This window comes from Salmo salar, chromosome 11, assembly GCF_965601325.2.
Source record: "Salmo salar chromosome 11, fSalSal1, whole genome shotgun sequence".
NCBI lineage: Eukaryota > Metazoa > Chordata > Actinopteri > Salmoniformes > Salmonidae > Salmo > Salmo salar.
The window spans coordinates 53,185,736-53,256,513 of NC_138301.1; the positions used below are offsets into that span (position 1 = coordinate 53,185,736).

At 45.8% G+C, this 70,778-nt stretch overlaps 3 protein-coding genes across 5 annotated transcripts; 2 read left to right on the plus strand and 1 right to left on the minus strand.

The window, feature by feature from the left end:
- Positions 1 to 10,568: 10,568 nt before the first annotated feature.
- LOC106587963 (solute carrier family 66 member 2) lies at positions 10,569 to 17,738 on the minus strand. Its single transcript, XM_014176623.3, has 4 exons — positions 17,521 to 17,738; positions 17,167 to 17,300; positions 16,434 to 16,650; positions 10,569 to 12,457 (listed from the first exon to the last, which is right to left on the minus strand). The coding sequence occupies exons 1-4, from the start codon at positions 17,736 to 17,738 to the stop codon at positions 12,283 to 12,285; spliced, it is 744 nt and encodes a 247-aa protein (XP_014032098.2). The 3' UTR covers positions 10,569 to 12,282.
- A 2,636-nt stretch (positions 17,739 to 20,374) lies between these two features.
- Positions 20,375 to 24,331, plus strand: LOC106587964 (heat shock factor-binding protein 1). The gene is made up of 4 exons (XM_014176624.3): positions 20,375 to 20,538; positions 21,091 to 21,157; positions 21,599 to 21,723; positions 23,930 to 24,331. The coding sequence occupies exons 1-3, from the start codon at positions 20,491 to 20,493 to the stop codon at positions 21,718 to 21,720; spliced, it is 237 nt and encodes a 78-aa protein (XP_014032099.1). The 5' UTR covers positions 20,375 to 20,490; the 3' UTR covers positions 21,721 to 21,723; positions 23,930 to 24,331.
- Positions 24,332 to 24,926: 595 nt separating this feature from the next.
- On the plus strand, positions 24,927 to 59,701 carry LOC145850182 (histone-lysine N-methyltransferase KMT5B). Of its 3 annotated transcripts, none has more exons than XM_082958011.1 (10): positions 24,927 to 25,375; positions 44,281 to 44,532; positions 45,676 to 45,823; positions 50,311 to 50,476; positions 50,965 to 51,074; positions 51,266 to 51,432; positions 51,824 to 51,843; positions 54,654 to 54,790; positions 55,032 to 55,237; positions 55,485 to 59,701. In XM_082958011.1, exons 2-10 carry the CDS (start codon positions 44,370 to 44,372, stop codon positions 57,212 to 57,214), a joined length of 2,847 nt encoding a protein of 948 aa, XP_082814137.1. In that variant the 5' UTR covers positions 24,927 to 25,375; positions 44,281 to 44,369; the 3' UTR covers positions 57,215 to 59,701. The 3 variants fall into 3 exon arrangements, with proteins under 3 accessions (XP_082814137.1, XP_082814136.1, XP_082814138.1); XM_082958010.1 differs by lacking the exon at positions 24,927 to 25,375 and adding an exon at positions 25,405 to 25,737; XM_082958012.1 differs by lacking the exons at positions 24,927 to 25,375; positions 44,281 to 44,532; positions 45,676 to 45,823 and adding an exon at positions 45,911 to 45,924.
- The last annotated feature ends 11,077 nt before the right edge of the window (positions 59,702 to 70,778 follow it).

Here is a 70,778-nt window from a genome sequence, read left to right on the forward strand (position 1 = left end):
GACAGGCCAAGACACTCAACACCCCAGGACAGGGGACACAGGACAGGCCAAGACACTCAACACCCCAGGACATGGGACAGTGACAGGTCAAGACACTCAACACCCCAGGACATGGGACAGTGACAGGGACTATAGAAATACAGAGGGTAGATAGACATTAAACTGAGGTCCTGACTCTCTGTTCAGCTGCCAGGACCATGATGACACTCCTCAGTAGCTGCTGGCTGGTAATCCTAGTTGTCCTGGCTCAATTCCCAGCCTCGCCCTTCACGTCTGTCTGTCTGTCACCACCATAAACCATCACAGCTATTGTAGTGTCACAACCACCTTATCACCAAGCCTCCATTTTCACATCGTCACTCCTTCCACTGTCAACAGCTCTCCATTATGCTATCCAAGGGTGAGAGCAAGGCGGTATGGTCCGGTACATCGTCCATTGTAAAATAAATAGTGGGGGGTAAGCCATACCGTTAAACTATAGGCTACTACACAACTATTTAACATGACTGCATGTCAGCCGCATGAAAAATGTGTGAATTGACTGGAAACCGGGTGGTTTATGCTCCAGAATTGCATTGTGGTTTGAGGAGAACACATTTTGTCAAGGCAGAGATGAGTGGCCGAGACCGAGGCGTAGGTGGACAACAGTGGATGCATCAATTCAGGGTACAAGTGGAGGCTTAATGACAATCACAGAATGTTATTACACTATGCCTAGGTGTTGTAGGACAGCTGGCTCTTACCATTCATCACATTGCGACGGCACAGAGCACTGCTGGGGTTTGGATGCTGAAATGATTTTGTGAGTGAACAAAGGTGCACTCTTAAAAAGAAAAGATTCCTGGAGTATCGTTTAGGGTTTCTTCAAATTGAAACTGTGGGGGAACACCTATAAGTTCTTTAAAAGGGTTCTTCAAACAATCCCTTTTAATGGATCCTCTAAGAACCTTTTGAAGAACCTTTTTGGGGTTCATTTTTTAATTACTCCCCCTATTATTATTATGAATAATAATATGCATAACAATAACAACAATATTTCAGCTCTCAGTGTTTATTAGGATTTTAGTGGTAAAGCAGAATTAAGAAATCCAAATATCAGGTGAACTCCGAGCAGAGTCCCAAGTCCAATGGGTATATCCTCTGGCAGTGTTGATGTTAATGTGTTGATGTTCTCCATATCCATAGCCAGAATGATTTTTCAGTGCATGGTGATTGAACAGGCTTCCTGTTATATTCATCAGAGGTGTAAGGAGGGTGAAGTCTGTGAATCCCAAAAACGTTTTAATTATACAGATAATTAACAAAACATAAACACAACCGTATTTATACCTTGGTTTTTGTAGTAAATGTGAATGAAAATGATAATGGTTGACAATGGTTTTCATTCACATACCTTGTCCATAATATAGAGGTCTATGGGATTTTCATTGAAGAGGTAGTGGAGGATAGTAAAGGCTAAGGGAGGATGATAAAGGCTAAGGGAGGATAGTAAAGGCTAAGGGAGGATGATAAAGGCTAAGGGAGGATGATAAAGGCTAAGGGAGGATGATAAAGGCTAAGGGAGGATGATAAAGGCTAAGGGAGGATGATAAAGGCTAAGGGAGGATGATAAAGGCTAAGGGAATGTGATAAAGGCTAAGGAAGGATGATAAAGGCTAAGGGAGGATGATAAAGGCTAAGGAAGGATGATAAAGGCTAAGGGAGAATGATAAAGGCTAAGGGAGAATAGTAAAGGCTAAGGAAGGATGTTAAAGGCTAAGGGAGGATGATAAAGGCTAAGGGAGGATGGTAAAGGTTAAGGGAGGATGATAAAGGCTAAGGAAGGATGTTAAAGGCTAAGGGAGGATGATAAAGGCTAAGGGAGGATGGTAAAGGTTAAGGGAGGATGGTAAAGGCTAAGGAAGGATGATAAAGGCTAAGGGAGGATAGTAAATGTGATCTGCATAACATACCAATACCAATTGTCATACCTTTGTATGTCTCCTCGTCTTTATTGTCACGTGTGCTCCAACTCCGGCCTCTAGGTCACCAGGCTGCTGGTTATGGCGCACACCTGTCACCATCGTTACGCGCACCAGCGCGTCATCAGACTCACCTGGACTCCATCACCTCCCTGATTACCTTCCCTATATATGTCACTCCCTTTGGTTTCTTCCCCAGGTGTTATTATTTCTGTTCCTGTGTCAGTTCTGTGCTTTGTTTGTGTTTCTTATTTTGTATAATGTTGTGTTTATTTATTAAAACACTCACTTCCTGAACTTGCTTCCCGACTCAGTGCACATCCTTACAGTATACCTGCAGACAGACAGTAAAGTGAGCAGTTCAGTCATCTGCACCCAAGGTAGACTTCAACATATTCTTATAGCTTACATATTCTTACCTCTTTGTTGATTGATATTGTTGGTTCTGTTTTTCTGTGCTCCGTTTTTTTACTTAACAAATAAGGAACACTACAAATGTGCACTTATAAATAATAACAATTTTAATCAAAATACAGCTGTAGACAGAAGTCAAAGATCAAAACATCACACATACAACTGATGTCTTTCCTGAGTTCTGCAAAATAGGAAAAGTCCAAGTTGCTTTTATTATGCTCTAGTCAACCCCCTGTGATGTAATTGCCTACGTCATTACCTTCTACTCATGAGACCAAGCCCATGCCTACACAGCTATACAAACAAGAGTTTCAGTGTTTTCTAAAGGCTCAGCAGTAAATGTCCACTCCCCTAGTTGATTTATAGTGGTATGTCTGACTAGTCTCTTATCTCTTTCACTCGATTTTATGGATCAGACAGGGTCGTGTTTATGGATCTGTTTGTCAGCAGAGTTGGCAACCCTGTCATTTTTACAGTATAATTTTTTTTAAATGCATGCAGGTACTTGGGCGTCCCGTACCGGTAAGACGTTACATCTAGTTTCACCCCTGATGTTATCTGATGTGAGGGCAATGTTCTGGCATTCTACAACTAAATGGTTTCATCAGCCAGGTTACTGACATGGTTTCATCAGCCAGGTTACTGACATGGTTTCAATCAGCCAGGTTACTGACATGGTTTCATCAGCCAGGTTACTGACATGGTTTCATCAGCCAGGTTACTGACATGGTTTCATCAGCCAGGTTACTGACATGGTTTCATCAGCCAGGTTACTGACATGGTTTCATCAGCCAGGTTACTGACATGGTTTCATCAGCCAGGTTACTGACAAATAAACCCAAGATCTTTAAGATCTTAGTGAAAAGCTGAAAACAGTATATTAGTGTGATCGTGGTGTGTAGGAAAGAGAAGAGAACACACACACACACACACACAGAGAGAGAGAGATCAGAACAGAGGACAGACAGACAGACAGACAGACAGACAGACAGACAGACAGACAGACAGACAGACAGACAGACGGACGGACGGACGGACGGACGGACGGACGGACGGACGGACGGACGGACGGACGGACGGACGGACGGACGGACGGAGGGAGGGAGGGAGGGAGGGAGGGAGGGAGGGAGGGAGGGAGGGAGGGAGGGAGGGAGGGAGGGAGGGAGGGTGAGGACAGGGGAGGAGTGTGATGACAGTGATTATAAATGAGTTGGCCTGTGATCCCTGGATGATGAATATCAAGGATTACTGTTAATCCGGCCACAGGAGAGGACATCTGACTCACACACACACACACACACACACACACACACACACACACACACACACACACATTGGCGATGTTGGTTAGAGCTGCTTTGCCCTATTAAAAAAAACTCACAAAATTTGAGTTTGCTGTTTACAAGAAGCATTGCCTGATGTGAATCATGCCTCGAAACACACACACACACACACACACACACACACACACACACACACACACACACACACACACACACACACACACACACACACACACACACACACACACACACACACACACACACACACACACAGATACATCCAGCAAAGAGAAAGCAGAGAATGTGTGACACACGCTGTAGAATGCTGTGGTAGCCACGCTGGTTAAATGTGCTTTGAACTCTAAATAAATATCTGACAGTGTCACCAGCAAAGCACCCCCACACTATCATACCTTCTCCTCCATGCTTCATGGTGCCACACATACGGAGATTATCCGTTCACCTACTCTGCGTCTCAGAAAGACAAGGCGGTTGGAACCCAAAAATCTCAAATTCGGACTCATTAGACCAAAGGACAGATTTCCACCAGTCTAATGTCCATTGATCATGTTTCTTGGCCCAAGCAAGTCTCTTCTTCTTATTGGTGTCCTTTAGTAGTGTATTCTTTGCAGCAATTCGACCATGAAGGCCTGATTCTCACAGTCTCCTCTGAACAGTTGATGTTGAGATTTGTCTGTTACTTGAACTCTGTGAAGCATTCATTTGGGCTGCAATTTCTGAGGCTGGTAACTCTAATGAACTAATCCTCTGCAGCAGAGGTAACTCTGGGTTTTCCTTTCCTGTGGCGGTCCTCATGAGAGCCAGTTTCATCATAGCGCTTGATGGTTTTTGCGACTGCACTTGAAGATACTTTCAAAGTTCTTGAAATGTTCCACATTGACTGACCTTCATGTCTTAAAGTAATGATGGACTGTTGTTTCTTTTTGCTTATTTGAGCTGTTCGTGACATAATATGGACGAGTATGTGTGTCCATACTTTTGACTTGTACTGTATTTCCTGGGTTATTTTTAGATGATTGCTAGCTATAATGAACATGGCAGTTGGTGTCACCCTGCGAAAGTTTGTCACATTAACAATGTGCCTTTGCTGTAAAATCAAATACATGTTTTTTTTCTCCAAATGCAAATGTTTCTAAACAATAATCTCTCTGTCTCCAGTGGATAACCGTGAGATCCATTGATTTGGAAGCATAATCTACAGCATCACTCTTTATTCACATTTGAGACGTAACTTAGTCACATACGTCAGCCTATTCCCTATGTAATGCACTACGCACACAGTGTGTACATTGACTGGCTCCCTGCTAATTCAATTACAGCCCACATGAGTCTAAAATATATGACCCAGGTTTATAGCCATAATTCGGTTTGATTTGTATCCTGGTTTTCAGATGATAACCTTAACAAGCCTATGGAATGTCGTTACCCTGGGTTTCAGATGATAACCTTAACAAGTCTATGGAATATTGTTATCCTGGGTTTCAGATGATAACCTTAACAAGCCTATGGAATGTTGTTACCCTGGGTTTCAGATGATAACCTTAACAAGCCTATGGAATGTTGTTACCCTGGGTTTCAGATGATAACCTTAACAAGCCTATGGAATGTTGTTACGCTGGGTTTATTAAGATGATAACCTTAACAAGTATATGGAATGTTGTTACCCTGGGTTTATTAAGATGATAACCTTAACAAGTCTATGGAATGTTGTTACCCTGGGTTTATTAAGATGATAACCTTAACAAGCCTATGGAATGTTGTTACCCTGGGTTTCAGATGATAACCTTAACAAGCCTATAGAATGTCGTTACCCTGGGTTTATTAAGATGATAACCTTAACAAGCCTATGGAATGTTGTTACCCTGGGTTAATTAAGATGATAACCTTAACAAGCCTATGGAATGTTGTTACCCTTGGTTTCAGATGATAACTTTAACAAGCCTATGGAATGTTGTTACCCTGGGTTTCAGATGATAACCTTAACAAGCCTATGGAATGTTGTTACCCTGGGTTAATTAAGATGATAACCTTAACAAGCCTATGGAATGTTGTTACCCTGGGTTTATTAAGATGATAACCTTAACAAGCCTATGGAATGTTGTTACCCTGGGTTTCAGATGATAACCTTAACAAGCCTATGGAATGTTGTTACCCTGGGTTAATTAAGATGATAACCTTAACAAGCCTATGGAATGTTGTTACCCTTGGTTTCAGATGATAACTTTAACAAGCCTGTGGAATGTTGTTACCCTGGGTTTATTAAGATGATAACCTTAACAAGCCTATGGAATGTTGTTACCCTGGGTTTCAGATGATAACCTTAACAAGCCTATGGAATGTTGTTACCCTGGGTTAATTAAGATGATAACCTTAACAAGCCTTTGGAATGTTGTCTCTGGCTGGAGCAGCCTTCTACTTTGAATGATCAAATATACTGAACAAAAATATAAACACAACATGCAACAATTTCAGAGATTTTACTGAGGTACAGTTCAGATAAGGCAATCACTCAATTGAAATAAATAAATTAGGCCCTAATATATGGGTTTCACATAACTGGGAATACAGATGTGCATCTGTTGGTCACAGATACCTTTAAAAAAAAGTAGGGGTGTGGATCAGAAAACCAGTCAGTATCTGGTGTGACCACCATTTGCCTCATGCAGCGCGACACATCTCCTTCACATAGAGTTCATCAGGCTGTTGATTGTGGCCTGTGGAATGCTGTCCCACTCCTCTTCAATGGCTGTGTGAAGTTGCTGGATATTGGCGGGAACTGGAACACACTGTTGTACACGTCGATCCAGAGCATCCCAAACATGCTCAATGGGTGACATGTCTGGTGAGTATGCAGGCCATGCAAGAACTGGGACATTTCCAGCTTCCAGGAATTGTGTACAGATCCTTGCGACATGAGGCTGTGCATTATCATGCTGAAACATGAGATGATGTCGGTCGATGAATGGCACAACAATGGGCCTCAGGATCTCGTCTCGGTATCTTTGTGCATTCAAATTGCCATCGATAAAATGTGTTTGTTGTCCGTAACTTATGCCTGCCCATACCATAACCATGGGGCACTCTGTTCACAACATCAGCAAACCGCTAGCCCACACGACCACATACACGTGGTCTGCTGTCGTGAGGCCGGTTGGACGTACTGACAAATTCTCTAAAACGACATTGGAGGCGGCTTATGGTAGAGAAATTAACATTCAGTTCTCTGGGAATAGCTCTGGTGGACATTCATGCAGTCAGCATGAAAATTGCACACTCCCACAAAACTTGAGGCAACTGAGGCATTGTGTTGTGTGACAAAACTGAACATTTTAGAGTGGCCTTTTATTGTCCCCAGCACAAGGTGCACTTGTGTAAAGATCATTCTGTTTAATCAGCTTCTTGATATGCCACACCTGTCAGATGGATTATCTTGGCAAAGGAGAAATGCTCACTAACAGGAATGTAAACACATTTGTGCACAACATTTTAGAGAAATAAGCTTTTTGTGCATATGGAACATTTCTGGGATCTTTTATTTCAGCTCATGAAACGCACACTTTACATGTTGCGTTTATATTTTTGTTCAGTGTTTATTCAATCAGTCAACATGTGAGGGAGTACCTGACCTGTAACACTGGGATCCCAACAAGACAGGTCAAAGTTGAACCAAATTACATCATGATTTTCCATTCCTGACACAATGTCCCTCAATGTTTCCTTCTGACTTCCTGAAACACACTGGGGTGAGGAGGTCCAGTGAGGAGGTCCTGTAAGGAGGTCCTGTAAGGAGGTCCAGTGAGGAGGTCCTGTGAGGAGGTCCTGTGAGGAGGTCCAGTGAGGAGGTCCTGTGAGGAGGTCATGTATTGTAGCAATTCACCTTGTTCCTGCTTCCTGTACAATGATTTGTTGACCAATAGAAAACAACATGGTATACATCCCAGACAGCCTTGGCAGCAGCTAATGGAGATCCACAATACAATACAAATAGCCCATTCCATATGTAGTGCACTACTATTAAACCTATTCTCTATGGGCCTTGGTCAAAAGCAGTGGACTATAAAGGGAATAGGGTGATATTTGGGATGCAGAGTGGTCTCTGTATCTGAGCTGTGGCCAGGGGCCATAGTGGAGCTCAGTCACCACAGAGAGGAGGTGGAGCTAGGAGGGAAGATGGTGCTTGTCAGACTGCATTGTTGCACTGGTCTGTCTTTCTGCTGACAGGATCAGCTGGCAGTAGTCTCCCCTCTCTGCCTCAGCACGCAAACACACGGTAGAGAGAGAGAGACAGAGAGGCACACCTTGACACACACACACACAGCGGAGTGCCACACACACAGATCAGGGAGCTACAGTAAGACACACAGTGGAGAGAATGCAGAGGAAGACAGAGACGGACGGGCGGGCGGACGGACGGACAGACAGACAGAGAGCCAGAGAGAGAGAGAGAGAGAGAGACAGAGAGAGAGAGAAAGGCAGAGAGAGACAAAGACAGAGAGAGACAAAGAGAGAGAGACACAGACAGAACGGAAATGTCATTACATCACAAGCTCCCTCCTCTTCTCCTGTGGGAATGAAACACAACTCCCTGATCCCTTCTGCTTGTCTGATTAAAATCCCCAGTCACCCTGGAGAACACGGATGTTGTTGTGTACATGTTTACAGGCTTAGTTACAAGTGATGAGAGCTGCAACGTGTTAAAACATAATACTACACAACCGTCTGTAGTCTGTAGCCGCTAAACTACCACACACTAAGAAAAGAGGGTTCCTCAAGGGTTCTTTGGGAAAGGTGAGGGTTCTATGTGGAACCATAATGACTAAAATAACCATTTGAGCTCTTCGATGGTTCTTTGCAGTTCACAAAGGTGTTCTTTCCTCTTATAGTGAACATTTAAATATCAGGGAGGCGACCCATTACTATATTTTAGGTGGTGGTTTCCTCACAACTCTTTTCGTGCAACTGTGAGTGAGAGTGTCGTTCCAGTTGATATATTGTGTTATGCCATTACATGTCATACATGACTATGGTCAGTGAGGGAGTCTTGTGAAAGACTTATGTATGGCCTTGCATCAACTGAGAACTATATAGTGCACCACGATTAAATGCACTACTATTAAATGACTAAAATGTAAATATAAAATGTAACTAAATCAGTGGTTGTCATTCATCTCCTTAGGGACCCCCAGCCGTTCCAGAGCTAGCACTCCTGTTTCAACTTGTCAATTAACACAATCAAACCCAGGGAATTTATAGAACCAATAAAAGGGTTCTGCTATGGTTACAAGCCTAAGAACCCTTATTTGGCACTATATAGAAACATTTGTTTTTAGTGTGTACATTGGACATCACACAACTTGGGCTGTGTACCAAATGGCACCCTATTCCCTTCATAGTACACTACTATAGACCAGAGCCCTATTCCCTATATAGTGGTACTACTATAGACCAGAGCCCTATTCCCTATATAGTGGTACTACTATAGACCAGAGCCCTATTCCCTATATAGTGGTACTACTATAGACCAGAGTCCTATTCCCTATATAGTGGTACTACTATAGACCAGAGTCCTATTCCCTATATAGTGGTACTACTATAGACTAGAGCCCTATTCCCTATATAGTGTACTACTATAGACCAGAGTCCTATTCCCTATATAGTGGTACTACTATAGACTAGAGCCCTATTCCCTATATAGTGTACTACTATAGACCAGAGTCCTATTCCCTATATAGTGGTACTACTATAGACCAGAGCCCTATTCCCTATATAGTGGTACTACTATAGACCAGGGCCCTATTCCCTATATAGTACACTACTATAGACCAGAGCCCTATTCCCTATATAGTGGTACTACTATAGACCAGAGCCCTATTCCCTATATAGTGTACTACTATATACCAGAGCCCTATTCCCTATATAGTGCACTACTATTAAACAGTGCCCTATGGACCCTGGTAAAAAAAAATCCAAGGAGCCATTTGGGACTCCCCCTGTGTTGTCAGTCAGTCACATTAACCCTCTACATGCTGACAGGAGTAACAGACCACTGGAAACTAGGATGAAGTGATATCAGACAGAAAACCGTGAAACACACTGGCCGTGTCTGAAAACTCACACTATAGTACTAAACAGTATGCAAAATGTTCTACTTTTATAGTATGAGACATTTTGAAAATAGTACTCCGAAAGTCATCTAATCTACAGTATAATTTATAGCTTCTCTCCTCTCTCTCTGTGTGTGTGACTCTCTCCGTGTGTGTGAGATTCTCCAGCAGCAGGCCAGGACATCGAGGACATTGAACAATGTCCCACTGACAGGAACCTCCATAGGTAGCAGTGTATTCAATACAACATCTAGACCCCCAGAATGTCCCCCTGACAGGAACCTCCATAGGTAGCAGTGTATTCAATACAACATCTAGACCCCCAGAATGTCCCCCTGACAGGAACCTCCATAGGTAGCAGTGTATTCAATACAACATCTAGACCCCCAGAATGTCCCCCTGACAGGAACCTCCATAGGTAGCAGTGTATTCAATACAACATCTAGACCCCCAGAATGTCCCCCTGACAGGAACCTCCATAGGTAGCAGTGTATTCAATACAACATCTAGACCCCCAGAATGTCCCCCTGACAGGAACCTCCATAGGTAGCAGTGTATTCAATACAACATCTAGACCCCCAGAATGTCCCCCTGACAGGAACCTCCATAGGTAGCAGTGTATTCAATACAACATCTAGACCCCCAGAATGTCCCCCTGACAGGAACCTCCATAGGCAGCAGTGTATTCAATACAACATCTAGATAGAGGACCCCCAGTGTCGGTATCACAACGGGATATTTATATCTGACACTGAGGCAGAGGACAATAATAAGGAAACAAGAAACATTATGATGTCACATTTATTTTCATGAACAACACTTTTAAAAACACAAATTGTGTTCTTATCCTCGAAGTATACTTGAAGCAAGTAGTATGTATTACTGTGAAGACATGAAGCATTACAGAAGAGCGACGCGAGGACTGGCCGACCAATAAATAACTGTATCAACATCAAACTAAAACTTAAAAAATAAAAACAGATTCCCAAAATATAAATATAACACGACATTCAAGAACAACATGGCAACTTAATAAATACTGAACACTTCTCATAGAACTCAAGTCAAAATAGCTTGAATAGAAAAACTAAAACGGCCCAAATAAATACATGAATACATTAATGAGAAACCTGGCAACTTCATAAATACTGGTCTTCTCGTGAAGATCAATCAAAATTTGCTTGAATAGAAATGTTGTTCACTCCTGTGAACTACAGTGAGTATACAAAACATTAGGAACACCTCTATTTTGCCCTCAGAACAGCCTTCTTTGGGGCATGGACTCTGCAAGGTGTCCAAAGCGTTCCACAGGGATTCTGGCCCATGTTGACTCCAATGCTTCCCACAGTTGTGTCAAGTTGGCTGGATGTCCTTTGGGTGGTGGACCATTCTTGATACACACAGGGAAACTGTTGAGTGTGAAAAACCCAGCAGCGTTGCAGTTCTTGACATACCCCATTTAAAGGCACTTAAATCTTTTGTCTTGCCCATTCACCCTCTGAACGGCACACATACACAATCCATGTCTCAATTGTCTCAACTCTTACCAATCCTTCTTCAACCTGTCTCCTCCTCTTTATCTACACTGATTGAAGTGGATTTAACAAGGTGACATCAATAAGGGATCATAGCTTCACCTGGATTCACCTGGTCAGTCTGTCATGGAAAGAGCAGGTGTTCCTAATGTTTTGTACACTCAGTATATCTGCGCTTGGTATTGTAGTATGACTGTTATGTCTGACTCCTACTGGTGGCTCTTCCTGTGTTGACATGTGTTGTTGACCCTGTAGCGGTCAGTAGACAGGAAATGCAACAAAACGCTCCCAAACTGACAGAAACAGGGAGGTACTATCTGAACTTGTTTTGGTTCCCAGTGTACCATAATAAACATGATGTAGATGTGGCCAGGTTGAACCTCATCTCACCTTAGTTGAGCACCTTCTCCTCTCCAAGCTAGGGTTAGTTAGGGTTAGTTATGTTAGGGTTAGTTAAGCCAGTTTGTCCCAGGGGTCTTGGCTGTAGAGACACACTTGATAGAGGGTTAGGATTAGGATTAGGGTTAGAGTTAGCTAGGGTTAGGGTTAGCTAGGGTTAGAGTTAGCTCGGGTTAGAGTTAGCTAGGGTTGGAGTTAGCTAGGGTTAGCTAGGGTTAGTTAGCTAGGGTTAGAGTTAGCTAGGGTTAGAGTTAGCTAGGGTTAGAGTTAGCTAGGGTTAGCTAGGGTTAGAGTTAGCTAGGGTTAGCTAGGGTTAGAGTTAGCTAGGGTTAGAATTAGCTAGGGTTAGCTAGGGTTAGAGTTAGCTAGGGTTAGCTAGGGTTAGCTAGGGTTAGGGTTAGCTAGGGTTAGGGTTAGCTAGGTTTAGGGTTAGCAAGGGTTAGAGTTAGCTAGGGTTAGCTAGGGTTAGAGTTAGCTAGGGTTAGAGTTAGCTAGGGATAGCTTGGGTTAGAGTTAGCTAGGGTTAGAGTTAGCTAGGGTTAGAGTTAGCTAGGGTTAGAGTTAGTTAAACCAGTTTGTCCCAGGGGTCTAGGCTGTAGAGACACACTTGATAGAGGATAGCCAGATCCACAAGTACCTGAGTCAGCCCACACAACAGGAAGTGGAGCGGGCTCTCCTTCAGGGCAAAGTAGGCCGTCTTGAAGCTGTCCCCGGCCATCCACAGTAGGACCATGTTCACACTGAAGACAGAAAACATGTCAATAAGAAACAGGATCATTGACCATCACTTTGAATGACAGTCACTGAGAAGAGGAAACATGGTGCTGCACCTGTTTCCCTCCAGGTGTATCTTTAGTTCGGTTTGAACACCGTAATTTTACTGAAGAGGTAATTATTGATCATCAGTGTCAAATAGGTCTGACTGCTGTCTGAGGCAGCCCAACATGGCCCTATAGCCCTATGACACCCAGAAGGTCTGTAGGCCAGGCTGACTGGTGTCTGAGGCAGCCCAACATGGCCCTATAGCTCTATGACACCCAGAAGGTGTAGCAGAGTCCACTTTAGGACTAGCTAGCACACGGTGCCGGCTCCCGCCTGATGTGTCCCGGAGTCTTCTTTAGGTCTAGCTAGCATACAGTTACCGCCACCTACTGTACTGGAGCACACCTGCCTCCTGGTGCGCTCCAGGATAGCATAAAAATGTACCAAACAAAGTATATGGAGGGATTCCTGCAGATGAATTGTGGTCTGCAGTTGCACCGTTCTCCCTCTGCCAAGCCACAAACTGGTATTAGCTTGGCATCTGTTCATGTAGCTCATCTTAATGATTATTTATCTAATCCAATTTAAACAGAGAAGCATGGCATGGCTGACAGTCTCACATCAACGTGACGCAACTCTACAATGGATGTTGACTTAATGGTGCTTCTTCATTATCATAACCAACAGGTTTTGGCAGACAGCCGGGTGTCATCTGAGTATTATTAGGATACATCCCAAATGCCAACTTATTCCCCAGATAGTGCACTGTGTAGGTGCAATGCATTATAGGTTTTGGCTGTCTGCCAAAACCTGTTGATTATGATAATGAAGAAGCACCATTAAGTCAACATCCATTGTTCATTGACTACAGCTCAGCATTTAACACCATAGTACCCTCCAAACTCGTCATTAAGCTCGAGACCCTGGGTCTCGACCCCACCCTGTGCAACAGGGTCCTGGACTTCCTGACGGGCCGCCCCCAGGTGGTGAGGGTAGGTAACAACATCTCCACCCCGCTGATCCTCAACAGTGGGGCCCCACAAGGGTGCGTTCTCAGCCCTCTCCTGTACTCCCTGTTCACCCATGACTGCGTGGCCATGCACGCCTCCAACTCAATCATCAAGTTTGCAGACGACACTACAGTGGTAGGCTTGATTACCAACAACAACGAGACGGCCTACAGGGAGGAGGTGAGGGCCCTCGGAGTGTGGTGTCAGGAAAATAACCTCACACTCAATGTCAACAAAACAAAGGAGATGATCGTGGACTTCAGGAAACAGCAGAGGGAGCACCCCTCTATCCACATCGACGGGACAGTAGTGGAGAAGGTGGAAAGTTTTAAGTTCCTCGGCGTACACATCACGGACAAACTGAAATGTTCCACCCACACAGACAGCGTGGTGAAGAAGGCGCAGCAGCGCCTCTTCAACCTCAGCAGGCTGAAGAAATTCGGCTTGTCACCAGAAACACTCAAACTTTTACAGATGCACAATCGAGAGCATCCTGTCGGGCTGTATCACCGCCTGGTACAGCAACTGCTCCGCCCACAACCGTAAGGCTCTTCAGAGGGTAGTGAGGTCTGCACAACGCATCACCGGGGGCAAACTACCTGCCCTCCAGGACACCTACACCACCCGATGTCACAGGAAGGCCAAAAAGATCAAGGACAACAACCACCCGAGCCACTGCCTGTTCACCCCGCTATCATCCAGAAGGCGAGGTCAGTACAGGTGCATCAAAGCGGGGACCGAGAAACTGAAAAACAGCTTCTATCTCAAAGCCATCAGACTGTTAAACAGCCATCACTAACATTGAGTGGCTGCTGCCAACATACTGACTCATCTCTAGCCACTTTAATAATGAAAAATGTATGTAATAAATGTATCACTAGCCACTTTAAACAATGCCACTTTATATAATGTTTATATACCCTACAGTACTCATCTCATATGTATATACTGTACTCTATACCATCTACTGCATCTTGCCTATGCCGTTCGGCCATCGCTCATTCATATATTTTTATGTACATATTCTTATTCATTCCTTTACACTTGTGTGTATAAGGTAGTTGTTGTGAAATTGTTAGGTTAGATTACATGTTAGATATTACTGCATGGTCGGAACTAGAAGCACAAGCATTTCGCTACACTCGCAATAACATCTGCTAACCATGTGATTGTGACAAATAAAATTTGATTTGGAATACGGTGCCATTTGAGACAAACTTAGTTCATTTAGTAGGTTAGTGTGTCTCAGGGTACAGCTGGAATGTGTTTCAGAGGACAGCTCTCATCAGAGTAAACACTCATTAGCTTCACCTCACGATGAGAAAAAACATTCAGCAACTACAAGCATACAAGGAGTTTTACTGCTGCAGCTCATGGTCGGACTAACCAAGTCTCAGGCCTGGGAAAGGACATTTTAAAGGCCTCTTCAAATTGGAAAGAATTTTGTAGTTTTCATGGTAATTTCCTACAATTCTACACATTTTGCCATGGGACAGAGAGAACATTTGCAGTTTTAAAGCTGATTTCCTGTAATAGTACAAATGTTTCCATGGCGCAAAGATAATTTTGCAGTTTTAAAACTTAAATTACAGTGCTAAACAACAAAAAAATAAAAAAATATAAAAGAATTTGGGATACAAGAAGTAATGAGTTGAAAAGTGGATCATCGATAGAGTGGGCCAACTGTGGATTCCTGTGAGCCTCCCAGGCCACGTTGTGCATCCAGGGTCGCCTATATTATATCATTGTATTATATTGCACCCTCTAAACTTGTTCCACGGGCAAATTCATTTAAAATCAGTTGTTGCTAGCAAATATTATTTATTTTGAAATTAAATTTAGAAACGCTTGTTCTCATTTTCTAAAATGTTCTGCCTATGCGTTACACAAAAAAACTGGTCACTGATATTCACCCTTCTACTCAATACAACACATTGAATTTCACTTCCCACTTCTACTCAATAAAACACATTGAATATAACTTCCCCTTTCTAGTCAATACAACACATTGAATTGAATTTCCCACTTCTAGTCAATAAAACACATTTAATTTAACTTCCCCTTTCTAGTCAATACAACAAATTGAACTTAACTTCCCACTTCTAGTCAATACAACACATTGAATTTAATTTCACCCTTCTAGTCAATAAAACACATTGAACTTAACTTGACCCTGTTCACTGTATAATAGAATGCTGCATGGAATGGCTGATTGGCTCATATTCAAAGGCCTAGCTGTGATTGGTCTGGAGGAATGGCAGGAAGGAATACAACTAATATGGTGGGTGCTTATATTTTCCTATTAAACATGCATAATGATATGTGGCAGTAAACAACACCCAATTGTGCAGAAAAAAAGGTAGCTCTGGTAATATTGGTCATGTTTTTTGAGACAAGGCGTTTTCTTTGCTGTTACGCTGGAGGCATGCCTGTTGCGAAGCTGTGCTCCATTTTTCCTCTGGCACGCAAGAGACTGTGTGACAGGCTAGCGAACTTGCAATTGCAAAGCCTACTCAGACTGGCCCGTGCTCTTGGTTATACCAGGCAATTAAATTATACAATGTATCAACTTGGCTCGCTCTGCTCCAATGTATAACATGTTCAAATGTAACAACAAAACACTCATCAGGGTCTGCATCCCTGTTCGACATCACGGCTAAATTATATTATAAAACCGAGGGAGGAATAGATGGGTATGAAGAGTGGATGGAGAGAAGCAGGTGAGCGGAGGCTGGTAGGGGATGCTGACAGAAGCAGGTGAGTGAGGGATGGTAGGGGATGCTGAGAGAAGCAGGTGAGAGGGGGCTGGTAGGGGATGCTGAGAGAAGCAGGTGAGTGATGGCTGGTAGAGGATGCTGAGAGAAGCAGGTGAGGGCTGGTATCCTTCATCTGAGTAGAGTGGGTCAATTTCCTGAAGAAAATGTGTTTGCTTCCTCAGCCTCACCTCATGCCGGTGGTGGAGTGGTTGCGTTGGTTCTGGAGCAGCTGTGGTAGCCCCAGCATGGCCTCCGTCAGCACGGCCAGGAAGCCCAGGGACTCCACAAACAGAGAGGAGTACAGGAGGAGAAGGGTGGTGAAGGCACAGGGCAGCGTGAAGGCCAACAGGAAGATGAGGTAGTCCTCAAAGCCGTCCCAGCTCCAAAAGAACCGGGGATCCAGATCTGATAGAGAGAGAGATGGGGTGGATGGAGAGAGAGAGAGAGACACAGACAAAGAGACACAGACAGAGAGAGACACAGACAGACAGAGAGACACAGACAGACAGAGAGAGACACAGAGACAGAGAGACACAGACAGAGAGAGACACAGACAGACAGAGAGACACAGACAGACAGAGAGACACAGACAGACAGAGAGACACAGACAGACAGAGAGACACAGACAGACAGAGAGACACAGACAGACAGAGAGACACAGACAGCAGGTAAATAATGGAAGGTTATTGTTTCCTCTTTCCTCCCAAATATCTCCCTCCAGTGGTAAAACAATAGAACAGCTGCAGAGGTGGCTGGATGGTTATTAAAATGGTGGATAGATGGGTGATAGATGGCTGTCTTATGGTTTTTAATTGGTTGTTGTTAGCCTTTGCCACAAGCTTTCAACGTAACCAAAGCCTGGAGCCGAAGTCAGATGGCTGTTAGATAGTTATTCTATGGGTGCTATATGTTTGCTGTTACCTGTGATGTGTTGCTGTTTGGTGCTGATACGGTTGGTGTTCGGTACGGAGCAGCAGAGGTTGAGCATCACCAGCATGGTGAGAATCATCACCACACTCTGCAGGAGCAGAGTCACCGCAAACTGCTTCCCAAACCTGCAGGTGTGAAAACACACAAACAAACAGACAGACGTACACACACACACACACACACACACACACACACACACACACACACACACACACACACACACACACACACACACACACACACACACACACACACACACACACACACACACATTAGCAGAAAACCTGACACTGCATTAACTCCAGATAAACCTTACTACCCCCCCCAACACCCAAACCCACTCGCCAGAAAAGGATGCGGAGGATGTTAGCGACCAGCAGAACCAGGCAGACGCATGTAGAGAAGCCGTCTGTGTTCTTGGTCCGAAGGATCTGCTGGTACTGTGAGGCGTAGGGCAGAGCCCCTCCAACCACCATCACACAGGATGTCAGCCAGTCCAAAGAGTGCCACAGGGTCCCCACATCTCCCTCCTCCTCATCACCCAGACCCAGTCTGTTGTCCATGTCTCTCACAACTCATGGGACACCACAGCACAGCTTTCCACCAGTAGGCTCTGATCCAACGCAGCGAACATAATGCCAGACTTTAGTTCCGTTAGTTCAATTGTGCATATAGCTAGGCCCTAAACAGAATGTGTAAGATTTTGTTGTAGTTTTGTTTATTTACTTTTCAACTGCAAATCAGTCAGACAAACTGGAACCTATTTCAAAGTTGAAACTTCTGCTGAGCTCTTATTCTGGCATGAATTACAAATCAACACGAGGTGAGAAATAAAAACGGACTGTAGCCAACCTACCTATTTGATAGGGAGGCTGTTGTTAATCAAAGCCAGGATAAGAAAAAGTCAAGAGTTGAGTGAATTCAACCGGCAGAAAATGAATGGCGATTAAATAAATGTGCGTTTCATCAAACAAATCGAGGAGGATGCAATTTCCTTTCAAATATACACTGCTCAAAAAAATAAAGGGAACACTTAAACAACACAATGTAACTCCAAGTCAATCACACTTCTGTGAAATCAAACTGTCCACTTAGGAAGCAACACTGATTGACAATAAATGTCACATGCTGTTGTGCAAATGGAATAGACAACAGGTGGAAATTATAGGCAATTAGCAAGACACCCCCAATAAAGGAGTGGTTCTGCAGTTGGTGACCACAGACCACTTCTCAGTTCCTATGCTTCCTGGCTGATATTTTGGTCATTTTTGAATGCTGGCGGTGCTTTCACTCTAGTGGTAGCATGAGACGGAGTCTACAACCCACACAAGTGGCTCAGGTAGTGCAGCTCATCCAGGATGGCACATCAATGCGAGCTGTGGCAAGAAGGTTTGCTGTGTCTGTCAGCGTAGTGTCCAGAGCATGGAGGCGCTACCAGGAGACAGGCCAGTACATCAGGAGACGTGGAGGAGGCCGTAGGAGGGCAACAACCCAGCAGCAGGACCGCTACCTCCGCCTTTGTGCAAGGAGGAGCAGGAGAAGCACTGCCAGAGCCCTGCAAAATGACCTCCAGCAGGCCACGAATGTGCATGTGTCTGCTCAAACGGTCAGAAACAGACTCCATGAGGGTGGTATGAGGGCCCGACGTCCACAGGTGGGGGTTATGCTGACAGCCCAACACCGTGCAGGACGTTTGGCATTTGCCAGAGAACACCAAGATTGGAAAATTCGCCACTGGCACCCTGTGCTCTTCACAGATAAAAGCAGGTTCACACTGAGCACGTGACAGACGTGACAGAGTCTGGAAACGCCGTGGAAAACGTTCTGCTGCCTGAAACATCCTCCAGCATGACCGGTTTGGCGGTGGGTCAGTCATGGTGTGGGGTGGCATTTCTTTGGGGGGCCGCACAGCCCTCCATGTGCTCGCCAGAGGTAGCCTGACTGCCATTAGGTACCGACATGAGATCCTCAGACCCCTTGTGAGACCATATGCTGGTGCGGTTGGCCCTGGGTTCCTCCTAATGCAAGACAATGCTAGACCTCATGTGGCTGGAGTGTGTCAGCAGTTCCTGCAAGAGGAAGGCATTGATGCTATGGACTGGCCCGCCCGTTCCCCAGACCTGAATCCAATTGAGCACATCTGGGACATCATGTCTCACTCCATCCACCAACGCCACGTTGCACCACAGACTGTCCAGGAGTTGGCGGATGCTTTAGTCCAGGTCTGGGAGGAGATCCCTCAGGAGACCATCCGCCACCTCATCAGGAGCATGCCCAGGCGTTGTAGGGAGGTCATACAGGCACGTGGAGTCCACACACACTACTGAGCCTCATTTTGACTTGTTTTAAGGACATTACATCAAAGTTGGATCAGCCTGTAGTGTGGTTTTCCACTTTAATTTTGAGTGTGACTCCAAATCCAGACCTCCATGGGTTGATAAATTGGATTTCCATTGATTATTTTTGTGTGATTTTGTTGTCAGCACATTCAACTATGTAAAGAAAAAAGTATTTAATAAGATTATTTCTTTCATTCAGATCTAGGATGTGTTGTTTAAGTGTTCCCTTTATTTTTTTGAGCAGTATATATTTCCTACTAAATGCTTGTTCGCCATGCATCATGTTCCAGGTTCTGCTCTATTTCTTCAAAATACTAATTAATGTTGTATTATTTTATAAACACTTCTAATCCAATACCGTTTGCTCGTTTCCCGTTTTGGTAAACTCGCGAGATTTAGAATGCTCACGCTTCACTGTTTACTCGTTGGGGGTCTGTAGCTAGTCAGTGACGGATTCGATTAATCTCGCTCTGGCGCCCGTGTTTGCGTGTTTTGCACCGGCTCAAAGTTGATTGCATTTGGAACCGGGCTGCCTCACGTGCTCTAACCGTCAGACGGCGAAATTGCCTCAAAACAAAAGTTTGGTAATCAAGCACATGTAGTAATTAGTTAGAGTATTTATTTTTTCCACGTGATTGCTTTTGATAAAAACCCTTTATCTACCATCCCAATTAAAACTAGTTAGAAAATGTATTTTATTGGAAAATATATGTTGTATGTTTCTGGACGATGCACCATGCTGCCTTGTTGACAACATGACCAAGCGGTGCAGATTACTGTTCCATTTGAGAAGGGCGCTCCTCCCTCTCCGTTTTTGCCCGATGAGGTAAACGGCCATTGCCCGGTTCAACCCAGGCCAGTGTAAAATAATTCCCTCAGTCATTCACGGTTGTTTCGCTTCGTGTGCAGAGAAGGAAGACGTCTCAGACTAACCAGTGAGTGGTCTATCGTACAGCAGCGCCACGAATTTAGTGCAATGTCAGAGATCCAGGATCCGAAATCTGTACAGGACCTGACTGGGGTGGTGAGTCTTATTATCTAGCTAACGGTCCCAAATCATTGCCATATCCTATCCCATTTGAAAACCTGAGAACTAGCTAGCGTTAGCTAGCAGGCTGGCTAACTGGCTAAAGTGCTGCTATAACTGTTTTTTTTCTCCAATCGTTTTTGTAGCAACATAAACTTTTTTTAAATGAAATAGTTGCAGTCAAATTCTGTTTAGCTACATTACCTTTGTTTTAGTCCTGTTTAGCTAGCTAGCTACAGCTATTATTATTGAAATGTAGCTGATAGATGGGTGATAGATGGCTAAATGTAATTGTGTTCCGGCTTGTAAAGCTTGACTTTTGTTTTTTGGCGACAAAACTGCAAATCCCAATGGTTTCCATGGTATCAGCGGTGGAGGCAACACCCTGTTGTGTAGGCATCGGAGGCAGCTTAACGCCCACAAGGTTCAATAGTATGCATGCATGCACTAAGATTCTGCTATACTACAGGATATAAACGTGTCCACCCACACATTGCAACAAACAGTTATTACAACATGTTCTGTCCTCCTTCTCCTCATTTTCTACAGGTCCAGACATTGCTGCAGCAGATGCAGGATAAATTCCAGACCATGTCAGACCAGATCATTGGAAGAAATATCCTGCCTTCACAATTTCAATGCAATCAAAGACAGACTTTCAGAATGACACAGTTTTATGTTACAATTTAATTGGATTGCTCATAGCGTAGTCTAATGATATCAATGACTTGATCATTCAGATACATGTAATGCACACAATCCTGGCGGTTTTGTCAGCCGGTTTGAAGCAATTGTGTAAATCAATCAATCACACTTGTATTTGTCACATGCTTCGTAAACAACAGTTGTAGACTAACAGTGAAATGTACAACTTTTGCTAACATTTCAAAATACAGAACATTAATATCGGCATTGTATTACTGATGGACCGCTGTAACAAGCAGACAGATTGGGTCAAAGGGATTGGTAGTTCTTAGTTCTATGGATAGGAGTTTGAGATATTTTGTATAGTAGGCATGGTACCTGAATGTTGTTCCCACTTCCTTGACAAGAGTACTCGATGAGATGAGTGGCCGCATCGATGACCTGGAGAAGAACATTGGTGACCTGATGACCCAGGCTGGGGTGGAGGAGATGGAGGCGGAGAACAAGGTCAAGGAGGAACAGGGTTCTTCTTAAAAGGTAATCAACATGGAGTCCACAGAGCGTTCTGCTTGTTTTTGTCATCTCCTATAGACCTCTGTGTGTGTTCAAAGGGTTGTTTCAATTAAACTCTCCAATATTTGTCAACAACACTGTGTATGTTTTCAGATTGTAACTACTAGAGCCTGATCCATATGTTTTTTTGGGGTCCGATTACGATTTTTGGGGTGGCAAAACTTACCTATGCCGATATATTGTTTTTAGAGTGGGAAGTGAAGTGTAATTTTTCTACTCTGAATTCTCATACATTTCCATCCAAAAGAGCAATTGTCCAATACCTATGCCTCAAATGTTGATTTCATACTTTGTGACAATAATAATGTCATGAAAATGGCTGCAGGTGTTCAGATCAGCATGAGATTCCCTTGTTTCATTCTGTTTATTCAATATCGGTTATCAGTGAATATCGGCCCATACCGATATAGCAGTTAAAAAGGACAATATTGGTGATAGTACTGATACCCCTTGACTTAATTCCACATTTTGTGTTACAGCCTGAATTATATATGAATTTAATGTATTTTTTTTCCTAACCCATCTATCTACACACAATACCCTATAATAACAAAGTGAAAACATGTTTTTTTAGAAATATTGAAAATATGTAAATGAGATATTTCTGTATTTCATTTTCAATATAAGTATTCACAACTCTTTGCTATGACACTCCAAATTGCATCCAATTTCCTTTGATCATCCTTGGGATGTCACTACAACTTGATTTGAAGTCTACATGTGGCCATGGACATGATTTAGAAAGAAACACATCTCTGTATGTGTAAATAAAGTCCCACAGTTGACAGTGCATGTCAGAGCAGAAACTATACCATGAAGTCCAAGGAACTGTCCGTAGAGCTCTGAAATATACTGTATGCTTAATCACAATTCTATCTGGGGGAAGGGTATAAAAACATTTTAGAGTGTTGAAAAAGTTTCCAAGAACCCAGTGGTCTCCAACATAGGAAATGGAAAAAATCTGGAACTACCCAGACTGCGTAGAGCTGGCTGTCTGACCGAACTGAGCAACTGGGCAAGAACCCAATGACCACTCTGACAGATCTAGAGTTCCTTGGCTGAGATGGGAGAACCTGTCAGAAGGACAACAGTCTCTACAGCACTTCACCAATCTGGGCTTTATGGGAGAGTGGCCAGACAGAAGCCACTCCTGCGAAAAAGACACATGACGGCACACCTGGAGTTTGCAAAAAGGCATGTAAAAGACTGAGAGCATAAGGCAAAAGATCCTGTGGTCTGATGAGACAAAAAAATAAAACTCTTTGGCCTGAATGTAAATCAGTGACTGGAATAAAACAGACACAGCTCATCACCTGTCTAACACATTCCCTACTGTAAAGCATGGTGGTGGCAGTGTCATGCTATGGGGGATGCTTTTCAGCAGCAGGGACTTGGAGACTGGTAACGATAGAGAGAACAATGAATGGAGCCAAATACAGGACAATCTGTGATAAGAACCTGCTTCAGAGTGCAAACAACTTTAGACTGGGGGTGAAGATTTACGTTTCAACAGGACAATGACCCCAAGCATACAGCCAAAGCAATGCTGGAATGGCTTCAGAACAAGAATGTGAAAGTCTTTGAGTGGCCCAGACTTGAATCCCATTTAAAATCTGTGGAAAAACTTGAAAGATTGCTGTTTACCGCCACTCCCCATCTAACTTAACAGAGCGTGAGAGAATCTGCAAGGAAAATTGAGAAAATCACCAAATCCAGATGTGCAAAGCTGATACAGACATACCCAAGACGACTCAAAGCTGTATTTGCCTCCAAACGTGCTTCCACAAAGTATTGACTCAGATGTTAATACATATGTAAATAATTGTTCTGTATTTCATGTTAAGTAAATGAGCAAAAACTTCTAAACATGTTTTCACTTTGTCACTATGGGGTATTGTGTGTTGATGGGTGGGGGGGGGGGATAAATGTAATCCATTTTGAATTCAGGCTGTAACACAACTCAAAATTCAAAAGGCACTCGCACATCTGAGCAAACTGTTTGCAGGTGCATGGCAACAGTTGAACAAGATTCTTCTTCTTCAGGCTGTAACAACCGAATGTTGAATATTTTCTGATGGCACTGTATCGGTCAGGCTCTACGAACTACTTTTTTTGTGATTTGAGAGATATTTGATTTATTTACCGTTTCCTCTTCTCTTTCCACTTTCAGGTTTCCAAGTAACAGGATGGTGGAGACTAAATGGGAAACAGACAGTTTTTCAGGAGTATTGTATATTTAAGGTTTTTTTAATGGTTAGTGTTTTGATTTACTGTGTATGTAACATGTTTTATATTTACAGTCATATTAACTCTTGTAATAATGTTCACTCTTGACATTTGTTTTGTTTTTGAATTGATATTTTCCTTAACTTGAGATGGCTCACTCAGGTGGCTCACTTAATGGCTCACTCAGGTGACTCACTGGGCCAGTAACTGATTATGTCAACTAGCCAATTGAACATTTTAACAATATTTCAACACAAAAAATTTACTGCTATTCAAATGTTCTAAAATGTGTGTTAAGATTTCTTTACTTTCAGTCTTTTTCACAATAAACCAGGGCTTGCATACACTTTGGTCCTCTTCTCTCATACAGGTTGAAAACGGCAGTGCCTCAAGGACATGAGTTGTGCACAAAATGTGAATATTTGTTTTCCAAGGCACTGTATATTTTCCTATTTTGAAAGAAGCTGTCAATATCTCTGAATAAATGCCCCCTCGAGAAGGATATAATGCCCTGGTTTGGAAACGGTTAAAAAGCAGTGAACACCCACATCCACCATACTCAAGGAGTAGGGTTTTAAAAATGTAACAGAGGGAAGCGTGAAATAGAAATGCACAACTTGTATGCTACTGCAATTTATTCTAACGTTTTCAATCGGAAAGTCAGTGTATGACACATTGCAAACTGGTATATGTTACAAATGTGTCATTACATGAACTACCATGGAATTACATAGGTTTGGGCACTGATCTACACTGTCAAATAAGAAAGGACAACAACCCAGAAATATCTTGCTTCGTTTTAAAACTTGGTGCAGAATGTCTTACTAGTCCTTCAGATACGGCAATTCACCCATTCGTAGCCAAATCGGCCCGTGTGTGTGTGTGAGAGAGAGAGAGAGAGAACGTCTTGCAGCTGGTAGTGTTAGATTCTTTATTTTTTTGTATGATTAAGAATATCATGCTTTGAACATGACATCAGCAGAGGTGTCTTTACAGCTGAGATTAGACAAATAATGTCGTTTACATTGCAGATTTCTGTATTACTCCTCTGTGCCCAGATTTCTAGATATATCGTTTGCTGGCGTGTATGGATTTAACTACACGTACCTTAGAACCGTAGCTACCGCACATCAACTTGTGCCATAGATAGGTCGACCGGTAAACCGGTCTCTGAACAACTGTTCAAATTGTACTTGGAAAAAAAGAGTATTGTGAGAGTCAGTGTTGTATTGCCGTATAGAATAGTCCTTTGTGCTCACATGCCATCTTTTATGCAGATAGACTTATAGCACGATATTTGCTGCTCTTCTCTTGCTTTCTATCGGAGTGTGACTGCAGAAGAGCGTAGATCCTATCAGCTGTCGTTGACTTCTTAGGAAGCGCTTTACAGGTTTGTTTATGCAGCACTACTTTTGTGTACATCCGATAATTTTTACAAAGTAAGGAATGGTGTTTTATTTCTCGAAATCATCAGTTAACTTAATTTCATTGTCAAAACGACTTAATCTGTTTAATCCTAAACTATTGGACATGATTGATGCCGAATGGCTGGAGTATTCCTTGGGTCTATTTCTTCTGGATGGCAGTACTACGCCTTTCTCCTCGCTCCTGTGCTAGCCGCCATCTTGAATTTTAATGTTAATTTCTGAAATGTTTTGTTTCCGACGAAATTTTCGATTACAGTGTCGTGCCAATTCTCGATTTTTTTGAAGGATTATCTAATGTTCCTGCTCATCCTGGAATAAATATTTAGTGAGTATTTACGTTATTTGTTCAGTCGTGATGGTCGTTGCAAGACGTCCTGCCACTTTTCTATGGGTGAAAAATGTTTTGAGAACGCAAGTTACCTAGCTAACAACTGTGCAGTTTTGTAGCTAGCTAGTTACTGTAACGTTAGTCAGATAATGTAGCTAGCTAGCGCGCTAGTAAACATGCAAACTCAGCCATGATAGTAAGTTACCTAGTAATAAAGAAAACAACGAGATATGGACAAGGTAGTCAGTTTGCCTGAACTAGCGTTAGCGATACTAGCTAGCTAGCAAACCTCGATTATTGGGCCTGGGCGAGTGTTTGTCTATTTTGCTTTTCAAAACATTCTAGCTAACGTTAGCTACGTGTTTATCGTACATTGTTTGTATATTAGAGGTGTATTTACGCTCGACTTGGTGTTGAAAATCACTAGCTAGATTGTTTCGGTACCTATCTAACTGGTAGATAATTAGCTAGTTTATAAAGATGATTTGCTTTAGCTAGTTAACATGGGTGTTTTACTTACTGTTATTGATTAATGTTAGCTAACTAACATGACTAAACCCTGTTAACACCAAAGCATTGAAACGTATATTAGCAGTGCCGGTGAGTGAGATGTGTATGTCAACTTTATGTAAATGGTCAGTCGCTTTCAAGTTTAAGCCATCATAATTTGTTAAACTAATGCCGGGCCACCTACATACACCGCTAACGTTAGCTAAATATTGCGTAATGTACACCCTCTGACAGGCAAATAGGCTATATTAACGGCGAGTTGGCTATTATCAGGCCCCTGTTTGAAATGGAAAGTTGACAAACATGCATCAGTGGTGTCCTTCCGGGTTCCTCGTTGAACGCTTTTCTCAAAACAGTCAACTAGCTAACGTTAACTCGCGCATGATGTGGTAACGTTTCTGACATTGATATACCAAATGCAGCGTACCCCCAGAATGAGGTGTTGCACTAATTTGCCAGCAGTTTTTTTTTTGACACGGCCCTATCAGTACAACCTCTTGTGTTGTTGTTAGCTAGTACTGACGTAGCTAGTTAGCTAGCAACACTAACGTTACGCCAGGGCGTATTTCAGTTGCTAGTGTTCAAGGGTGTAGCTAGCTAAAGAAGTATTACCAATCCATTGTTCCTTAAAATAAATGCATGGCTTCTATTGCCTATTAGTTTAACTTCCGATCAATATTTAATTGTAATGTGTTATCTGGCTGCCAAATAAGACATCATCACGCACGTCTCATACAAACGTACCAAATTTGAGTCGGCCAAAGCGGCTTCCCTCATTCGACCACTAAGTGGCGCTGCAGATATAATCTGAATCTGAAGATTCTACACCATTTATATATTTTTTTTTGGGGGGGGGGGACTCAGTCTGAGTCTCAATTTACTGTTGAGAGTTAGAATAATAGAAAATAGTATAACTTTTTATTTGTCACATGCTTTGTAAACAACAGGTGTAGACTAACTTACGGCCATTCCCAACAATGCAGAGAGAAAAATAGAAGAATTATATCAGGGCATAACTTTTTTTTTAGCAAGTAGGAAATATTATATATATTTTTTTTACTTGTCCGAAAGCTCAAAACACTTGTCCCCTCCCCTTCTTCCAAAGAAGGTCTAACATATAAATAAAATGCATTACTATCTTTCTTCCCATAGAGCATCAGACAATGTAGGCCTGTCTCAAAATACAACACCGCCCCTTTAAGAATTGCCTGGAGGTTGGTTAGCCACCCTTGGTAGCCTGTGAAATGTTGCAACACACACTTATTCAAGGGTTTTTATTTATTTTTTACTATTTTCTACATTGTAGAATAATAGTGAAGACATCAACTATTAAATAACAAATGGAATCATGTAGTAACCAAAAAACTGTTAAACAAATCAAAATATATTTTAGATTATTCAATGTAGCCACCAGTTGCCTTGATGACAACTTTGCACATTCATGGAATTGTGCCAACAAGCTAAACCTGGATTGCTTTTCCAAAAGTCTTGAAGGAGTTCCCACATACACTGAGCACTTGTTGGCTGCTTTTCCTTCACTCTGTGGTCCAACTCATCCCAAACCATCTCAATTGGATTGATGTCGGGTGATTGTGGAGGCCAGGTCATCTGATGCAGCACACCATCACTCTTCTTCTTGGTAAAATAGCCCTTACACAGCCTGGCGGTGTGTTGGGTCATTGTCCTGTTGAAAAACAAATGATAGTCCCACTAAGCGCAAACCAAATGGGATGGCATGTTTCTTCAGAATGCCGTGGTAGCCATGCTGTAGAAGTGTACCTTGAATTCTAAATAAATCACCGATAGCGTCACAGCAAAGCACCCCCATACCATCACACCACCACCTCCATGCTTCACGGTGGGAACCACACATGCGGAGATCATCCATTCACCTACTCTGCGTCTCACAAAGACATGGCGGTTGGAACCAAAAATCTAATTTGGAATCATCAGACCAAAGGACAGATTTCTACCAGTCTAATGTCCATTGCTCGGGCAGGTAGCCTAGTGGTTAGAGCGTTGGACTAGTAACCGAAAGGTTGCAAGATCGAATCCCCGAGCTGACAAAGTAAAAAATGTCGTTCTGCTCCTGAACAAGGCAGTTAACCCAATGTTCCTAGGCCGTCATTGAAAATAAGAATTTGTCCTTAACTGACTTACCTAGTTAAATAAAGGTAAAATAAAAATTAGATGTTCAGGAGTCTTATGGCTTGGGGGTAGAAGCTGTTTAGAAGCCTCTTGGACCTAGACTTAACGCTCCGGTGCCGTGCGGTAGCAGAGAGAACAGACTAGAGTGGTTGGAGTCTTTGACAATTTTTAGGGCCTTCCTCTGACACCGCCTGGTATAGAGGTCATGGATGGCAGGAAGCTTGGCCCCAGTGATGTACTGGGCCGTATGCAAGGCACTCTTTGTAGTGCCTTGCAGTCGGAGGCCGAGCAGTTGCCATACCAGGCAGTCATGCAACCAGGCAGGATGCTTTCGATGGTGCAGCTGTAGAACCTTTTGAGGATCTGAGGACCCATGCCAAATCTTTTCAGTCTCCTGAGGGGGGAATAGGTTTTGTCGTACCCTCTTCACGACTGTCTTAGAGTGCTTGGACTATGTTAGCTTGTTGATGTGGACACCAAGGAACTTGAAGCTCTCAACCTGCTCCACTACAGCACTGTCGATGAGAATGGGGGTGTGCTCGGTCCTCTTTTTCCTGTAGTCCACAATCATGTCCTTTGTCTTGATCACGTTGAGCGAGAGGTTGTTGTCCTGGCACCACATGGTCAGGTCTCTGACCTCCTCCCTATAAGCTGTCTCGTCGTTGTCGGTGATCAGGCCTACCACTGTTGTCATCGGCAAACTTAATGATGGTGTTGGAGTCATGCCTGGCCGTGCAATCATGACTGAACCAGGTGTACAGGAGGGGACTGAGCATGCACCCCTGAGGGGCCTGCGTGTTGAGGATCAGCATGGCGGATATGTTACCTACCCTTACCACCTGGGGGCAGTCCATCAGGAAGTCCAGGATCCAGTTGCAGAAGGAGGTTTTTAGTCCCAGGGTCCTTAGCTTATTGATGAGCATTGAGGGCACTATGGTGTTGAACACTGAGCTGTAGTCAATGAATAGCATTCTCACACAGGTGTACCTTTTGTCCAGGTGGGAGAGGGCAGTGTGGAGTGCAATAGAGATTACATCATCTGTGGATCTGTTAGGGCGGTATGCAAATTGGAGTGGGTCTAGGGATTCTGTGATAATGGTCTTGATGTGAGCCATGACCAGCCTTTCAAAGCACTTCATGGCTACAGACGTTGGTAGTCATTTAGGCAGGTTACTTTAGTGTTCTTAGGCACAGGCACTATGGCGGTCTGCTTAAAACATGTTGGTATTACAGACTCGGACAGGGAGAGGTTGAAAAGATCAGTGAAGACACTTGCCAGTTGGTCAGCGCATGTTCGCCGTACACGTCCTGGTAATCCGTCTGGCCCTGCGGCCTTGTGAATGTTGACCTGTTTAAAGGTCTTACTCACATCGACTGCGGAGAGCATGATCACAGTCTTCCGGAACAGCTGGTGCTCTCGTTAATGTTTCAGTGTTATTTGCCTCGAAGCGAAACATAAAGTAGTTTAGCTCGTCTGGTAAGCTCGTGTCACTGTGCAGCTCTCGGATGGGCTTCCCTTTGTAGTCTGTAATGGTTTGCAAGCCCTGCCACATTCGACAAGCATCGGAGCCGGTGTAGTACGATTCGATCTTATTCCTGTATTGACACTTTGCCTGTTTCATGGTTCATCTGAGGGCATAGCAGGATTTCTTATAAGCTTCCGGGTTAGAGTCCCGCTCCTTGAAAGCGGCAGCTCTAGCCTTTAGCTCAGTGCGGATGTTACCTGTAATCCATATCTTCTGGTTGGGGTATGTACAGTTGAAGTCGGAAGTTTACATACACCTCAGCCAGATACATTTAAATTCCGTTTTTCACAATTCCTGACATTTAATCCTAGTAAAAATAACTTGTCTTACGTCAGTTAGGATCACCACTTTATTTTAAAATGTGAAATGTCAGAATAATAGTACAGAATTATTTATTTCAGCTTTTATTTCTTTCATCACATTCCCAGTGTGTCCGAAGTTTACATGCACTCAATTAGTATTTGGTAGCGTTGCCGTTAAATTGTTTAACTTGGGTCAAATGTTTTGGGTAGCCTTCCACAAGCTTCCCACAATAATTTGGGTGAATTTTGGCCCATTCCTCCTGACAGAGCTGTTGTAACTGAGTCAGGTTTGTAGGCCTCCTTGTTTGCACACACTTTTTCAGTTCTGCCCACACATTTTCTATAGGATTGAGGTCAGGGCTTTGTGATGGCCACTCTCAGAGAGTCAGGACACCCGTTTAACATCCCATCCGAAAGACGTTAATGGTAATTATCCTTCATTATATTTGTCTAACATGCCTATATTTATGTAAATAAGTCTCATTAAAGATTAACAAAATTTTCTGGCACCGCCCTCGTGTCCGAATCGCTTTGGACATGAGGCTGTAGCCAATATGCATATCACCTACACTAGATTGGCTTTTTTATTTAGAGTGCATTTGGAAAGTATTCAGACCCCTTTTCCACATTGTTACGTTACAGCCTTATTCTAAAATGGATTAAATTAAATGTTCCCTCGGTCTACACACAATACACCATAAGGACCAAGCGAAAACAGTTTTTGTTGAAATTTTAGGAAATGTACAAAAACAGATACCTTATTTACAGAAGTATTCAGACCCTTTGCTATGAGACTCAATTCAGCTCAGGTGCATACTGTTTCCGTTGATCATCCTTGAGATATTTCTACAACTTGATTGGAGTCCACCTGTGGTAAATTCAATTGATTGGACATGATTTGGAAAGATACACACCTGTCTATATAAGGTCCCACAGTTGACAGTGCATGTCAGAGCAAAAACCAAGCCATGAGGTCAAAGGAATTGTCCGTAGAGCTCAGGGACAGGATTGTGTTGAGGCACAGATCTGGGGAAGGGTACCAAAACATTTCTGCAGCATTGAAGGTCCCCAAGAACACAGTGGCCTCCATTCTTAAATGGGAAAAGTTTGGAACCACTAAGACTCTTCCTAGAGCTGGCTGCCCGGCCAAACTGAGCAATCAGGAGAGAAGGGCCTTGGTCAGGGAGGTGACCAAGAACCCGATGGTCATTCTGACAGAGCTCCAGAGTTCCTCTGTGGAGATGGGAGAACCTTCCAAAAGTACAATCAACCCGATCGAACAGTTCTGGAGAGACCTGAAAATAGCTGCGCAGCAACGCTCCCCATCCAACCTGACAGATCTTGAGAGGATCTGCAGAGAAGGTGCTTCATCAAAGTACTGAGTAAAGGGTCTGAATACCTATGTAAATGTCATATTTCAGTAAAAAAAAATTGTATACATTTACTAACATTTCTAAAAACCTGTTTTTGCTTTGACATTATGTGGTATTGTGTGTAGATTGATGAGGGGGAAAAAAATGTAATAAAGCTGTAATTAGGGATGCACGATATATCGGTGAGCATATCGGAATCGGCCGATATTAGCTAAAAATGCCAGCATCGGCCTGACGTCTATAACGCTGATGTGCAAAACCGATGTCAAAGCTGACCTGCATACCTATATAACGTAGGAAGATGACGTAATGACGCCACAAAAAATACCACGCTACACGTGCAACACAGTATTCCTAACCTAGCCCACAATGTCTGTTGTGTGGATCTACTTTGAAGTTTCAAAGGAAGATAACAAAAAGGCCATATGCAACATTTGTGCTGCTATTATTTCCTGAGGGGAGAAAGTGAAATCTTTCAATACCACAAACCTAATGACTCATTCGAAAGTGCATCACCACCCAGACGTTCAGCTACTACTTAGAACAAAATCAGAAAACTAAGTGCACACTTCCAACAACTAAACAAGTTCAAGTCCAGCAGTCATTTGAAAGAGTAAGAACATTTCAGCGAGACAACTCAAAGGCGAAATCCATTAATGCCAAGATAATGGAATTCATTGCCCTTGACAGTCAACCGTTCTCTGTCGTGGATGATGTTGGCTTTTGCCGACTGGCCGAGCACCTCGAGCCCCGGTACACACTACCAAGTAGGTGCTATTTTTCAGATGTTGCCCTACCGGGGTTACACAGTATTGTTGAAACGCACATCCATGAGCTACTTGCTATGGGCGTCACTGCTATTAGCTTCACGACTGACATTTGGACCAGCGATGTCAGCCCCATGAGCATGCTGAGTCTAACAGCACAGTGGGTCGACGAGGATCTCGTACTGAGGAAAGCCGCATTGCATGCTCAAGAATGTGCTGGTTCTCATACCGCTGCTGCCATTTCAATGGCATTTGAGAACATGTTTGAAACTAGGAAACATGAACACACTCCTAGCTCCATTTGAACAACTGACTGGAGAAATAAGCTCATTAACTGCGTCTGCAGCAGACATGATACCCTCTGTCATGGCATTGAAACGCCTGCTCAACAAAACTGCCGACACAGACTGTGGGGTTAAAACTTGGGAAAGTACTCTACTAGAGGCTGTGTACAAGCGATTCGGTGGCATTCTCTCTGAGCCTCTTTACTGTGTCGCCACCATGCTCGATGCTAGGTACAAGGACCGCTACTTCGATGCAGACAAGAAACAGGGTTTACGTGAAATGTTAGACACAGCTGGACAAGATGGAAACGGACACAGTGACAGTGCGTACCGAAGAGGACCCACGACAGAAGAGGCCATAGACAGACAGCTGAAACTTCACTGCTTGACATGTATGATGAAATCCTGGTTGAAAATGAAACGACTGAACAAATGAACAACAAAACAGCACAGCAAGTAAGTGAAAGAAATAGGTTTTGATTATGTTTTACTGGTAATGGGGACATACGTAAATGCCAACAAAATAACTTTTTGGTGTGTGTGTGTGTGTTTCAACTATTTAACTGTACTAAAATGCTTAAAAGGCCGCTAAAATTTGAAATATCGGTTATCAGGTTTCTTTGTCAAGGAAAATATTGGATATCGGTATCGGCCAAAAATGTAATATCGGTGCATCGCTACCTGTAAAATGTAATACATTTTTTTAAAAGTGAAGGGGTCTGAATACTTTCCGAATGCACTATAGGTAGGGGTAAAGTAACTAGGCAACAGGATGAATAATAAACAATAACAGCAGCATATGTGATGAATCAAATAAGGTAGAGCAAAGGGGTGTGGTCAATGCAAAAAGTCCAGGTCGCTAGTTGGTTAAATATTTCAGCTTCATGATATGCCACATTTGTCAGGTGAATGGATTATCTTGGCAAAGAAGAAATGATCACTAACAGGGATGTAAACAAATTAGTGTACAAAATCTGAGCAAAATAAGTTTTTTTTTGTACATGTGGAACATTTCTGGGATGTTTTATTTCAGCTCATGAAACATGGAACCAACACTTTACATGTTGTGTTTTTCTATTTTTGTTCAGTGTTAAATAGAAAAACCACGACAAGGTGAACAAAGTGCACGGGAAGCTGTTTCCATATACACGGCAAAATAAATGGTTTCCTTGAGAGGTCGACCGATTAATCGGAATGGCCGATTAATTATGGGCCGATTCAAGTTTTCATAACAATCGGAAATCGGTATATTTTTTTTTTAATTACTTTTTTTTAAACCTTTATTTAACTAGGCAAGTCAGTTAAGAACGCATTCTTATTTTCAATGACGGCCTAGGAACGGTGGGTTAACTGCCTTATTCAGGGGCAGAACGACAGATTTTTACCTTGTCAGCTCGGGGATTCAATCTTGCAACATTAGGGTTAACTAGTCCATGCTCTAACCACCTGCTTTACATTGCACTCCACGAGGAGCCTGCCTGTTACGCGAATGCAGTAAGAAGCCAAGGTAAGTTGCTAGCTAGCATTAAACTTATCTTATAAAAAACAATCAATCAATCATAATCACTAGTTAACTACACATGGTTGATGATATTACTAGTTTATCTAGCCTGTCCTGCATTGCATATAATCGCTTGGGTACACGTTGCTCCAACCATAAACATCAATGCCTTTCTTAAAATCAATACACAAGTATATATTTTTAAACCTGCATATTTAGTTAATATTACCTGCTAACATGAATTTCTTTTAACTAGGGAAAATGTGTCACTTCTCTTGCAACAGAGTCAGAGTATATGCAGCAGTTTTGGCTGCCTGGCTCGTTGCGAACTCTGAAGACTATTTCTTCTTAACAAAGACAGCCGACTTCGCCAAACGGGGGATGATTTAACAAAAGCGCATTTGTGAAAAAAGTACAACCGTTGCACGACTGTACCTAACCATAAACATCAATGCCTTTCTTAAAATCAATACACAGAAGTATATATTTTTAAACCTACATATTTAGCTAAAAGAAATCCAGGTTAGCAGGCAATATTATCCAGGTGAAATTGTCACTTCTCTTGCGTTCATTGCACGCAGAGTCAGGGTATATGCAACAGTTTGGGCCGCCTGGCTCGTTGCGAACTAATTTGCCAGACTTTTACGTAATTATGACATAACATTTGAAGGTTGTGCAATGTAACAGGAATATTTAGACTTAGGGATGCCACCCGTTAGATAAAATACGGAACGGTTCCGTATTTCACTGAAAGGAAAAACGTTTTGTTTCCGAGATGATCGTTTCCGGATTCGACCATATTAATGACCTAAGGCTTGTATTTCTGTGTGTTTATTATTATTAAGTCTATGATTTGATAGAGCAGTCTGGCTGAGCGGTGGTAGGCAGCAGCAGGCTCATAAGCATTCATTCAAACAGCACTTTTGTGCATTTTGCCAGCAGCTCTTCGCTGTGCTTCAAGCATTGCGCTGTTTATGACTTCAAGCCTATCAACTCCCAAGATTAGGCTGGTGTAACCAATGTGAAACGGCTAGCTAGTTAGCGGGTGCGCGCTAATAGTGTTTCAAACATCACTCGCTCTGAGACTTGGAGTGGTTGTTCCCCTTGCTCTACATGGGTAATGCTGCTTCGAGGGTGGCTGTTGTCGATGTGTTCCTGGTTCGAGCCCAGGTTGGAGCGAAGAGAGGGACGGAAGCTATACTGTTACACTGGCAATACTAAAGTGCCTATAAGAACATCCAATAGTCAAACGTATATGAAATACAAATCGTATAGAGAGAAATAGTCCTATAATTCCAATAATAACTACAACCTAAAACTTCTTACCTGGGAATATTGAAGACTCATGTTAAAAGGAACCACCAGCTTTCATATGTTCTCATGTTCTGAGCAAGGAACTTAAACGTTAGCTTTCTTACATGGCACATATTGCACTTTTACTTTCTTCTCCAACACTTTGTTTTTGCATTATTTAAACCAAATTGAACATGTTTCATTATTTATTTGAGGCTAAATTGATTTTATTGATGTATTATATTAAGTTAAAATAAGTGTTCAGTCAGTATTGTTGTAATTGTCATTATTACAAATACATTTTTTTTTTTTTTTTTTAATCGCCCGATTGAATCGTTATCGGCTTATTTTGGTCCTCCAATAATCGGTTTCGGCGTTGAAAAATCATAATCGGTCGACCTCTAGTTTCCTTCCGCAAGGTGGAAAAGAAGACGTTCGAGGACATGATCCACACATTAGACCCCCCCAAGTACAAACTGAGAAAATACTTATCAAAAACAGAAATTCTGGACCTTTACAACAGAGTCCGACGAGAGGTTCAGGTTTTAGTGTCGGGTACGGATCACTTTTCCTCGACCACAGACATTTTGGTCCAGTATTAACACGACACCGTACGTTTCTCTTAACAGTACACCTTACTGAAGACAGGAAACTGCATTCAAAATGCCTGAAGAAAAGCTTTTTTTCCCAGAACACCACACAGCCGACCACCTAGTCGACGCACTCCTTGGAGGCACTAAAATAACGGACATTTTTGAAGAGAAACTGTCTGCAATAACAACAAACATTACAGCTACAATCAGAACACTGGGCTGGAAATGGTTCAATTGTTTTGGCCACAATTTAAATCTTTACAGTAACAAACTGTGTAGAATGAGTAACAGAGAACAGAGGGAACCTTGGTAGTCTGCCTCACTATTACTGTCTCCTTCTCACACAGCTGGCCTAAACAAAACGAGACCTGGAAGCATAGGCCGAGCTTGGCCTCAAAGAGCATTGAGTCCAGTCACAATAACTACATTTTAAAACAATATATGTGTAGCCTTGGCCATGCACAAATCAATTCCAATTTTAGCAAAAAAATTCATTTGAGTTAGGTTATAATTGTTATTAGGCTATTATTGTTTTGCTACGCTGTTACAAGCTGTGGGGATTTTTTAAAAACTTTGTTCTAATGTAATGTCACATTTTTATCTACACAGGACAGTGCGACTTGTTTGGGTTCAAAACAGAAAATTATAAAGAATACTAGAGCAGTCTCCAGCAATTCCACGGGTAACGGAGGCAATTCGACGGGTAACGGAGAAAGACAGACGCGCTACCCTTCGTCATGGCAAGACATCGCTGATTTTTGGAGTCCATCAACCAAGCGCTGAAGCCAGTGAGTGAATTCACTGACATCTCAGCGGCGCAGTATGTCACCATCTCCTCATTCCATCCCAATTGGCTCACACTGTTAAAGGAAGAAATCTTAGTGGACAAAGATGGAGGCACTGATCTGAAGGCTTGGTGGGGGAAACAAAAAAACATCACCTTCATCGACCCTCGCTGCCGTTGGGACCATGATAGCACACGGGACGAGACTGAAAACAAAAGGTTGAGCATGAGGTAATCACCCTTGGACGAGCGCCTGTCAGAATAAGAGTGGAAGGGGGTGGGCAGTCTAATTGGGAAGAAGGGCTCAGCTGCTGCACTAGCTGCCTCCCGCTATTGAAGAAAGGGCAGCGGCCCAACTGACAGCTTACCTGCATGAACCATCTATTGAAGGAGAGGAGGACCCACTGCTCTGGTGGCAGAGAAATGAACGCCGTTTTCCTTTTTACTCGCAAAGGTTTCCCACAAGTACTTGTGTATATGTGCCACATGTTCAGCTTCAGAGCGAGTCTTTTGGCATGGCAGGGAATGTCGTCACTCTTCAGAGATCGATTCCTGAAAGGTGGACGTGCTGGTCTTTCTGGCAAAGAACGTGGATGTTTTTTTGCTGCAACCAGCAGCAGTGAATTTAGTTAAGAGGTCCTGTGCAGTTTTTTTCAGGAATTTGATAGCCTAGGCCAAGCCTATATAGTAGCTTATATACCTCAACATGTGTAATTCCTCTGTGTGCAATTCAATGCTATACTGTTCATATTGTTTATTACTATTTGGATTATTTGGGTTTGTTTTTAAGACCGGTGAACATGCTAACAATTAGCTATTTTGACTGTCCTATTTTATCTGGCGTCTAAGCTGCTGGTAATTTCGAAGGCCTAAGTCTATTTACATGTTGTTGTTGCTCAATATGTGCAATATTCATGCTGCTGAACAAGTCTTATTGTAGTACTTTGTGTTATTTCTTATTTAATAGTTTTGTTATTTTGTATCTTGTGTCGTAGGCTACACTGTTTGTCCTGTTTTGGAAGCATGCAGCAACTGCTAGTCATTTCCATTCCAGGAGGCCTAAAGTTTCTCTCACTTAGTTGTTTTCATTAATAAATATTTACTCTCTTATTGCACTTGGACGTTGTGTGTTTCTATTTGAAGAAACGTAATGCTCTTTGTTAGTTTGCCAGCATGCAGAGTTAACACCTTGATTCCCACCCTATCTGCAATCTTCTTGTTTATATAAACATTTGGTAATACCGTAAACCCAAAGATGGTATGAAGGTATTGGAAAAAATGGATACCGCCCTATTCCAGACTTGGTGCATCGTTACCGCTTGCCGTGCGGTAGCAGAGAGAACAGTCTATGACTTGGGTGGCAGGAGTCTGACAATTTTTAGGGCCTTCCTTTGACACCAACTGATATAGAGGTCCTGGATAGCAGGGAGTTCGACCCTAGTGATGTACTGGGCCGTACGCACTACCCTTTGTAGCATCTTGCGGTCGGATGCCAAGCAGTTGCCATATCAAGCGGTGACGCAGTCTGTCAAGATGCTCTCAATGGTGCAGCTGTAGAACTTTTGGAGGATCTGAGGACCCGTGACTAATCTTTTTGCAGCCTCCTGAGAGGGAAGAGGCGTCGTCGTGCCTTCTTAACGACTGTGTTGGTGTGTGTGGACCATGATAATTGATTAGTGACGTGGACACAGAGGAACTTTCAACCCACTCCACTACAGCCATGTCGATGTAGATTGCGGGGCGTGTTCGGCCCTCCGTTTCCTGTTGTCCACCATCAGCTCCTTTTGTCTTGCTGACACGTTGAAGGAAAGGTTGTTGTCCTGGCATTCACACTGCTAGGTCACTGACTACCTCCCCTATAGGCGGTCTTATTGTTGTTGGTGATCAGGCCTAACACCGTCGTGTCGTCAGAAAACTTAATGATGGTGTTTTGGAGTCGTGTCTGGCTACGCAGTCGTGGGTGAACAGGGAGTACAGGAGGGGACTACCGCATCAATGCTGCGTAATTCTGCAGTCAAACATTTCATTATGTAATCCAAAATGTTGACTGCATATGTGTGCAATAAAAGTTCAACATTCACCTTTTTGCTACTATTTCTGTCAAGTCTACGTGTACAATTTGATGCATACGTTGGATAGATCCAATGTATGCCCCACACAGAATGCACTGCAACTGCGTCTGCAATGGAAACGCAGCGTTCCAATGGAAATGTATGTACTTCTGGTGTACCAAAACACCGCACCCCTGAGGGGGCCCCCAGTGTCAGCGTGGTGGATGTGTTGTTGCCTACCCTCACAACCAGTTGCAGAGGGAGGTGTTCAGTCCTGAGCGTAGTGATGAGCTTTGAGGGCATCATGGTGTCGAACTCTGACCTGTAGTTTATGAACAGTGTTCTCACATAGGTGTTCCTCTAATCCAGGTGAGAGAGAAGGCAGTTTGGAGTGCAATAGAGGTAGGTTCGGTCCAGGGTGTCTGGGATGATGATGATGTTGTGAGATGTGAGTGCTGCTGCAGGGTTTCTGTAAATGTTACGGGACCCATATGCGTTGGGTGTGTAACCTGATTCGGACATCCACCCACCGTGCTCAGAATGACACGAAATCACATTTGCATTATGGTATTTAATTTTAACAGAACATGGCGTGTCCTTACCGCGCACTTTGAAGCCGAGTAACGAAAAGAAAAATCACTAGCCAGTGCTTGAGTTTCAAGTTTGGGGAAGGTAACTTTCACCATTAAAAAAAAATGCACCTTTTACAATAAAGCATTCCATGCGTTTGCAGACCTATGTAATATAGCCTACTCATCCTAATGTGATGAGTAGATTTGTGTAGTCGTAATTTAGGCTAATAATAGAACTCGATCACTGTTCACAATGCATGGCTGAGCACGTATAGCGCAGAGGCCTGGCCTACTACACTTTTATGACTGGAGACATATGCAGCCTACATCGCAGACACGGACAAACGGATCAATAAACACGACGTTGTCCATATAATATCCCTATGAGGAAGGGGAGACAAATAGAATATGACGTACGTCTAAACTGGAGGAGGAAATTGATGTACCGGTATATTAAAAAAACCCAACATGATGAATAGTGAATACTGCTCAGTGCCTCTCACCCGGGGATATGGCCGATGCTCTCCGCTGATGCTTAGGAGATGGGCTATAGGCCTACTGTTGTTGACAATTGTTACAACTAAAACATAGGTTAGTCTTCTCATTTTCTTCTCTTTAAAACAGTAGCCATTTTGTTTTCCACACGAGGTTTTCCCGCCGTTGAATGTTGAAATATTGCGATATGCCTGGCTGGACCGCCTCTACTTTTCACTGACTGTCGCAGCTCAACAATCATCTATTTGGTGTTTCCTTCCAACTGTAGACAATGTGATTTTAAAATAATAATAAAGTCTAGGGGAAGCTAATGATCCTCTGTGGCCACATCATGCTTTAGTAGCCTATATGAATGATTTGATTTAGTTCTGTATAGACGAGTAGGCTAATTAGGCTGTGTAATTTTGGCGTGTCTATGTCATTCTACCACCCCCCATTGTAGAAAATGTTCTCTATTCTATTGGTCAGCTTGTCGAGAAAGAAATGGCCCAACCAGACTCTGGGATCTGATAGATCACAAATTCATACCACCAGTAGGCCTAGGCTACATAAAAATAAAACGATTTGATCTGATCCAACAGATCAGAACGTTTTAGCTTCAAATGTTGATCAACTATTATTTGTTAACATTATTAGTGCAGTAGGGTATGGGTGAATGGGCATCTGGCTACCAGACAATGAGAGAAAGTTAAAACCACTAGAACCTGAGAGAAAGAGTCTACTGGTTTCAATGGCATATGGAAGTCTTTATAAAACAATAGGTTACTGGTTTCAATGGTATATGGAAGTCTGTATAAAACAATAGGTTACTGGTTTCTATGGTATATGGAAGTCTTTATAAAACAATAGGTTACTGGTTTCAATGGTATATGGAAGTCTTTATAAAACAATAGGTTACTGGTTTCAATGGTATATGGAAGTCTGTATAAAACAATAGGTTACTGGTTTCTATGGTATATGGAAGTCTTTATAAAACAATAGGTTACTGGTTTCAATGGTATATGGAAGTCTTTATAAAACAATAGGTTACTGGTTTCAATGGTATATGGAAGTCTTTATAAAACAATAGGTTACTGGTTTCAATGGTATATGGAAGTCTGTATAAAACAATAGGTTACTGGTTTCAATGGTATATGGAAGTCTGTATAAAACAATAGGTTACTGGTTTCTATGGCATATGGAAGTCTTTATAAAACAATAGGTTACTGGTTTCTATGGCATATGGAAGTCTTTATAAAACAATAGGTTACTGGTTTCTATGGCATATGGAAGTCTGTATAAAACAATAGGTTACTGGTTTCTATGGCATATGGAAGTCTGTATAAAACAATAGGTTACTGGTTTCTATGGCATATGGAAGTCTGTATACAACAATAGGTTACTGGTTTCTATGGCATATGGAAGTCTGTATAAAACAATAGGTTACTGGTTTCTATGGCATATGGAAGTCTGTATAAAACAATAGGTTACTGGTTTCTATGGCATATGGAAGTCTGTATAAAACAATAGGTTACTGGTTTCTATGGCATATGGAAGTCTTTCTAAAACATAATTGCCTTTTGATATGTTCAGATTTTGGTAAAACATGTTAAACATCCAGTCCCTGTGTCACATTCAGGACAGCCCACATCCCTTGGTTCTTCTCAGGGACTCCTCCATTTGGCTTCCCCTTATACACTTGCAAGCTGGTCTGGTGTCTTTGTTATCGAAACAGATAATTCTGGAAATAATTAGGACATTTTCCAGAGACATTGTTGCATGGAAAAGTTCTCTGCCAGTTTCTCCATCCCACATGGATTCTGTGGATTCTCCATTGGATTCTGGAAAACACCAACAAGGATAAGAACCCCAAAGTATGCATGTAAATGAGTTTGGTCCAACTCCTTCCATCTCTCTCCAAAAACACACCTTCCCTCCAAATTAGTGCAGTCCAGAATGATTTTCTGGATGGTGTCTGGGATGAACAGTTCAAAGAAGACTTTGTCCTACACTACTTTTATGAAATGAGTACCCACCATCCGTGTCGGCCCTGGTTGCATCCTTATCCCATTAGCAGTCATGCGGGGCAGCTCGTTCCTTGGGCAAGAACACCAATTCACAATTTTTAGACATCCATATTTCTCCTCCTGCTGGCTGATGACGGGCTGGTCCTGGTCCTGGGGCTGGCTCCTGACGGGCTGGTCCTGGGGCTGGCTCCTGACGGGCTGGTCCTGGGGATGGCTGCTGACGGGCTGGTCCTGGGGCTGGCTGCTGACGGGCTGGTCCTGGGGCTGGCTGCTGACGGGCTGGTCCTGGGGCTGGTCCTGGTCCTGGGGCTGGTCCTGGTCCTGGGGCTGGCTCCTGACGGGCTGGTCCTAGGGCTGGCTGCTGACGGGCTGGTCCTGGGGCTGGCTGCTGACGGGCTGGTCCTGGGGCTGGCTGCTGACGGGCTGGTCCTGGGCCTGGCTGCTGACGGGCTGGTCCTGGGCCTGGCTGCTGATGGGCTGGTCCTGGGGCTGGCTGCTGACGGGAACTGTCCCTGGGGCTGGCTCAGGGTCAAGCTCATCCTCTTCTTACAACTCACTGTTACATTCTGAATTGACAGAGACATGATCCTCATTCCAAAGTGGAAGACGCTCCTTCCACACTAGCTTCTCTCTCTGCAAAAATTGTTTCTAAGGCCCTCTGAGCAGAGATTATTTTTGTCATCTTGATTGATTGTGGCAAGGAGTCACACATGCAAAGCTATTTATTTGTTGTGTCCCTCCCCCAATTTGCACCTGGCTGGGGTAGACTGGGAAAATACAGAATCTTTTACAATGTATTGTAATAACATTGTGCAGGTTCCCGCAAGACATTGTGTAGTTTCACACACTACAAAGGGTAAAGAGTGTGAGAAAAGCGGGAGACAGGCAGACAGGCAAGGAGACAGACAGGTTCTTGGTGCTGTGTGTACAGCAGGCCCAGGGAGGAGGAAGACAGAGTGAAGGCACACAGCAAACCTTTTTGTTTCATTTTTACTTGTTTTCACCTACACACACACTTTCCCACACTTTTATTACCCTGCGGTCCAGCTGACCTAACACCTCATATGTAATATACATGTGTAGGGGGTTCACAGTGTGCGTTCAATGAAAATGAGCCAAGGCCAATGAGTCTCAGGTTGAAAAAATAAATCATTGTATAATTTTTCTTTTAGTAAACATTGAAAATGGGTCCCACAGACCCGAACACCACAGCCGGTGACTGATGTGGTAAACTCTTCAATGTTATCGTTTGAATCTCAGAACATATTCCAGTATGTGCTAGCAAAACAGTCCTGTAGCTTAGCAACCGCTTCATCGGACCACTTCCGTCACTGGTACTTCCTGTTTTGAATTTTTCCTTGTAAGCAGGAATCAGAAGGATATCGTTATGGTCATATTTGGCCAAATGGAGGGCGAGGGAGAGCTTTGTATGTGTTTCTGTGTGTGGAGTAAAGGAGATCAAGTCACCTCTAGTTGCAAAGGTGACATGTTGCAGCGCCATCTCGCCAAATACACAAGTTGCAATTTATAAATGTGGTTGTGCATCAGCAGTTTCTCTCATATCATTCACTGACAGTCACTCAATTAGCCCTTGTCAGCAAAAATATTATATTAGTAAGTTAATCTAGCGGCTAGCGATTTAAACTAGTAGTAATCATGGTTGAATTACCGACCCCATTTTGATTTTGATTTTCTCTCTCACTCAAATATCATATTAAAAATTGCAAACATTTCTGTCAACCCTATGGAAAAATATATAGAATTACAGGAAATGAGCTGTAAAACTGCACATTTTTGTTTCTGCCCTATTGGGAAAATCACTATAATTGAATGAAGTTATAAAATTGCAAAATCTTCTCCCCATGGCAAAATGTGTAGAATGGCAGCAAACTTGCTTTAAAACTGCAACATTTTCTCTCTGCCCCATGGCAAAATGTGTAGAATTGCAGGAAATGAATTCTAAAACATTTTTCCCCTCTGCTGTCAAGAGGGAGGGAGGCGCTTAAGTGCTTTGCTCGCAAGGTGGGGGGGGGGGGCAACAATTTCTCGTAGGGCCCCCAAAAGGCTAGGGCTGGCTCGGACTGAATATGTGGGTAAGCAGACACTTTGATCGGTAACTTTGATAGGGTGTAGGCCGATCTCTGTTCTAAACAGAGCAAATCCAAACAGAGTTCAGCGATCTCAGTTTGAGCTTTTTCATACAAGTAGTGGCATCTATGGCTTCGGTCCAGGGTGGAGACCATGTCTCCTCTTCAGTATGACTGGGTGATGTAATGAGATGGTGTGCGTGTGTGGTCTATAACTGGGCCTTCATCCATTCCTCTTCCCACCCCAGGTGACAGCCCCTAGCTTCCAGCCTTCCCCACTCTTGAGTGCTCCCTCAACTCAGAGACTAAATGCAACTGGACCAGGGGGCTTGTGGGTATGAAGTGGCTGGGCCAATCAAAGAGCATGGTGTTGAATGGCAGCAGGTACTCCACCAGTGAGCAGCAGCCCGTGAGCCAGAGCCAGACCCGCTCCCAGCAGCAGCTACACCCACAGAGGAGCTCTCTACGACCAGGGACTGGCAGCAGGAGATGTAGTCGCCGTGAGTACTGGGACTAGGAATTTATTCTATTATATGTGGGTCATATTCATAAGTGCACACCATATCAAAACATTTTACAATGAAAAACATTTTGCAGCAAAAACAAAGAGTTTCTTATTGGACACGTTCAGGTAATCCTGTCCCATTTTCACTCCGTTGGCTTCAGTTTGTTTCCTAGCGAATGACCCTGGGCCTCGTTCGGTTTGTTTCCTAGTGAATGACCCTGGGCCTCGTTCGGTTTGTTTCCTAGTGAATGACCCTGGGCCTCGTTCGGTTTGTTTCCTAGTGAATGACCCTGGGCCTCGTTCGGTTTGTTTCCTAGTGAATGACCCTGGGCCTCGTTCGGTTTGTTTCCTAGTGAATGACCCTGGGCCTCGTTCGGTTTGTTTCCTAGTGAATGACCCTGGGCCTCGTTCGGTTAGGACTAAACATTTTGAAACAGGGCCGTAGGCCTACTGTGTACTTGATACTGTCCAATAACGGCACAGATTTTAGTTTTTCTGTTGCAAAATGTTTCGCTATGGAATGACCCACTGATCCTAACCTTAACCAATAGTGGGGAAAATGCAACACGATTAGCGTCTTGGGAGCAGTTCCCGGGAACACCAAATCACTGTCAAAAGCTCCACCATTCACGGAACCATTTTAACAAAATATCTTGGCGGGCAAATTTTGTCCATTTTTGCTTTGAATATAACAAATTAAAGGCTATTATTATTATTATTAACTATTTGCATTGTGAAAAGTAATGTAACATTGCTTATGATTTTATACTCCCAATTGTTATTCATTTTGGAAGAAAATATTTATTAATCATAGTAATAATTTGACCAACGTCCACTGTGGTGCTGCCGTCCGCAATTTAAATTGTATTATTTTTACAAAATGTATTTTATTGTTCTTCTTTTTATTAATTATAGTTGGGAGTATTAATGGTATTATAATCGATATTGCATTACGTTTCACAATGCAAATTGTAAATAATAATACGCCTTTCATTTGTTACATTCACTACTAAAATTGACCAATTTCACCGCCAAGACTTTTGAATGTGATTTGGTGTTCCCCGGAATGGAAAAGGTTGGGAACCACTGGTCTAGGGGGTAACTTCACCGTACTCATTTACTCTCATGTTTTTCCCAGGGTTCAGTGCGGCCAGTCTGGAGGCGGAGCGACGCTGTATCCCGTCCTCTGGGATGACCGCCAAGGAGCTGTGTGAGCACGATGACCTCACCACCAGCCTCATCCTCGACCCTTACCTGGGCTTCCAGACACACAAGATGAACACCAGGTCTGTCTGGGGCCTTAACCCTAACTTTAAATCTGACACTGACCCTTAACCCTCTTCCTCAACCAATACCTGGGTTTCCAAACACACAAGATGAACACCAGGTCTGTCTGGGGCCTTAACCCTAACCGTAAACCTGACTCTGACCCTTAACCCTCATCCTCAACCAATACCTGGGCTTCCCCTGCTAAACTCTTGACTGATTTTAAAGAGTGTGAGATTTTGGCAATTAAACTCATGGATATCATTTTATATGTCTGCGTGCAGTTTGAAGGTTGCTAGCTAGCGTTAACTCAATGACTGGATGTCTATGGAGTTCTAGTCTGCGTGCTAACACTAGTTAGCAACGGCTCCTGAAACAGCCTTCAACTTCCTTGAAACTGCATGCAGAGACATAAAAATGGTCACACTGTCCCTTTAAGATCAGAGTGACAGGTTAGTATCCAGCCACCGCATGCTCCTCCTCGTCTCCCTACAGCGCAGTGGGCCTCGTCTGCCTACAGCGCAGTGGGCCTCGTCTGCCTACAGCGCAGTGGGTCACATCACAGATTCCAGATAGTGTCAACATCATTACATTTTTCATGTGTTTTTAAGTAGAATGTCCTTTTAAAAAAGTCCCCAGAAGAGACCTTCTCAGTCGTTCTACCCCCCAAAGAAATCTCTGCATCATTTTTGTGGTGTTGCCAGGCAACCTGTCTATATCCCTACCTCTGGACTTCCAGACACACACAGGAACACCAGGGCCTGTATTTACAAAGCACAACAAAGTAGTGAGTGCTGGTCTAGGATCAGGTTCCCCCTCTTATTCAATAGGATTTAAAAGGCCAAACTGATCCTAGATCAGCACTCGGGGACACTTTGTGAATATGGACCCAGGCCTAGACCTCCTCTTTCCTCCGCTCTCATCACTGAGCCAGGTCTAGACCTCCTCTTTCCTCCGCTCTCATTACTGAGCCAGGTCTAGACCTCCTCTTTCCTCCGCTCTCATCACTGAGCCAGGTCTAGACCTCCTCTTTCCTCCTCTCTCATCACTGAGCCAGGCCTAGACCTCTTTCCTCCGCTCTCATCACTGAGCCAGGTCTAGACTTCCTCTTTCCTCCTCTCTCATCACTGAGCCAGGTCTAGACCTCCTCTTTCCTCCGCTCTCATCACTGAGCCAGGTCTAGACCTCCTCTTTCCTCTGCTCTCATCACTGAGCCAGGTCTAGACCTCCTCTTTCCTCTGCTCTCATTACTGAGCCAGGTCTAGACCTCCTCTTTCCTCCGCTCTCATCACTGAGCCAGGTCTAGACCTCCTCTTTCCTCCTCTCTCATCACTGAGCCAGGCCTAGACCTCTTTCCTCCGCTCTCATCACTGAGCCAGGTCTAGACTTCCTCTTTCCTCCTCTCTCATCACTGAGCCAGGTCTAGACCTCCTCTTTCCTCCGCTCTCATCACTGAGCCAGGTCTAGACCTCCTCTTTCCTCCGCTCTCATTACTGAGCCAGGTCTAGACCTCCTCTTTCCTCCGCTCTCATCACTGAGCCAGGTCTAGACCTCCTCTTTCCTCCGCTCTCATCACTGAGCCAGGTCTAGACTTCCTCTTTCCTCCTCTCTCATCACTGAGCCAGGTCTAGACCTCCTCTTTCCTCCTCTCTCATCACTGAGCCAGTTCTAGACCTCCTCTTTCCTCCGCTCTCATCACTGAGCCAGGTCTAGACTTCCTCTTTCCTCCTCTCTCATCACTGAGCCAGGTCTAGACCTCCTCTTTCCTCCGCTCTCATCACTGAGCCAGGTCTAGACCTCCTCTTTCCTCCGCTCTCATTACTGAGCCAGGTCTAGACCTCCTCTTTCCTCCGCTCTCATCACTGAGCCAGGTCTAGACCTCCTCTTTCCTCCGCTCTCATCACTGAGCCAGGTCTAGACTTCCTCTTTCCTCCTCTCTCATCACTGAGCCAGGTCTAGACCTCCTCTTTCCTCCTCTCTCATCACTGAGCCAGTTCTAGACCTCCTCTTTCCTCCGCTCTCATCACTGAGCCAGGTCTAGTCCTCCTCTTTCCTCCGCTCTCATCACTGAGCCAGGTCTAGACCTCCTCTTTCCTCCGCTCTCATCACTGAGCCAGGTCTAGACTTCCTCTTTCCTCCGCTCTCATCACTGAGCCAGGTCTAGACCTCCTCTTTCCTCCTCTCTCATCACTGAGCCAGGCCTAGACCTCTTTCCTCCGCTCTCATCACTGAGCCAGGTCTAGACTTCCTCTTTCCTCCTCTCTCATCACTGAGCCAGGTCTAGACCTCCTCTTTCCTCCGCTCTCATCACTGAGCCAGGTCTAGACCTCCTCTTTCCTCCGCTCTCATTACTGAGCCAGGTCTAGACCTCCTCTTTCCTCCGCTCTCATCACTGAGCCAGGTCTAGACCTCCTCTTTCCTCCGCTCTCATCACTGAGCCAGGTCTAGACTTCCTCTTTCCTCCTCTCTCATCACTGAGCCAGGTCTAGACCTCCTCTTTCCTCCTCTCTCATCACTGAGCCAGTTCTAGACCTCCTCTTTCCTCCGCTCTCATCACTGAGCCAGGTCTAGTCCTCCTCTTTCCTCCGCTCTCATCACTGAGCCAGGTCTAGACCTCCTCTTTCCTCCGCTCTCATCACTGAGCCAGGTCTAGACTTCCTCTTTCCTCCGCTCTCATCACTGAGCCAGGTCTTCCTCTTTCCTCCGCTCTCATCATTGAGCCAGGTCTAGACCTCCTCTTTCCTCCGCTCTCATCATTGAGCCAGGTCTAGACCTCCTCTTTCCTCCGCTTTCATCATTGAGCCAGGTCTTCCTTTTTCCTCCGCTCTCACCACTGAGCCAGGTCTAGACCTCCTCTTTCCTCCTCTCTCATCACTGAGCCAGGTCTAGCCCTCTTTCCTCCGCTCTCATCACTGAGCCAGGTCTAGACCTCCTCTTTCCTCCGCTCTCATCACTGAGCCAGGTCTAGACCTCCTCTTTCCTCCTCTCTCATCACTGAGCCAGGTCTAGTCCTCTTTCCTCCACTCTCATCACTGAGCCAGGTCTAGACCTCCTCTTTCCTCCTCTCTCATCACTGAGCCAGGTCTAGACCTCCACTCTCATCTCTGTCAGAGTACTACTGTCTGGAAAAGCAGTACAGAAATCTAATCAATTGCACTTACCAGAGGTGGGACCAAGTCATTGTTTTACAAGTCACAAGTAAGTCTCAAGTCTTAGCACTCAAGTCCCAAGTCAAGTCCCAAGTCAAGTCCCAAGTCAAGTCCCAAGTCAAGACAGGCAAGTCCGAGTCAAGTCTCAAGTCAAGACCGTCAACTCTCAAGTCCTAAACTTTGAGTTTCAAGTCCTAAACAACTCATGATGTGCTCTTCACCAAATGTAATACCATTTCATATTTTTAACAGTAATAGTTAGTATATTACATTTACGTAAATCATGAATGCTTTTAAAAATATATTTTACTTTCCAAATAAACTTTATATTTCCATGGAAATACATGGGTAGCCATAAGAAAGACTGCCCCCCCCCCCCCCCCCCAATAGCAATCGACTATCGAGGATCGCTATGGGGCGCAATCGGGCGATGTAGGCTTGTACACAATCGCCCAACCTTAACACACACACACTGTGTGTGTGGTTACAGTAGGCTAACATATGTCAATGGCTTTAGGAACAGCAGTAACATCAGGCAGGATTTAGGCTACCAACTGCCTAGCCAGTTGTAGCTCAATCTTGGGAGCAATGATCACGTTCCCGCACTGACTGACTGTGTGGAGGCTCGTTGATTTAACGTTACGTTAGCCTACATGCTACACTGGCAATGTTATGAATGATATAGCTGTCGGCTATATTAGCCACGACTTACCGTTCTTTGTGCAGCTTCAAATGTCGAACAAAGTTGGAAATTGTTGTGCCTCCGTCTAATTTTCTTCCTGCATGTTTTGCAAGTTGCAATCGCTTTTTTTGTTGATACAGCGTAGTCTTTATATCCTAAAATAATAATTTGGGGTATCATCTTTCCAAGGGCTCCATCTGAATTCACCCGCCGACGTTCCTCTGCACTGCCACGTACAACTTTTTCTCAGCTGGCACAACTTGATTGGCTGCTGTTCGATTCAAACTGTACTCCGTTAAATTAAGAAGTTGATGCGCTGGACACTTTTTTTAATAGCATCATTTTATATATTTGGCCTTGGGGAGGGTATCAAGTCAGGTCGAGTTAAAAGGCTCAAGTCCAAGTTAAGTCACAAGTCATTTGTGTCAAAGTCGAGTTGCAAGTCATCATATCTGTGACTCGTGTCTGACTCGAGTCCAAGTCATGTGACTCGAGTCCACACCTCGGGCAGTTACTCACAATGAGCACGTTAGGATGCATCAGGAAATGTTTTGTATGTGAAATGTTGTCTCTTATCCACTTATAGTCTTCCTTCTAGATCTTTTGCTAGATAATATGAATTGTATTTGGAAACCGGAATGTTTTGTTATTGATGACACCTGTGATGTCGTGACAGGTTTCGACCAATCAAGGGAAGACAGGAGGAGCTGAAGGAGATTATTGAGCGGTTCAAGAAGCATGACAACCTGGAGAAGGCTTTCAGAGCACTCACCTCTGGAGACTGGTCCAGACACCACTTCCTACACAAGTCTAAAGCCCAGGAGAAGCTCTTCAAACAGCATGTGAGATTACAACACCACAGAGTCACAAATGGCAGGTCACATATAGGACTCTGGTGAAAAGTAGTGTACTATATAATTTGGGATGCACGCCACAAGTAGCACGGTTGATAGTGAAACACATATCTCTCATTGATGGGGTGCTGGGCTGATGAACAGTCATTATGAAGGGCTCCCGAGTGGCGCAGCGCACTAAGGCACTACAGACCCTGGTTCGATTCCAGGCTGTATCACAACCGGCCGTGATTGGGAGTCCTATTGGGCGGCTCACAATTGGCCCAGCGTTGTTCAGGTTATTGGTTTGGCCCGGGTATAGGCCGTCATTGTAAAATAAGAATTTGTTCTTAACTGAGTTGACGAGTTAAATAAATAATAAATGAAGTAGAGCCTGCACCAATCAACTGATCTAACAACATACCCTTATTTAGGTTGGTTACGAGTCCCTTCTGTTCCTTGTAACTTTTTTGTTGTTGTTTTCCATTTTGTTCCAGGTATTTGTGTATCTCCGGATGTTTGCGACTGACAGTGGGTTTGAGATTCTCCCGTGTAACCGCTACTCCTCTGAGCAGAACGGAGCCAAGATCGTGGCAACAAAGGAATGGTGAGGAACGTTGTTGTTTTTTTCACACTTCCTGCTGTTCTGACATCATCTTCATTGAAGTGGCCAGACCTTCTCTCAAACCACTAAAATCACTATGCTCTTTAGTCCTTGATTTTCTGTGTCGTATTGATCACGTCCCTTATTTGGATCGACATTTCTTTCTTTCTCTCTTTCTTTCTCTTGTACTTCAGGAAAAGGAACGATAAGATTGAGTACTTGGTGGGCTGCATCGCCGAGCTGTCGGAGAGCGAGGAGAACATGTTGCTGCGTCACGGGGAGAATGACTTCAGTGTCATGTACTCAACACGCAAGAACTGTGCTCAGCTGTGGCTGGGGCCTGCAGCCTTCATCAACCACGGTACGTCAGTCTCCACTGCCAACACAATACAGGTTGTCATTGGAAATACCAATGGGACCTGTATAAATTACTACACCACATTTAAATGTATGAAAATATAAGAAGTAAACCAAACTTACATGAAAAATACAGCGAGCAGTCCCAAATAAAGTTTACAGATAGATTTATTCTGGGTAGTTACAATGGATGTTTGGGTCCGTCTTCAACACGGAAACAGATAATAGGTGTTTAATATCAGACCCTGGTCAAAAGTAGTGCACTAAATAAGTACTAGGGTGCCATTTGGGGCACGTTCTTTGTTAGTGTTCCAGAAGGCCAATTCAAGTTATGCTGCAGTCTCTCTCTGTGAGGAAACTGGGATCCTAATCTTCTGTGTTTTTTCTTTTTTCAGATTGCCGGCCAAATTGCAAGGTGAGAGTGAAGCCCAGGGCTCAATACAATAGGCTGCTACCCTTGGTGAGAGTGAAGCCCAGGGCTCAATACAATAGGCTGCTACCCTTGGTGAGAGTGAAGCCCAGGGCTCAATACAATAGGCTGCTACCCTTGGTGAGAGTGAAGCCCAGGGCTCAATACAATAGGCTGCTACCCTTGGTGAGAGTGAAGCCCAGGGCTCAATACAATAGGCTGCTACCCTTGGTGAGAGTGATGAAGCCCAGGGCTCAATACAATAGGCTGCTACCCTTGGTGAGAGTGAAGCCCAGGGCTCAATACAATAGGCTGCTACCCTTGGTGAGAGTGATGAAGCCCAGGGCTCAATACAATAGGCTGCTACCCTTGGTGAGAGTGAAGCCCAGGGCTCAATACAATAGGCTGCTACCCTTGGTGAGAGTGAAGCCCAGGGCTCAATACAATAGGCTGCTACCCTTGGTGAGAGTGATGAAGCCCAGGGCTCAATACAATAGGCTGCTACCCTTGGTGAGAGTGAAGCCCAGGGCTCAATACAATAGGCTGCTTCCCTTGGTGAGAGTGATGAAGCCCAGGGCTCAATACAATAGGCTGCTACCCTTGGTGTGGAATGAGGTTAACACAATACACTTGGTGTATTGATTTAAGATGGCAGAAAGAGGGTGGTTCAGACAATAAAATATATTATTATTTGTAATGTCATTTTCTTCTTTCTTGGTGACAACAATAGATTGGTAAAACATTGTTTAACAAAGTTGTGACTGAAAATGTTCACTTCATTAAAAGTTTTTAATTATTTTCTTTGCTTTGAATTCTCCTACCCACCTGTGATAAAGGTTACCTCATGGTCCATATTTATAAAGTACTGATTTAGGATCATGTCCTTCCACTCCATATAATCGTATTCATAAAATTGTATTTTGTCACATGCGCTGAATACAACAGGTGTAGACCTTACAGTGAAATGCTTAATTAAAAGCCCTTAACCAACAATTCAGTTTTTAAGAAAATATGAACAAAATAAACTAAAGTTCAAAAAAATTTAATAACAATAACGTGGATATATACAGGGGGTACCGGTACCAATTCAGTGTGTGGGGGTACAGGTTAGTCGAGGTAATTTGTACATGTAGGTAGGGGTAAAGTGACGGTCACCAAAGCCCCATATACTACCCACCACTGCGACCTGTATGCTCTCGTTGACTGGCCCTCGCTTCATACTCGTCGCCAAACCCACTGGCTCCAGGTCATCTACAACTCTCTGCTAGGTAAAGTCCCCCCTTATCTCAGCTCACTGGTCACCATAGCAGCACCCACTCGTAGCACGCGCCCCAGCAGGTAAATCTCACTGGTCACCCCCAAAGCCAATTCTTCCTTTGGTCGTCTTTCCTTCCAGTTATCTGCTGCCAATGACTGAAATGAACTGCAAAAATCTCTGAAGCTGGAGACTCTTCACTAGCTTTAAGCACCAGCTGTCAGAGCAGCTCACAGATCACTGCACCTGTACATAGCTCATCTCTAAATAGCCCATCCAATCTACTTCATCCCCATACTGTATTTATTTATTTATTTTTCTCCTTTGCACCCCAGTATCTCAACTTGCACATTCATCTTCTGCACATCTACCATTCCAGTGTTTAATTACTATATTGTAATTACTTCGCCACCATGGCCTATTTATTGCCTTACCTCTCTTATCCTACCTCATTTGCACACACTGTATATAGATTTTCTTCAACTGTATTATTGATTGTATGTTTTGTTTATTCCATGTGTAACTCTGTGTTGTTGTATGTGTCGAACTGCTTTGCTTTATCTTGGCCAGGTCGCAGTTGCAAATGAGAACTTGTTCTCAACTAGCCTACCTGGTTAAATAAAGGTGAAATAAAATAAATAAATAAAAACAGCAGTGTACATGTAGGTAGGGGTAAAGTGACTATGTATAGATAATAAACAGACTGTAACAGCAGTGTAGGTAGGGGTAAAGTGACTGTATAGATAATAAACAGACAGTAACAGCAGTGTAGGTAGGGGTAAAGTGACTGTATAGATAATAAACAGACAGTAACAGCAGTGTAGGTAGGGGTAAAGTGACTGTATAGATAATAAATAGACAGTAACAGCAGTGTAGGTAGGGGTAAAGTGACTGTATAGATAATAAACAGACAGTAACAGCAGTGTAGGTAGGGGTAAAGTGACTGTATAGATAATAAATAGACAGTAACAGCAGTGTAGGTAAGGGTAAAGTGACTGTATAGATAATAAACAGACAGTAACAGCAGTGTAGGTAGGGGTAAAGTGACTGTATAGATAATAAACAGACAGTAACAGCAGTGTAGGTAGGGGTAAAGTGACTGTATAGATAATAAACAGACAGCAACAGCAGTCATCTAAATGAATCTCTAACAGTTTTAGTTGTGTATCTAGATGGCTGAAGGTGTTAAATGAATCTCTAACAGTTTTAGTTGTGTATCTAGATGACTGAAGGTGTTAAATGAATCTCTAACAGTTTTAGTTGTGTATCTAGATGGCTGAAGGTGTTAAATGAATCTCTAACAGTTTTAGTTGTGTATCTAGATGACTGAAGGTGTTAAATGAATCTCTAACAGTTTTAGTTGTGTATCTAGATGGCTGAAGGTGTTAAATGAATCTCTAACAGTTTTAGTTGTGTATCTAGATGACTGAAGGTGTTAAATGAATCTCTAACAGTTTTAGTTGTGTATCTAGATGACTGAAGGTGTTAAATGAATCTCTAACAGTTTTAGTTGTGTATCTAGATGACTGAAGTTGTAAATGAATGTCGTGGTGTGTTCCAGTTTGTGTCGACGGGTCGTGACACGGCCTGTGTCAAGGTGCTGAGGGACATCGAACCAGGAGAGGAGATCTCCTGTTACTACGGCGACGGATTCTTTGGGGAGAACAATGAGTATTGTGAATGCTATACATGTGAACGGTATGTGTGGTCTTGACATCCATTTTCTATTGATTCAATAACAACAAAATCTGTTGGTTTTCCATCTTTCTTTTTTTACATCATATGATGTAATGCGACGCAATGACACAATTAATACAAAAACATAAATAGACTTTAATAAGCAGGGTTTATTCATATGGCTGAAGGAATATGAAAACAAGGTATTACCACTTAAGGCATATTTTGTGAACTTTACTGGTCCTTGTTTGTTGTTTTGCAGACGTCTCACTGGTGCTTTCAAATCCAAAGCCGGGCTGCCGGCAGAGGCTCCGGTGATCAACAGCAAGTACGGGTTACGGGAGACGGACAAGCGTCTGAACCGGCTGAAGAAGATGGAGGCAGGAGAGGGCAGCAGGAACTCCGACAGCCACTCTGTGGGCTCCCACACCGACATAGACTCTCAGGACATACCAAACACACACACATGTAAGAACAGGTTGAAACCAGTTTTGAAATTAGGGCTGAGGTTGGGGTCCGTTCACTTTCCAATTGGGGTTTTAGGTGGATCCCCTCCCCTGCTTGTATTGTTAGAATTCCCTATGCTGAATTTGGGATTTTTTATTTTTGTTTATGTGTAAAACGAACCACAATTTTAAGTTACTTCAAGAATGACGTTTACATTGAATTTAGGAATGATCTGATGTTTAGTTTCCCACTCTTCTCCCCCCCTCAGCTGGAAGGAAAAGGACTTCCTCCAGTATGAAGTTCAGCAGAACCAGGACTCAAAGCAGACAGGCTCTTTCCAGAGCACTAACCTCTACCTCACCTTCTAAACAAAGTCATAGAAACACTAACAGGGTACCAAAGAGACTCCGATCCAAACCCGCCAAGCCTTCGCTCTCCAAGGTGCGGTTGCGAAGTAGATGCAGCAGGGGCAGAGGTTCGGAGCCCAAGGCGGCAGCATCGCTGGGGGCCCGAGGGGAGGTGCTGGGTACCACCGGGCCTGGTCGCCTGGGTCTCCGCGAGCAGAGGACGTTGTCGCTGTGTAAGGGGGGCGTGTCGGTGAAGAAGGAGAAGGATGCACAGGGACCAGTCCAGACAGCCCTGGGCCAGCGGGGGTGTCTGACCCGCCATGCGGCCAAGGAGAACAACACCCCGGCAGTCTGCGAGGGTAGCCAGAGCCAGCCTTGCACTTACAGGACTCGCAGGTCCACCAGGACCCTGGTAAAGGTCCAGGAGGCTATAGCCGGGTCAGCTGGGGTTAAACTGGAGCCTGGGGGGCTGGAGGGCCACAGCACCGTCCCTGGAGGGGTGGAGATTAAAACTGAGCCTGCTGACCTGGAGCAGTACCTGGGCCACGGGCTGGGCTCGGAGTTGGGTGGAGGTCTGGATGCTGGCTACACCAGCAGAGGGGTCTGTACCAGACGCAGCCAGCTCACCCAGCTCCGGGCCGAACGGACGATAAAGCGTGAGGACTCGTCATACGGCGAGCTGTTCACGCCGGTAGCGGTGGCCCCGGTGGCGGCCTCCCAACAACCCCATCACCACCACAGTACTGCCGACACGGCAGACTGCGACAAGATGCTGCTGGGCCTTTCTGTCCCAGAGCGCCACTGGGACTACAATGGGAGCAAGCCCCTCCGGAGGGAGCGGGGGAAGGACAGGAACAGGGACAAGGGGAGGGAGAAAGGCAGTAGGCATAAAGGGAAGGGAGGTTACCGGAGCCACAGGGGGGACAGGGCGCAGAGCAAAGCGAAGAAGAAACAGCGGATCACGCGCTACGATGCCCAGCTGATCCTGGAGAACAGCGGAGGGATCCCCAAACTGACGCTCCGCCGGCGCAGAGACAGCAGCAGCAGCAAGTCCAACGAGCCCAGCGAGCCAATCAGCACGCAGCAACAGGCTAGCAGCACCACGACTACCGCCCAACCCCCGGTCAACTCCTCTTCATCATCTTCCTCCTCATCAACGTCCAAGATCAGCATCATGTTCAGGAAGGACCAGTCTCAGGACAGGGAGAACGGCAGTTCCTGCAGCTCCTACCACGTGTCCAAGCTGAACGGGTTTGGGCCTCCCGGACTCCACAGCACCAGCAGCTCCACCAAGCTGAAGATCCAGCTGAAGCGGGAGGACGACGGCCGGACCCAGACGCACACCGACAACAGCACCTTCAACAGAGGGGACACGGAGGGGTGCGGTCTGGGTGGTGGGGCCTTCGGCTTGGAAGCCAGGAACGGTGGGAGACACGGGGGGCACAGGATGCAAAACGTTGTGGTAGATGAGTCTTCGTCTGATGAGGAGGAAGAGGAGGAGGAGGATGACTACTTTGACGATGAGTTTGAGGACGATTTCATTCCACTCCCACCGGCAAAACGGTTGCGTCTCATCGTGGGGAAAGACTCAATAGACATCGATATCTCGTCCCGGAGGAGAGAGGACCAGTCTCTGAGGCTAAACGCCTGATAAGCTCTCTGAATGGAGGTCATATCTGCGTCCCAAATGTCAAACTGTTCCCTATGCAGTGCACTACTTTGTATGTGGCAAAAAGTAGTCCACTAGGTAGGGAATAGGGTGCCATTTGGGACTCAGTCCATCACTCCACCTTTACATGTACAGAAAACACTTGACTCACTAATCAACTGTCCTGTTGATGATGATTAAAGAAGTCATTTAAAAAAACTAAAAAGTTGCAACAAAAAAAACTAAGCGAATCAGAAGGAAGATGTTTGTATAAATGAAAGTGAATGCACTTCTGTCATTATTAATATTCATAAAGAACATGAATATTGTAGAAGGTGTACAGTTATTATGGTGACTATCCTCTGTCCTATAGACAGACTTATTGAACTTTTATTTTACATTTTGTCTCACAGTACGCAATTCGAAATTCTGTTGGCAAACCAGACTTTTTTGTTGTTGTTTTTCTTTTTAATTTTTTGTTGTAAAACCCATATTATATGGGGATATGGGTCCAGTAACGTTCTGATAGGGATCAATCCGTTCAGTTGTAGAATAATGACAGGTTTCTATAACCGTTCAACTCATGAATGAACTCAGTCCCACCAACACACTGGAATCATAGTGGACTTCTATCAGCTGCTCATCAGAGTTGAGCTCCATTCCAATTCAGGAACAAACAGGAATTCTGAATTGGAATTGGAATTTCAGTTTGCTTCCTTGTCTGAATTGAAATGGAATTGAGCCCAACCGTGCTCCTCCTGTTCAAACAAAGTGGCTGTGTTTTGTTATTCTCTAAGAGAACGTTGCCCCCGGCTGCAATATCCCAATGTGTTAAAGCTCACACAGTACTGTTTACAGCATGATGGGTAATGGGGCATTGACAAGCCAACAAATGGACCAATGTTTTGGTAGTTTTAAGCTTCATTTCTCATTTCTGGAGCCTCTGATGGTTTTGACTAGATCGTATACAGCTACGGACAGAATTGACTTCCTAGCAGGTTAGGAGAATTAGGTTAAGGTTAGGAAAAGGGTTGGGGTTAGCGGAAACGCTAATATTCTACCCCACTCCAACGTGCAACTTTTTTTTTTTACCGTTGCTGTATACCAGGGGTGTCACTCATTCCATGGATGGCCTAGTGTCTGCTGTTTTTTTCTGTTGTTCCTTTCAGTTAAGCCCTAGACAACCAGGTGAGGGGAGTTCCTTACTAATTGGTGACCTTGATTCATCAATCGAGTACAAGGGAGGAGCGAAAACCTGCAGGCACTCAGCCCTCCATAGAACACATGCTGCATACCGTCTAGCCACAAGTGGGTAGTTTAACGTTTTAAACACTAATCAGTGAAATACATGGCGTGTACGGATGTCTGTATGCTGTTTTTAAACACGTCATCAGGAAGTAACACAAAGAAGAGAAGAAGTCATGTACAGAAAGACTGAATCATGTTCTGGAAACGAGTTAAAACTCACTAGAGTATTAGTTGTTGTTTTTCTTAGATCCAATCATACATAGTGAACACATGACAACTTTATAGAATATTATCCCAACTAAATAGTCAGTTATTTTCAAAACAGTATTAGGTGCCTTACAAACAACTCTTGGGGTATCTGTTTAAGGCCTAGTTTTAGAAGATAAAACTGTAACTACGGGATCCCTCGGTAACTGTAACTACGGGAACACTTTCTTGCCCCGCCCCCCAGTCTTTCTGTATAGTCTTTTTATTTGAGTTATTTTAGGGCTGGTTTCCCAAACATATTCAGACTAGCCTCGAACTACCAAGCTTTTTCAATAGAGATTCTCCATTGATCATGCTTTTTAGTCTTTAATCCTTGTCTGGGAAACTAGTCTTTTAGTGTGGAAGTACTGAACTGCCAAATTTAATCAAGGGATCAACTGAGATGATGTTAACCCCACTTTCTGTTGTCCTGTACTGTTCATATCACCAGCAAGCAGCTAATCACAGTTATAAGCAAGGGTTGTGTTCATTTAGGCACAAAAAGGGGAGGGGGGGGGGGCTTCACTGAAATGAGAGGGGGCTTCCTGGACTTGTCCAATAAGAAATTGTCCCTTATTTAATTATATATATTTTTTCTGTTGCAAAACATTTTCTGTTGTGTGCCCTAATGAACACAACCCTGGCTCTACGTGTACCTCCCCCTGTATGGACGTCAGACACTCTCCATTCTGTACTGTTCCAGGTGTACTGTCTGTGTGGTCTTTGTTCAATAGCCAGCTGTTGACATTTCTGATTTGATTAAATAAAAAAAAATGTAAAAAAAGAAGAAGAAGAAGAAATGTGAATAGTTTGCAGACATTTGAGTGTTGCGTGGGTTAGTGGGGGAAAAACACTTAAAACAGAACTTTAAACCAGAGCAGTGCTTTTATGTCCAGTATGTAAAAATCACGTGAACACACCCTGTACTTTATTTAACAGTTTGGAATACTTGAAAACATAAAAAGTTTCTTTGTGAGAATAAACTATTTTTCTGTGGTTAATGTCTTGCTTCTAACATTGTTAGAATAAGGAATTATTCAGCATTTTATTATTATTTTTTTTATCTGAAATGTTTCCAATACTTTAAGCCTACTGAGCGTGGAGCCTGGGTCTCGTTTTCACTAGGAACCAAACGGCAGGGATCTACCGGAATTTGTCCAATAAGAAACGTGTTTTCAGTTGCAAAATGTTTTTCCTATGGTGTACACTAATGAATACTACCCCAAGTGAATGCACTTACATTTACATTACATTTTAGTCATTTAGCAGACGCTCTTATCCAGAGCGACTTACAGTAGTGAATGCATACATTTTTTATTTATTTTTGTACTGGCCCCCCGTGGGAATCGAACCCACAACCCTGGCGTTGCACACACCATGCTCTACCAACTGAGCTACTTCTCAGCCAATCAATGAATATGATCAAACTACCAGGGAGAATGAAAACAATAATAAGTAGGACTGTAGAAGTGTCCCGTCTAAGTTGCACGGTGTACCCTATCTTACATAATAGGGGTCTTTTTGCAAGGGCGTTTTTTTTAAGTCTTGGACTAATGTACTTCTCACAAGGCTCTGTTGCCTGGATACAGCAGTTAAGCAGGAAGTTGTTTTATATGTAGTGAGTCGGGATGTTTATCTGGTTTGACCTATTCCATTACAACAGCCCATTTCACAGCCCCTGGCAGGTTTTACATGACTAATGTATCAACTAAAATCAGGCAGAACATGAACTACCACCTCCTGGAACTGACCATGTCTTAGCTGGAACTCAAAACGGGCCCTAAATGAGTATTTCACAGCCCCTGCCTAAAAAAAAAGGACGTTTAAAAAACATTTGTACTTTTCTTTGCACTAACACTGGGACGTGTGTTTCCTTACTAGCACATTTACATTACATTTACGTCATTTAGCAGACGTTCTTATCCAGAGCGACTTACAAATTGGTGCATTCACCTTATGATATCCAGTGGAACAACCACTTTACAATAGTACATCTATATCTTTTTTTTTGGGGGGGGGGGGGGGTTAGAAGGATTACTTTATCCTATCCCAGGTATTCCTTAAAGAGGTGGGGTTTCATGTGTCTCCGGAAGGTGGTGAGCACAAATGTAGCTGTTCGCTGCTTTTATTGAGGAAAAGTGTTTCACTTGCAATGACTGATATGTGGTAGCCTAGCCTAGCTTAATACACTGACTGTGATATGTGGTAGCTTAGCCTAGCTTAATACACTGACTGTGATATGTGGTAGCTTAGCTTAGTTCAATACATTGACTGTGATATGTGGTAGCCTAGCCTAGCTTAGTTCAACACACTGACTGTGATATGTGGTAGCCTAGCCTAGCTTAGTTTAATACACTGACTGTGATATGTGGTAGCCTAGCCTAGCTTAGTTCAATACACTGACTGTGATATGTGGTAGCCTAGCCTAGCTTAGTTCAATACACTGACTGTGATATGTGGTAGCCTAGCTTAGCTTAGTTCAATACACTGACTGTGATATGTGGTAGCCTAGCTTAGTTCAATACACTGACTGTGATATGTGGTAGCCTAGCTTAGTTCAATACACTGACTGTGATATGTGGTAGCCTAGCCTAGCTTAGTTTAATACACTGACTGTGATATGTGGTAGCCTAGCCTAGCTTAGTTTAATACACTGACTGTGATATGTGGTAGCCTAGCCTAGCTTAGTTTAATACACTGACTGTGATATGTGGTAGCCTAGCTTAGCTTAGTTCAATACACTGACTGTGAGTCACTCTGGATAAGAACATTATGCTAAATGACTAAAATGTTAATGTCCCGGAACAGAGAACATCTTAATCTGAAACTGCCAAAACTGGACCTGTCAATCAGTCTGCCTTTTTGATCCTGTATTTCTAATGTACAGGCTGTGACTGACAGCTGAAATACAATGGACTGTCAGAATGGTGAGGATTCAGAAGGAAAGGACAACTCTACCAAGCGGAGGGAGCTGTCTCTGTCTTTACCACAGTTTGCATCCTCCTATAATCTGTGTAACAGAAGGGGGAATTTCACCTTTAAGACTTCTAAATAATCTGATGCATGTTTTCACTTATGATGGAACTTAATTGACCTACTGATTTGACCTTAGTTGACCTACTGATTGACCTTGATTGTGTGTGTGTGTGTGTGTGTGTGTTGTGACCATTTGAGATTTGCTGTGCTGAATTGTGTGAACATTGTCTCTTAACCTTCCCTCCCTCCCTGTCTCTTAACCTTCCCTCCCTCCCTCCCTGTCTCTTAACCTTCCCTCCCTCCCTCCCTCCCTCCCTCCCTGTCTCTTAACCTTCCCTCCCTCCCTGTCTCTTAACCCTCCCTCCCTCCCTCGCTGTCTCTTAACCTTCCCTCCCTCCCTCCCTCCCTGTCTCTTAACCTTCCCTCCCTCCCTCCCTGTCTCTTAACCTTCCCTCCCTCCCTCCCTGTCTCTTAACGTTCCCTCCCTCCCTGTCTCTTAACCCTCCCTCCCTCCCTCCCTCCCTGTCTCTTAACCTTCCCGCCCTCCCTCCCTCCCTCCCTCCCTCCCTCCCTCCCTCCCTCCCTCCCTCCCTCCCTCCCTCCCTCCCTCCCTCCTCCCTCCCTCCCTCCCTCCCTCCCTCCCTGTCTCTTAACCTTCCCTCCCTCCCTGTCTCTTAACCTTCCCTCCCTCCCTGTCTCTTAACCTTCCCTCCCTCCCTCCCTGTCTCTTAACCCTCCCTCCCTCCCTCCCTCCCTCCCTCCCTCCCTCCCTCCCTCCCTCCCTGTCTCTTAACCTTCCCTCCCTCCCTCCCTCCTCCCTCCCTCCCTCCCTCCCTCCCTCCCTCCCTCCCTGTCTCTTAACCTTCCCTCCCTCCCTGTCTCTTAACCTTCCCTCCCTCCCTGTCTCTTAACCCTCCCTCCCTCCCTCCCTCCCTCCCTGTCTCTTAACCCTCCCTCCCTCCCTCCCTCCCTGTCTCTTAACCTTCCCTCCCTCCCTCCCTCCCTGTCTCTTAACCTTCCCTCCCTCCCTCCCTCCCTGTCTCTTAACCTTCCCTCCCTCCCTCCCTCCCTGTCTCTTAACCTTCCCTCCCTCCCTCCCTGTCTCTTAACCTTCCCTCCCTCCCTGTCTCTTAACCCTCCCTCCCTGTCTCTTAACCTTCCCTCCCTCCCTGTCTCTTAACCCTCCCTGTCTCTTAACCTTCCCTCCCTCCCTGTCTCTTAACCTTCCCTCCCTCCCTGTCTCTTAACCTTCCCTCCCTCCCTGTCTCTTAACCCTCCCTCCCTCCCTGTCTCTTAACCTTCCCTCCCTCCCTGTCTCTTAACCTTCCCTCCCTCCCTGTCTCCCTCCCTCCCTCCCTCCCTATCTCTTACCCTTCCCTCAGTCCCTGTCTCTTAACCCTCCCTCCCTCCCTCCCTGTCTCTTAACCCTCCCTCCCTCCCTCCCTCCCTGTCTCTTAACCCTCCCTCCCTCCCTCCCTCCCTCCCTCCCTCCCTGTCTCTTAACCCTCCCTCCCTCCCTCCCTCCCTGTCTCTTAACCCTCCCTCCCTCCCTCCCTGTCTCTTAACCTTCCCTCCCTCCCTGTCTCTTAACCTTCCCTCCCTCCCTCCCTCCCTGTCTCTTAACCTTCCCTCCCTCCCTGTCTCTTAACCTTCCCTCCCACCCTCCCTGTCTCTTAAACTTCCCTCCCTCCCGCCCTGTCTCTTAACCTTCCCTCCCTGTCTCTTAACCTTCCCTCCCTCCCTCCCTGTCTCTCAACCTTCCCTCCCTCCCTCCCTGTCTCTTAACCCTCCCACCCTCCCTCCCTCCCTCCCTGTCTCTTAACCCTCCCACCCTCCCTCCCTGTCTCTTAACCCACCCTCCCTCCCTCCCTCCCTCCCTGTCTCTTAACCCTCCCTCCCTCCCTCCCTCCCTGTCTCTTAACCTTCCCTCCCTCCCTGTCTCTTAACCTTCCCTCCCTCCCTGTCTCTTAACCTTCCCTCCCTCCCTCCCTGTCTCTTAACCTTCCCTCCCTCCCTGTCTCTTAACCTTCCCTCCCTCCCTCCCTGTCTCTTAACCTTCCCTCCCTCCCTCCCTCCCTCCCTCCCTCCCTCCCTCCCTCCCTCCCTCCCTCCCTCCCTGTCTCTTAACCTTCCCTCCCTCCCTGTCTCTTAACCCTCCCTCCCTCCCTCCCTCCCTCCCTGTCTCTTAACCCTCCCTCCCTCGCTGTCTCTTAACCTTCCCTCCCTCCCTCCCTCCCTGTCTCTTAACCTTCCCTCCCTCCCTCCCTGTCTCTTAACGTTCCCTCCCTCCCTGTCTCTTAATCCTCCTTCCCTCCCTCCCTCCCTCCCTCCCTCCCTCCCTCCCTCCCTCCCTCCCTCCCTCCCTGTCTCTTAACCTTCCCGCCCTCCCTCCCTCCCTCCCTCCCTCCCTCCCTCCCTCCCTCCCTCCCTCCCTGTCTCTTAACCTTCCCTCCCTCCCTGTCTCTTAACCTTCCCTCCCTCCCTGTCTCTTAATCTTCCCTCCCTCCCTCCCTGTCTCTTAACCCTCCCTCCCTCCCTCCCTCCCTCCCTCCCTGTCTCTTAACCTTCCCGCCCTCCCTCCCTCCCTCCCTCCCTGTCTCTTAACCTTCCCTCCCTCCCTGTCTCTTAACCTTCCCTCCCTCCCTGTCTCTTAACCCTCCCTCCCTCCCTCCCTCCCTCCCTCCCTCCCTCCCTGTCTCTTAACCTTCCCTCCCTCCCTCCCTCCCTGTCTCTTAACCTTCCCTCCCTCCCTCCCTCCCTCCCTGTCTCTTAACCTTCCCTCCCTCCCTCCCTGTCTCTTAACCTTCCCTCCCTCCCTGTCTCTTAACCCTCCCTCCCTGTCTCTTAACCTTCCCTCCCTCCCTGTCTCTTAACCCTCCCTCCCTCCCTCCCTCCCTGTCTCTTAACCTTCCCTCCCTCCCTGTCGCTTAACCTTCCCTCCCACCCTGTCTCTTAACCCTCCCTCCCTCCCTGTCTCTTAACCCTCCCTCCCTCCCTGTCTCTTAACCCTCCCTCCCTCCCTGTCTCCCTCCCTCCCTCCCTCCCTGTCTCTTAACCTTCCCTCCCTCCCTGTCTCTTAACCTTCCCTCCCTCCCTGTCTCTTAACCCTCCCTCCCTCCCTTCCTGCCTCCCTCCCTCCCTCCCTCCCTCCCTCCCTCCCTCCCTCCCTCCCTCCCCTCCCTCCCTCCCTCCCTCCCTCCCTCCCTCCCTGTCTCTTAACCTTCCCTCCCTCCCTGTCTCTTAACCTTCCCTCCCTCCCTGTCTCTTAACCCTCCCTCCCTCCCTCCCTCCCTGTCTCTTAACCCTCCCTCCCTCCCTCCCTCCCTGTCTCTTAACCCTCCCTCCCTCCCTCCCTGTCTCTTAACCTTCCCTCCCTCCCTGTCTCTTAACCTTCCCTCCCTCCCTCCCTCCCTGTCTCTTAACCTTCCCTCCCTCCCTGTCTCTTAACCTTCCCTCCCACCCTCCCTGTCTCTTAAACTTCCCTCCCTCCCGCCCTGTCTCTTAACCTTCCCTCCCTCCCTCCCTCCCTGTCTCTTAACCTTCCCTCCCTCCCTCCCTGTCTCTCAACCTTCCCTCCCTCCCTCCCTGTCTCTTAACCCTCCCACCCTCCCTCCCTCCCTCCCTGTCTCTTAACCCTCCCACCCTCCCTCCCTGTCTCTTAACCCACCCTCCCTCCCTCCCTCCCTCCCTGTCTCTTAACCCTCCCTCCCTCCCTGTCTCTTAACCCTCCCTCCCTCCCTCCCTCCCTGTCTCTTAACCTTCCCTCCCTCCCTGTCTCTTAACCTTCCCTCCCTCCCTGTCTCTTAACCTTCCCTCCCTCCCTCCCTGTCTCTTAACCTTCCCTCCCTCCCTGTCTCTTAACCTTCCCTCCCTCCCTCCCTGTCTCTTAACCTTCCCTCCCTCCCTCCCTCCCTCCCTCCCTCCCTCCCTCCCTCCCTCCCTCCCTCCCTCCCTCCCTCCCTGTCTCTTAACCTTCCCTCCCTCCCTGTCTCTTAACCCTCCCTCCCTCCCTGTCTTCTAACCCTCCCTCCCTCCCTCCCTGTCTCTTAACCCTCCCTCCCTCGCTGTCTCTTAACCTTCCCTCCCTCCCTCCCTCCCTGTCTCTTAACCTTCCCTCCCTCCCTCCCTGTCTCTTAACGTTCCCTCCCTCCCTGTCTCTTAATCCTCCCTCCCTCCCTCCCTCCCTCCCTCCCTCCCTCCCTCCCTCCCTCCCTCCCTCCCTCCCTCCCTGTCTCTTAACCTTCCCGCCTCTCCCTCCCTCCCTCCCCTCCCTCCCTCCCTCCCTCCCTCCCCTCCCTCCCTCCCTGTCTCTTAACCTTCCCTCCCTCCCTGTCTCTTAACCTTCCCTCCCTCCCTGTCTCTTAATCTTCCCTCCCTCCCTCCCTGTCTCTTAACCCTCCCTCCCTCCCTCCCTCCCTCCCTGTCTCTTAACCTTCCCGCCCTCCCTCCCTCCCTCCCTCCCTCCCTGTCTCTTAACCTTCCCTCCCTCCCTGTCTCTTAACCTTCCCTCCCTCCCTGTCTCTTAACCCTCCCTCCCTCCCTCCCTCCCTCCCTCCCTCCCTCCCTCCCTCCCTCCCTCCCTCCCTCCCTCCCTGTCTCTTAACCTTCCCTCCCTCCCTCCCTCCCTGTCTCTTAACCTTCCCTCCCTCCCTCCCTCCCTGTCTCTTAACCTTCCCTCCCTCCCTCCCTGTCTCTTAACCTTCCCTCCCTCCCTGTCTCTTAACCCTCCCTCCCTGTCTCTTAACCTTCCCTCCCTCCCTGTCTCTTAACCCTCCCTCCCTCCCTCCCTCCCTGTCTCTTAACCTTCCCTCCCTCCCTGTCGCTTAACCTTCCCTCCCACCCTGTCTCTTAACCCTCCCTCCCTCCCTGTCTCTTAACCCTCCCTCCCTCCCTGTCTCTTAACCCTCCCTCCCTCCCTGTCTCCCTCCCTCCCTCCCTCCCTGTCTCTTAACCTTCCCTCCCTCCCTGTCTCTTAACCTTCCCTCCCTCCCTGTCTCTTAACCCTCCCTCCCTCCCTTCCTGCCTCCCTCCCTCCCTCCCTCCTCCCTCCCTCCCTCCCTGTCTCTTAACCTTCCCTCCCTCCCTGTCTCTTAACCTTCCCTCCCTCCCTGTCTCTTAACCCTCCCTCCCTCCCTCCCTGTCTCTTAACCTTCCCTCCCTCCCTCCCTCCCTCCCTCCCTCCCTCCCTCCCTCCCTCCCTCCCTCCCTCCCTCCCTCCCTGTCTCTTAACCTTCCCTCCCTCCCTGTCTCTTAACCCTCCCTGTCTCTTAACCCTCCCTCCCTCCCTGTCTCTTAACCCTCCCTCCCTTCCTCCCTCCCTCCCTGTCTCTTAACCCTCCCTCCCTCCCTCCCTCCCTCCCTCCCTCCCTCCCTCCCTCCCTCCCTCCCTCCCTCCCTGTCTCTTAACCTTCCCTCCCTCCCTGTCTCTTAACCTTCCTTCCCTCCCTGTCTCTTAACCTTCCCTCCCTCCCTGTCTCTTAACCTTCCCTCCCTCCCTCCCTGTCTTTTAACCTTCCCCTCCCCTCCCTGTCTCTTAACCTTCCCTCCCCTCCCCTCCCTGTCTCTTAACCATCCCTCCCTCCCTCCCTGTCTCTTAACCTTCCCTCCCTCCCTGTCTCTTAACCCTCCCTGCCTCCCTCCCTGTCTCTTAACCCTCCCTCCCTCCCTCCCTCCCTGTCTCTTAACCCTCCCTCCCTCCCTCCCTGTCTTTTAACGCTCCCCTCCCCTCCCTCCCTCCCTGTCTCTTAACCTTCCCTCTCTCCCTGTCTCTTAACCTTCCCTCCCTCCCTGTCTCTTAACCCTCCCTCCCTCCCTCCCTCCTTCCCTCCCTCCCTGTCTCTTAACCCTCCTTCCCTCCCTCCCTGTCTCTTAACCCTCCTTCCCTCCCTCCCTGTCTCTTAACCCTCCCTCCCTCCCTTCCTCCCTCCCTCCCTGTCTCTTAACCTTCCCTCCCTCCCTGTCTCTTAACCTTCCCTCCCTCCCTGTCTCTTAACCTTCCCTCCCCTCCCTGTCTCTTAACCCTCCCTCCCTCCCTGTCTCTTAACCCTCCCTCCCTCCCTGTCTCTTAACCTTCCCTGTCTCTTAACCCTCCCTCCCTCCCTGTCTCTTAACCCTCCCTCCCTCCCTGTCTCTTAACCTTCCCTGTCTCTTAACCCTCCCTCCCTCCCTGTCTCTTAACCTTCCCTCCCTCCCTGTCTCTTAACCCTCCCTCCCTCCCTCCTCCCTCCCTCCCTCCCTCCCTCCCTCCCTGTCTCTTAACCCTCCCTCCCTCCCTGTCTCTTAACCTTCCCTCCATCCCTGTCTCTTAACCCTCCTCCCTCCCTCCCTCCCTCCCAATCCCTGTCTCTTAACCTTCCTTCCCTCCCTCCCTCCCTCCCTCCCTCCCCTCCCTCCCTCCCTCCCTCCCTCCCTCCCTCCCTCCCTCCCTGTCTCTTAACCTTCCCTCCCTCCCTGTCTCTTAACCTCTCCCTACCTCCACCCTCCCTGTCTCTTAAACTTCCCTCCCTCCCGCCCTGTCTCTTAACCTTCCCTCCCTCCCTCCCTCCCTGTCTCTTAACCTTCCCTCCCTCCCTCCCTGTCTCTCAACCTTCCCTCCCTCCCTCCCTGTCTCTTAACCCTCCCACCCTCCCTCCCTCCCTCCCTGTCTCTTAACCCTCCCCACCCTCCCTCCCTGTCTCTTAACCCACCCTCCCTCCCTCCCTCCCTCCCTGTCTCTTAACCCTCCCTCCCTCCCTGTCTCTTAACCCTCCCTCCCTCCCTCCCTCCCTGTCTCTTAACCTTCCCTCCCTCCCTGTCTCTTAACCTTCCCTCCCCTCCCCTGTCTCTTAACCTTCCCTCCCTCCCCTCCCCTGTCTCTTAACCTTCCCTCCCTCCCTGTCTCTTAACCTTCCCTCCCTCCCTCCCTGTCTCTTAACCTTCCCTCCCTCCCTCCCTCCCTCCCTCCCTCCCTCCCTCCCTCCCTCCCCTCCCTCCCTGTCTCTTAACCTTCCCTCCCTCCCTGTCTCTTAACCCTCCCTCCCTCCCTGTCTTCTAACCCTCCCTCCCTCCCTCCCTGTCTCTTAACCCTCCCTCCCTCGCTGTCTCTTAACCTTCCCTCCCTCCCTCCCTCCCTGTCTCTTAACCTTCCCTCCCTCCCTCCCTGTCTCTTAACGTTCCCTCCCTCCCTGTCTCTTAATCCTCCCTCCCTCCCTCCCTCCCTCCCTCCCTCCCTCCCTCCCTCCCTGTCTCTTAACCTTCCCGCCCTCCCTCCCTCCCTCCCTCCCTCCCTCCCTCCCCTCCCTCCCTCCCTCCCTCCCTCCCTCCCTCCCTCCCTGTCTCTTAACCTTCCCTCCCTCCCTGTCTCTTAACCTTCCCTCCCTCCCTGTCTCTTAATCTTCCCTCCCTCCCTCCCTGTCTCTTAACCCTCCCTCCCTCCCTCCCTCCCTCCCTGTCTCTTAACCTTCCCGCCCTCCCTCCCTCCCTCCCTCCCCTGTCTCTTAACCTTCCCTCCCTGTCTCTTAACCTTCCCCTCCCTCCCTGTCTCTTAACCCTCCCTCCCTCCCTCCCTCCCTCCCTCCCTCCCTCCCTCCCTCCCTCCCTCCCTCCCTGTCTCTTAACCTTCCCTCCCTCCCTCCCTCCCTGTCTCTTAACCTTCCCTCCCTCCCTCCCTCCCTGTCTCTTAACCTTCCCTCCCTCCCTCCCTGTCTCTTAACCTCCCCTCCCTCCCTGTCTCTTAACCCTCCCTCCCTGTCTCTTAACCTTCCCTCCCTCCCTGTCTCTTAACCCTCCCTCCCTCCCTCCCTCCCTGTCTCTTAACCTTCCCTCCCTCCCTGTCGCTTAACCTTCCCTCCCACCCTGTCTCTTAACCCTCCCTCCCTCCCTGTCTCTTAACCCTCCCTCCCTCCCCTGTCTCTTAACCCTCCCTCCCTCCCTGTCTCCCTCCCTCCCTCCCTCCCTGTCTCTTAACCTTCCCTCCCTCCCTGTCTCCTTAACCTTCCCTCCCTCCCTGTCTCTTAACCCTCCCTCCCTCCCTTCCTGCCTCCCTCCCTCCCTCCCTCCCTCCCTCCTCCCTCCCTGTCTCTTAACCTTCCCTCCCTCCCTGTCTCTTAACCTTCCCTCCCTCCCTGTCTCTTAACCCCTCCCTCCCTCCCTCCCTGTCTCTTAACCTTCCCTCCCTCCCTCCCTCCCTCCCTCCCTCCCTCCCTCCCTCCCTCCCCTCCCTGTCTCTTAACCTTCCCTCCCTCCCTGTCTCTTAACCCTCCCTGTCTCTTAACCCTCCCTCCCCTCCCTGTCTCTTAACCCTCCCCTCCCTTCCTCCCTCCCTCCCTGTCTCTTAACCCTCCCTCCCTCCCTCCCTCCCTCCCTCCCTCCCTCCCTCCCTCCCTCCCTCCCTGTCTCTTAACCTTCCCTCCCTCCCTGTCTCTTAACCTTCCTTCCCTCCCTGTCTCTTAACCTTCCCTCCCTCCCTGTCTCTTAACCTTCCCTCCCTCCCTCCCTGTCTTTTAACCTTCCCTCCCTCCCTGTCTCTTAACCTTCCCTCCCTCCCTCCCTGTCTCTTAACCATCCCTCCCTCCCTCCCTGTCTCTTAACCTTCCCTCCCTCCCTGTCTCTTAACCCTCCCTGCCTCCCTCCCTGTCTCTTAACCCTCCCTCCCTCCCTCCCTCCCTGTCTCTTAACCCTCCCTCCCTCCCTGTCTTTTAACGCTCCCTCCCTCCCTCCCTCCCTCCCTGTCTCTTAACCTTCCCTCTCTCCCTGTCTCTTAACCTTCCCTCCCTCCCTGTCTCTTAACCCTCCCTCCCTCCCTCCCTCCTTCCCTCCCTCCCTGTCTCTTAACCCTCCTTCCCTCCCTCCCTGTCTCTTAACCCTCCTTCCCTCCCTCCCTGTCTCTTAACCCTCCCTCCCTCCCTTCCTCCCTCCCTCCCTGTCTCTTAACCTTCCCTCCCTCCCTGTCTCTTAACCTTCCCTCCCTCCCTGTCTCTTAACCTTCCCTCCCTCCCTGTCTCTTAACCCTCCCTCCCTCCCTGTCTCTTAACCCTCCCTCCCTCCCTGTCTCTTAACCTTCCCTGTCTCTTAACCCTCCCTCCCTCCCTGTCTCTTAACCCTCCCTCCCTCCCTGTCT

What these genes read in the sequence shown, in the direction of transcription:
- LOC106587963 (XM_014176623.3), bottom strand. Translation starts at nt 17,738, where the DNA reads ATGGACAACAGACTGGGTCTGGGTGATGAGGAGGAGGGAGATGTGGGG. An exon ending in ATCCTCCGCATCCTTTTCTG is followed by an intron (nt 17,301 to 17,520) that starts GCGAGTGGGTTT and finishes TCACACCTGCAG; the next exon opens with GTTTGGGAAGCAGTTTGCGG. An exon ending in CAAACAGCAACACATCACAG is followed by an intron (nt 16,651 to 17,166) that starts GTAACAGCAAAC and finishes TCTCTCTATCAG; the next exon opens with ATCTGGATCCCCGGTTCTTT.
- LOC145850182 (XM_082958011.1), top strand. Translation starts at nt 44,370, where the DNA reads ATGAAGTGGCTGGGCCAATCAAAGAGCATGGTGTTGAATGGCAGCAGG. An exon ending in CAGCAGGAGATGTAGTCGCC is followed by an intron (nt 44,533 to 45,675) that starts GTGAGTACTGGG and finishes TGTTTTTCCCAG; the next exon opens with GGTTCAGTGCGGCCAGTCTG. An exon ending in ATTGCCGGCCAAATTGCAAG is followed by an intron (nt 51,844 to 54,653) that starts GTGAGAGTGAAG and finishes GGTGTGTTCCAG; the next exon opens with TTTGTGTCGACGGGTCGTGA.
- LOC106587964 (XM_014176624.3), top strand. Translation starts at nt 20,491, where the DNA reads ATGTCAGAGATCCAGGATCCGAAATCTGTACAGGACCTGACTGGGGTG. An exon ending in TACAGGACCTGACTGGGGTG is followed by an intron (nt 20,539 to 21,090) that starts GTGAGTCTTATT and finishes CATTTTCTACAG; the next exon opens with GTCCAGACATTGCTGCAGCA. An exon ending in AGACCAGATCATTGGAAGAA is followed by an intron (nt 21,158 to 21,598) that starts ATATCCTGCCTT and finishes TGACAAGAGTAC; the next exon opens with TCGATGAGATGAGTGGCCGC.